This window comes from Caretta caretta, chromosome 6 (assembly GCF_965140235.1).
Source record: "Caretta caretta isolate rCarCar2 chromosome 6, rCarCar1.hap1, whole genome shotgun sequence".
NCBI lineage: Eukaryota > Metazoa > Chordata > Testudines > Cheloniidae > Caretta > Caretta caretta.
This window is the reverse complement of record NC_134211.1, coordinates 1876930-1948283: the sequence shown is the minus strand read 5'-3', so window position 1 is coordinate 1948283 and position 71354 is coordinate 1876930. Positions and strand designations below refer to the sequence as shown.

The 71354-nt window shown below is 48.1% G+C and overlaps 2 protein-coding genes, 1 non-coding gene and 2 pseudogenes across 3 annotated transcripts in view; all 5 read left to right on the top strand.

Moving 5' to 3' along the window:
- The window catches only part of LOC125637829 (serine protease 33-like), a 10080-nt gene extending 4632 nt beyond the window's left edge, over positions 1–5448 (top strand). The window contains exons 5-6 of the mRNA XM_048852856.2: positions 4358–4527; positions 5044–5448. Of these exons, the coding sequence (XP_048708813.2) occupies positions 4358–4527; positions 5044–5337 (464 nt within the window). The 3' untranslated portion in view covers positions 5338–5448. The remainder of the gene's footprint in view (positions 1–4357; positions 4528–5043) is intronic.
- A 16691-nt stretch (positions 5449–22139) lies between these two features.
- Positions 22140–47831, top strand: LOC125637828 (serine protease 27-like; annotated as a pseudogene).
- A 5684-nt stretch (positions 47832–53515) lies between these two features.
- LOC142072391 (serine protease 27-like) lies at positions 53516–59082 on the top strand. The gene is made up of 4 exons (XM_075129052.1): positions 53516–53621; positions 56898–57060; positions 57247–57518; positions 58895–59082. The coding sequence occupies exons 1-4, from the start codon at positions 53516–53518 to the stop codon at positions 59080–59082; spliced, it is 729 nt and encodes a 242-aa protein (XP_074985153.1).
- A 353-nt stretch (positions 59083–59435) lies between these two features.
- Positions 59436–65682, top strand: LOC142072390 (prostasin-like; annotated as a pseudogene).
- Positions 62672–62835, top strand: LOC142072652 (U1 spliceosomal RNA). Its single transcript, XR_012669161.1, has one exon. It is a non-coding gene; the product is annotated as a U1 spliceosomal RNA (small nuclear RNA).
- Positions 65683–71354: the final 5672 nt, after the last annotated feature.

Sequence of the window (71354 nt, the reverse complement as noted above, 5' to 3'; positions counted from 1 at the left end):
ATTCATTTCCTTTGGTGACTCCTAGTTCTTGTGTTATGAGAAGGAGTAAATAACACTGCTTTATTTACTTTCTCTACACCAGTCATGATTTTATAGACCTCCTTCATATCCACCCTTTGTTGACTCTTTTCCAAGCTGAAAAGTCCCAGTCTTATTCATCTCTCCTCATATGGAAGCTGTTCTATACCCCTAATCATTTTTGTTGCCCTTTTCTGAAACTTTTCTAAGGCCAATATATCTTTATTGAGATGGGTGACCACATTTGCATGCAGTATTCAAGATGTGGGCGTACCATGGATTTATATAGAGGCAAGATGATATTTTCTGTCTGATTATCTATCCCTTTCTTAATGATGACCAACATCCTGTTAGTCTTTTTGACTCCTGCTGCACACAGTTTTCAGAGAACTATCCACAATTATTCCAAGATCTCTTTCTAGAGTGGTAACAGCCCATTTGGACCCCATCATTTTATATGTATAGTTGAGACTATGTTTTCCAATGTGCATTACTTTGCATTTGTCAACATTGAACTTCATCTGCCATTTTGTTGCCCAGTCACCTTGATCTGGGAGATCACTTTGTAACTCTTTGCAGTCTGCTTTGGACTTAACTATCTTGAGTAGTTTTGTATCACCTGCAAATTTTGCCACCTCACCGTTTACTCCCTTTTCCAGGGCATTTATGAATACGTTCAATAGGACTGGTCCCAGTACAGACCCCTGGGAACACCACTATTTACCTCTCCCCATTCTGAAAACTGACCGTTTATTCCTACCCTTTGTTTCCTCCTCTTATCCCATCACAGCTTACTTTTCTTAAGAGCTTTTGGTGAGGGACCTTGTCAAAGGCTTTCTGAAAATCTAAGTACGCTATATCCACTGGATCATCCTTGTCCACATGCTTGTTGACCCCCTTGAAGAATTCTAGTAGATTGGTGAGGCATGATTTCCCTTTACTAAAACAAGGTTGTCTCTTCCCCAACAAATTGTGATTATCTATCCGTCTGAGAATTTTGTTCTTTACTGTAGTTTCAACCAATTTTCCTGGTACTGAAGTTAAGCTTACAGGCCTGTAATTGTCAGGATCGCCTCTGGAGTCTTTTGAAAAAATTGTTGTCACAGTAGGTATCCTCCTGTCATGTGGTACAGAAGCTGATTTAAATGATAGGTTACAGACTACAGTTAGTAATTCTGCAATTTCACATTTGCGTTCCTTCAGAACTTTTGGGTGAACACCATCTGGTCCTGGTGACTTATTTCTTATTTTAAGTTCTCTTCTGCACCTTGCAGGGCCAGTTTGGCCACTGCCAGTTTCTCCAGCAGCTCCCTCTCCTGCTCCTCAGACTCCAGCCATCCTTTTTCCTTCAGGGTTTCGGTCATGTTTTATTTCTGTGGTCATTCCCTTTTTGAACTGGTCCCTTTCTGTTCCAACCATCATCTTCCATTTCCTTATTACCCCCAGATAAGAGCCTGGATGGAATACCTTTTCTTCCCCCTCCACCCCCCCACATTCTCAGTACAGTATTACTGTTATGGGCTTCATGTTCCCTCGTCCTGGGATCCTTACCCTTCTCTGAGCCACTCCTTTTTGTTTTGTTCTTTTTTAATTATAGGGGCAGTTCTTTTTTATGTGTTCCACTTCCCCACATGGAAAACAGCGCCCTCCTCTACCTACCCTCTTAGCTGGTGGGACTCTTTTGGGTCCCCTTACAACTCCCACTGCCTGGGGAACTTCTTTTTCACAACATAAATAGGGGCACTCCCTTTTTAGCTGTCCCCTCTGACCCACAGGCATAACAGAGTTTTGGCTGGGCCTCTGATCTCCTGGCCTTGGACCTCCCCCTCTTGGTCCCAGTCCCTCCGGCCTTCCCCCTATCTTCTCTTTTGACATTTAAATAAATAATGCTGCCACTCCAAAATATTCAGCAAGTATTTCTCCAGGCACAAGTTTGCCTCCCTCAGTGTTTGTTGTTCTCAATAACCTGCTTCAATAGGGCCTGGATCTGCCCTTGCTGTTTGTCTATCCCCTTCATTGGGTTTGGCAGGTCAGAGCCCAGTCTGGGAGGGTATTGCTGCCCTCTGCAAAGAAGGCCTCTGTCCAAGGTGACTCCATTATCTTTTTCTCTTATCCCCTCACCTCAGTGGCCCACACTCTCCAATTGCATCGAGGTGACCGTGCTATACAGTGTCTCTTGGTCCCTTTGCATCAGGGCCTGCCAACTCTTACAGCCCTGCACCCGATGTTCAGTCCTCTGAATTGTCCCCTTACCTCAGGGGAGACCGAGTGCCCGCATTCTCCACCACTTGTGTTGGGGTTCCCTCTGCTTGTGGTGCCTCTTGCTGGTTGTTCTGGGGATTAGCTCAGTCTTTCAGCTGCAGCCTCCTCTGCATCTCTCCACCCATCTTCGGTGCTCTCGGTGCTCCCACTTCCAGTCCATGGTCACTAAGTCCCTCCGCTTCTGGGAAAACAGTATTTCCAGACTGCCTGTCTGGCTGGTGTCTCCAGTGCCCTGAGCCACTGCCCAGTGGCTGGCAGGGGAACCCAGGCCCACTCTCTACACTGGGTTCCATCCTAAAGACCCTATAACATGCAGCCTAGGCCTTGTATTGCCTTAGACCTTATTATTGCTTCCCTGGGCTTTTTCCTACCTAGCTGGCTCCCCACTTCTCTGGGTTCACCAGTTTCTCCACTCCCTCCTCTCAGGGAGTCTATGCAGCCTGCATTCCTCCAGCCACAAACACTCCTTCCTCTTTCCAGGGAGTGACTGCCCTTCCAGCAGCTGCTCCCACCTCTTGCCAGCTACCTGGCTTTTGACAGATCCTGCCTGTTCCTGTCCAGATGAGCCTGTTCCTCATCATTTAACTCCCTAGCTCGCAGCCTAATTAGTATCTTGGGCCCATCTGGCCACCCCAGCTCTGGCCGGGAAAGTGTGCGGTGCACACCCCATCACAAGGTCTATAAAATCATGAATGGTATGGAGAGAGTATATGGGGAAGTGCTGTTTACCCCTTCACATAACACAAGAACCAAGGATCACTCAAAGAAGTTAATAGGCAGCAAGTTAAAAACAAACAGGAAATACTTTTTCACACAATGCACAGTTCAGCTGTTGGAACTCAACCCCAGAAGCTGGGACTGGATGAAAGGGATGGATCACTTGATAATTTGCCCTGTTCTCTTCATTCCCTCTGAATGCAACTGGACACTCTTGGAAGACAGGATACTGGGCAAGATGGACCATGGGTCTGACCTGGTATGGCCGCTCTTATGGTTAAACAGCCACAGTTGTACTGTGACACAGTTATATAGTTATACAGCTGCACAGTTATACAGGCATCATTATACACAGATCTGGAATGATTTGGGTTTTTTTTCAGTCAATGTTGATTTCACAGTACATACCCAAACTACCAAAAAAATTTCTATCGGTAATAATCTACATTTAAAGATAGGCAAAGAATAATGAGGTTTGAGAACTTATTAGATTTTGATTTAAGGACATTTACTTGGTATTTTTTTGACATGGCATATTGACAATTTGTGTGGTTTATAGTTATAAAGCTTTAATTCTTTGAATCTCAACCACTACTGTCATTATATAATTATTGCCTGACCCCCTCCCATAATCTTCCACAACTGTGAAAATTTAAATCAATAAAAATGAAAAAAAGTTTTACCCCATAATTTTGCACAACTGTGAACATTTAAATTGATGATCAAAAATTTCTTAACAATAATTATAATTTGATGGATACTATTTTTATTTATGTTATGGGGGATTTAATTCCTGGCACAATGAATGGATGTCCATGTTTGAGGTGTGTGCGTGCGCCCTAATATGGGTTTCAAACCACTCCTCTTGGTGTAGTTGGCACCTGTATATTTACTGATGCAGGCTCAAGACCAACAGGAAGCAGTGTCAGGGTGAGCCAAGCAGCTGGCATCAAGCAGTATCAAATCGCAAACCTAGTTGTAGCACTGGCCTGGAACTGAGCAGCATCTGCTCAGAGATTTAAATCCCTTTGACAATCTGGCCCCAAGTGTCTATAATAAGACTTAAGATCCTAAATCAGTTCAGGGCTGCAAAGCTGAGCAAAGCAACCCTTAAAATACTTTTCAAATCTGGGTTGCTGCCTTTAGCTGGTGTTAAACTGGCCAACTGCCCCCTGCTCCCTCCAGCCCACTAGATCCCACTCAACTCCCAGGCCAGGGATAGAACCCAGGAAACCTGGATCCCAGCCCCTCCCCACCCCACTCCTCTCTCAGATCTGGGAATTTCTTATAGACCCTTAATGTGACAGCTTTTTATGTGACTTCCACTCATGCCACCCTGCCCTCGCGCCTTTCGTTGCAGACAATTCCTCCCTAGCGGAGACGCTGCAGGAGCTGGAGGTGCTCACAGTAAACTTCACGATCTGCAACGATCATTTCCGGGAAGCATTAAGAAAGCCTGTGGGTGACAACCCCATCAAAGATGACATGATGTGTGCCGGGCCGAAGAAAGGCTATAAAGGGACTGCCTGGGTGAGATTCTCTAGACTCTGACTAAGATTGGGAGACCCCTTTTGTGCTCGGCAATACACAGACCCCAAAAAAGATCAGGGTTCCCTTTCTACTGGGTGCTGGACAGACGCCACCCAAGGGGTGACCCTATTTTTCCTGACCCATTGTCCCTGTTTGTTCAGTGTTGTGTGCTGGGGGGACCCACCAAACAGTGGGCCTGGATGGAGGGGCTGAGCCCTGACTTCACTCCCCAGAGTTTAGACAAGACACACCTCTTGGCTTGAGGTTGTGACCATAGAGTATAAAGTCATCAGGGTCCATCAGCCCATCCAATTGGGCCTACTGTACAACCAGAGCACACCTGCAGCCAGATACCCCTTCACTGAGCCCAAAGACTTGTGTCTGGGTAAAGCATCTCCCAGAAAGGCAGCCAGTGGGGATGTGAAGCAATCGAGAGATGGAGACTCCACCATGGCCCTTGTGGATGATGGAGACTGGTCCCCTCCATTCGAACCCCATTTCTTTCCCTCTCTTTAGGGTGATGGTGGGGGACCCCTGATATGTGAAGGGGATGGGACATGGTACCTTGCTGGGACTGTGAGCTGGTTCCTGACGAGGACAGTTAATGGGTTAACCAGTATTGTCCCCGGTTACCCTGGAGTCTACATCCGCCCAAATGCCTACAACGATTGGATCAAGGCAAACGTGCCTGGTGTGACTTTCGCGAAGCCGAACTTTGCTCTGAGCAGTCTCACTCCAGATGGCACTGGTCCCTCTGCCACCATCCTCAGGGTCCTTCTCCTCACTGTGTTTCTGCAGCTGACCCTGTGACCCCCTTCCTATATTGGGTCCCCATCCCACACCAGCCCTTCCTCGTCCTTGGTGCAGATAGACCATGTCACCTGGGACACTAGACCCCGGTGATCACACCCTACACACTATTGTAACAATCTTTGTGCAAAATACTCCTTGTGAGGTATCATTTGAAAAGTAAAAACTTGCTGATCATTCATATCCTTGTGTGATGTATGTACACAAGTGATATTAAGGGTTATGGACATACACTGGAATGATCACTAAAATGTGCTCAAACCAGATGTATCAGGGGAGTTGTTAAATAGGTCTATACCAAGGAAAGGACCGTGTGTTTATCTTGATTTCCATACAAGCAGCATGCAGACCCAGCAAATTAACAAGGGGTGGAGGCAAACCTCACACTAATAAGTGTGGGAGAAGACAGCCTGGTGTCTAGAAGCTCGGTCTGGGTTTTACTTTTCCAAAGAATCATTTGCAAAGATTTACTGGGCTATAAAAACAGGGGGGCTCAGATAAGCAACTGAGTAAACTGATTGCATACGATATTCCTGCATTAGAAGTGTATATGGAGCGAGGTCTTTTCTGAGCGCTAATGCCATGCTGGTGATGAATGTCATTGTGAAATATCTGTAGTAACACAGTAGGGGGAATTATGGACACACATTGATACTAAGTTTGAAAGTGTGTGGCCAGACAAAGGGAGGAGCCGTTCCTGCCCAGAGGAGGGGGAGCTATTTACCTGTCTCTTAGGTAGATTAAGCCTGGTGGGATGAAAACAATGGAAGCCCCATTTACACAGAAGGGGATGGGAAGCCCCAGGAAGGAAGAACAGCCTGAGGCCATCCTGCATCTTCAAACAAACTTGTTGAACTTTGGGAGAGATAAGCCAGGAGAGAAGCCGTCTTTGGCCTCCATCACTACACACTGTGGCAGGGCCCCTCCTCCATCTGAACAGGCTGAGCACTTCCCCCTGCATTAAATCAACCCCACTCTGTCCAGTGTTTGTCTGCCCCCTTGGTTACAATTGATCAATCATCTCCGGCTAGGCATGGGGCAGTCTCAAGCACTGCTCCTTCACCAGACAACAGAAACAAATTCACTAACACAAAATAAAGGGGGACCCCTTTCCCTGCCCCCTGGCTGGGGGGTGTTGTCCTGTTGTTGACCCTGGGGTGCCAGCCCTTCCCCTAGACAGGCATTCAGTTTGCTTCTTTCCCCTGCTGGGAGGAGAGCAGCCTCTCACCCTGGAGCAGCCGATCCCCCAGTCGTCACTGGTGTCCCTAGCTGAGCTGAGGTAATTCCTTCTCAGTTTAGAGGGAAAAGGGCCTTTATCATTCTAGGGCTAACATACCTACCATCCACCACCCTCCTGCTGGGATGAGTTCTTGGGGAGCGGGGTCCTCCCTCTGTCATGTCGGCGAGCCATACTCACTTTGCTACCCAAGAAGGGAGACCGCCGCGACCTTCGGAACTGGCATCCCCTCTCTCTCGTCAGCACAGATTACAAAGTCATAGCAAAGGCCATCTCACTGTGCCTGGGGTCTGTACAGGCGGACGTGGTCCATCCAGATCTGACATACACCGTCCTCTGGCTATTCCATCTTTAATAATCTGTATTTGGTCCAGGTCCTTTTGGAGCTTGGGTGTAGGGATGGTCTGTCGTTTGCCCTCCTGTCCCTGGACCAGGAGAAGGCATTCAACAGGCTGGACCACAGGTATCTCCTGGGCACTCCACAGGTGTTTGGCTTCAGGTCCCAGTTCATGGGTTTTTGCCAGGTGCTGTACACCTCTGCGGAGTGTTTAGTCAGGCTCAACTGGACCCTGACCAAGCTGGTCAGATTCAGGCAAGGGGTACAGGAGGGCTGTCAACTGTCAGGCCAGCAGTACCCTCTGGCAATCAAGCCCTTCCTCTGTTTCTTCCATTGGAGGTTGACGGGGTTGGTGCTCCTTGACCCGGACTTGTGGCAGCCACGGAGAGGGCAGATCTCCTCATGGAGCCCCTGCTACGCAACCCCCAACTCGGTGTGCAGGTGGCGGAGTCCCCCTGGACTTCGAACTGGGAGCCTGGGTGGATCCCCTCATGCTTGCTCAATGCATGGGGCTCTCTGCCCTTCATACTCCCCGGCACATATTTCAGGACGTGAGGGCAGCCTTACTGCCCACTGCTCAGGTTTACCTCAAGCAGGTCCTGCAGAAGGGTGCTCCCTGCCCACCCCACACCCGGGCCCTCTGGATCTCTTCATAGGGCCCTTTCCCCATGAACCTCCCTTCCCCAGCTGTCCCACCCAGACACCTCGAGCTGCCTGCGTGACCTGCAGCCAGTTTGCTTTCGAACCACACCAAGGACACATCTGTACATGCTCATGCTCCATACTCTCCATTTCCTCACCCTCGTGTCCCACCCTGATACTAAGTGGTGGGACCTATTGCCACTTATTGAGGGTGAGAAATCCTGGTGGACCCAGTCTTGGTCCCACAGCCCACCAGGCATATTGGTTGATGGCCCCTTCATGGAGCCATGAGTACAGATGTGTACCTGTCGCGGTTCACCCCTGTCCCCGATGCTTGTCCCTTTTGCAGTGTGAGGGAGCCCCTGGCACATGCCTACGTTGAGTGCACTAGCCTTTCCTAGCTCCTCCTAGACCTGCTGTTGCATTTTTGCTCCACTTCTCCCTGCACCTTCTCATATACTCACACGCTATCCTTGGCCCCACAAAGTCATGGGACCTCCTCATCAATCTTCTCCTAGCAATGGTCAAAGTGGCCATCTACAATACTAGGCAGAGGATGTTGGCTGAGGAGGTTCTTTGCGACTGTGGGGCCTATTTCTGTTCCTTCCTCCGGTCACACACCTGGGCAGAGTTCTTCTGGGCGGCATCCACTGGCTCCCTTGACACCATCGAGGAGCAGTGAGCACTGTCTGGGGTTCTCTGCTCAGTGTCCACTTCCAGTTCCCTACTTTTGACTCTTTGACCTTCACACCTGTCCTTGTTTTTTTTTACTGTTGTCCCCAATAATTATTTGAGTCCCAGGCTCAGTGGATCCTCCCCATAGGCTGGGGGAGGGTTCTTTAGCTGTCCACCTCTCCAGAACCCAATAGGACCACTCTCTTGGTAGGTCTTGGAGCTGGAGAGATACCTGGCTGCCAGCCCCAGGAATCCAACCCTCTGCAGAGCATGCTGTGAGTAGTGGGAAGATCTCCAGACACTTGAGGACCACTGGGCTGTGGGCGCATTCATTCGATCCTGCAACTGTGTCCTTCAGGAGATGGATCACAGCTCCCAATTATTCCATGCCCTGGAAAAAAAGAGGGGAGTCAAGAAGCACGTCACCTTCCTTTCGGCAGAGGATGGCACCACCCTCATGGATCTGGAGGAGATGCAAAAAAGGGCCAGGGCCTTCTACATCAGCCTTTCCTTCCTGGATCCAGCCAACGCCTATGCTTGCAGAGAATTCTGGGACAGACTCCTGACCGTGAACGTGGGTGACCAAGACCAGCTGGAGCTACCTCTCACTCGGGCATGTGCCTGGCACAGTTCACCTCTGTCCCTGATGCCTGTTCCTTTTCCAGCATGAGGGAGAGCCTGACACACTCCTACTTTCAGTGCACCAGGTTGTAGCTCCTTTTCTGGCTTCTCCTGGGTCTACTTTTGTGGTTCTGGCTGCACTTCTCCTCCCACCTTCTCCTTTATGCACACCACATCCATGGCCCCATGAAGTCACGAGACGTCCTTGTCAATCTCCTCCCAGCGATGGCCAAAATGGCCATCTATAACAACAGGGAGAGGATATTGCCCGAGGGGGTGCTCTGTGACTGTGGGACTGTCAGGGTTCCTTCCCCACTCTGAATCTAGGGTACAGATGTGGGGACCTGCATGAAAACCTCCTAAGCTTATTTTTACCAGCTTAGGTTAAAACTTCCCCAAGGTACAAACTATTTTCCTTTTTCCCTCGGACTTTATTGCTGCCACCACCAAGCGTCTAACAGATATATAATTGGGAAAGAGCCTGCTTGGAAACATCTTTCCCCCCAAAATCCTCCCCAAACCCTACACCCCCTTTCCTGGGGAAGGCTTGATAAAAATCCTCACCAATTTGCATAGGGGAACACAGACTCAAACCTTTAGATCGTAAGAACAATGAAAAAGCAATCAGGTTCTTAAAAGAAGAATTTTAATAGAAGAAAAAGTAAAAGAATCACCTCTGTAAAATCAGGATGGTAAATACCTTACAGGGTAATCAGATTCAAAACATAGAGAATCCCTCTACTCAAAACCTTAAGTTACAAAAAGACACAAAAACAGGAATCTACATTCCATTCAGCACAGCTTATTTTCTCAGCCATTTAAAGAAAACAGAATCTAACTCATCTCTAGCTAGATTACTGACTAAGTTCTAAGACTCCATTCCTGTTCTGTCCCCGGAAAAAGCATCACACAGACAGAGAGAACCTTTGTTTCTCCCACCCTCCAGCTTTGAAAGTATCTTGTCTCTCATTGGTCATTTGGGTCAGGTGCCAGCGAGGTTATCCTAGCTTCTTAACCCTTTACAAGTGAAAGGGTTTTTCCTCTGGCCAGGAGGGATTTTAAAGGTGTTTACCCTTCCCTTTATATTTATGACAGGGACCTATTTCTGTTCCTGTCTCCATTCACGTATCCGGGCAGAGTTCCTCTGGGCCACATCTGCTGGCTCCATTTGAGGAGCAGTGGGCGCTGTCTGGGATTCTTTGCTTGGTGTCCCTTTTAGGTTCCTACTTTTGACCCTTTGGCCCTCACACCTCTCCTTGTTTTTTCTTCTGTTGTCACCTGTATTTATTTCAGTCCTGGGCTCAGTGGCTCCTCCCGTAAGGCTGGGGGAGGGGCTTTTAGCCATGGGTTGGTTTGTGCCCACCCACTTCCTGGAACCCAACAGGAGCACCCTCTTGCAGATGTTCAGCTTGGCTTTGTCACTATGCCCTGCAGGGAACTGAGCTCTTGCAAGCTGAGGAAGTTGGGTCCTTCAGCCAAGGGGGTGACTGAAATCTCTGGGACTGAATATAGGTGAGAAACCTGCTTAGGCAAAGGTCTTTCATCTAGGCACACAAGGGAAGCCAGCCCCTTGTGCTTCTGTGGAAGGTCCTGACTAAATTAGAGGAAGCCAGCCACAGCTGGGAAGAACGATGACTGGTGAGAGAAACCATCTTGAGCAAAGCCTCTACCTTTCTGGATTAAGTTTTAGATTTTACATGTGTGTTTTCACTTTTATTTGCTTGTAACCCTTCCTAAGTTTATTGCTTTTCCATAAGCATCTATTTAGCTAGGTCCTATTGTTAATAAATGTGTTTTATTTTAGCATCCACCAACTCAGTGCTGTGTTTGCAGGGAAGGGTGTATCTACCCCCAGTTAAGTTAATAAGCTGTGACGTGCTTTTGTGTCTTTAAAGGAACAAACTAACCCTATGATTTCTCCAGGCTGGCCAGGGGAGAGCTGGATACTTCAGGGCACACACTTTGGGGGAAATTCAGGAGTGGGCATGTGTTGGGGGTCACCTTTGCTGGTCATAACCAAGGCTGGTGTAAGGCAGAGTGGGGCTGTGTGGCTGTAGATTAGGTTCTACTACGTAGGCTACTAGGTTCAGAGCTGCTGACCCCAGGCTGTCCAGGATGCATGCTGGTAGGCGGGCCGTGAGCAGCCCACAGTGGGACCTACAATAGCAAAGCATTTTGAAGCACATGTTTACAGATCAGGCAGTGACACAACCCTCAGTGGTCTGGATTTGCACCCCCGAACCATCTGGTTCCCTCCTAGACTGGGTTTCCATCTGACACCGACCCTTCCTCACCCTTCATGCACACAGGCCATGTCACCCCAGCTAACACAGTACTAAAACCCACCTATGCTTCTGGGCTGCAATTTCCAGGAGGCCTTGGGACAGGTGCCAATCTGAGCTAAAATCCCTACTAACCTTCTGCGACCGACACTGCGGCATCTTGAGGGACTCTTGCATCAACTTCAGAAAGGTTTCTCCGGCCATCGGAGCCTTCATGAAAAATTCAAAGACCCTAATACTGAGATGGACCAGATAATATGAGCCCATAGAATAGTCAGAGCCCACTGCCGTAGTGCAAGTTTCATACATGTGGGTGTTCCTGGCTCCCCCTGGGATGGCATCTGGAAGTGCTTCTGGGTGATTCATGCCAAAATCCCAGCTCTGGTTATCTAGATCCTCAGCCTCTGAGTAGTCTACACTGCATGCTAAGCCCGGGTTCTGGCTCAGGTTTCAGTCCAAGCCCCATTTCCTTACACACACAAATCAATCTGACTCACGTCAGCAAGCATGCAAGAACCAGATCCTAGGACCCTGCTAGAGGGTAAGTCAGAGTCTGACTTCTTTCATTTTGACATGTGGTCACAGCTCAAGCCACAACACAGAGCCACACAGGCTGTGGAGTGTTAGACAGATGTGTTAGCATAGCTGGGAGACTAGGTCCAGTAATTGCAAACCCAGGTTTGCAATACGGTCTGAATGCTCAAACCCCGGCTTGGAAACACAGAGGTGACAAGCCCGGGTCCCACAGATGCGGATTACATGTGCAGTGTAGACATGGAAGGTCTGGAAAAGGAGGGTAGCAGGGCTGGTAAACGCTCTCTGTGTTGTGACCCCTTGTTTTGTTTGATACATTTTCTATGTCCTGGTTTTGTCCTTAAATAAGTGCCCTCTGATTTGGTTACTAGTAACTGTTGGTGTTCCCTGGCTGTATCCACTGGAGAGAAGGCATTGGATACTTAAGCCTTGGCTACACTACACAGTTTTGTCAGCACAAGGCAGTGGAGATGTACACATTGCAATGCTCCTCCTGCTGGAAAAACTCTCCTGCTTTGCCAACAAAATAAAGTCACCTCAATGAGAGGCATAGAGCTTTTCGTATCACAGTTATATCGACAAAGTGTCAGTGTAGGCCATGGGCTTGTTTTTGTCACAGCAAATGGCCTCCAGGAGGTGTCCCACAATGCCCATCCTGACCACTCTAGTAAGCAGTCAAACTCCACTGTCCTGCACACAGGTATACACACCCCACCCTCTTTAAAGGCCCAGAAATTTTTGAAATTCCACTTCCTGTTTGTTCGGTGTGGACAGCTCACATCATATGTTCCCAGCTGATCATGGCAACTCCACACAGCAAACTCTCTCCAAGTAGGAGCTCAATGGAGTTGTTGGATCTGCTGAGTATATGGGGAGAGGAGGCTGTGCAGTGCCAGGTCTGTTCCTGCCATAGGCACTGCGATACCTATGGGAAGATTTCTTGTGGCTTGCTGTAGATGGTCTATGAATGGGACATGATGCAGAGTAAAGATAAAGGAGCTGAAGCAGGTGTACCAGGAGGTAAGGGAACCAAAACGTCACTCTGCTCCTGTGCTGAAGACCGGCTGCTTCTATAAGGAGCTGGATATGATCCTTGGCAGTGACCTCACCTCCACCACCCAGAGCCCTGTGGATACTTCGGAGCAGCGGGAGGCAGCAGACAATGGACAGAGGATGAAGTCATGGCCAAAGAGGTTGAGTTGGAGGACAATGTGGAGCACACGGCAGGGTGGTCTGGTGGTGGAGTGAGTCAGGAGCTACTTTCCACTCTGGAGTGGTCTAGCCAGTCCTAGCAGTCCGACTCTGATGCGCATGATGCGGAAGAGGAGAGCTCTGGTAAGTGATCTTTTTAAGTTGATGCTGCTCAGTTATAGGTGAGGTAGAACTGTTCTTTGCTCTGCATATTGTAGGAAAGGGTGAAGGGATAGAAATGTGCAAGAGTAGCTGTGTGTGAGTATGCTCCACATTCCCTTGGGCATCTAAGCAGTGTGGCAGAACGGTGTGTTGATGCACACCGAGATTTCACGGGAATCCTCCAGAGAGCTCTCTAAGAAACTTTCTTGGAAGTACTTGCCAATCCTCTGCCTAAGGCTCCTTGGCAGAGCTGCTTTATTCCTTCCCCCATTGTAGAAAACTTTCCAGCACCAGTTGGCAATCACTTGTGCAGGGACCAAAGTGGTACAAAGGACAGCAGCATAGGGATCCGGTCTGAAGCCACATGCATGTAGAAGATGCTCCCTTGCTTACCCACAGGAGTGAGATATTAGCTACAATGATCCTCGCCTGTGGAAAACGGGGGCCGAATTTACAATATTGTCTCTAGTCGACCGCAGTGATCCTCTTAAAAAAGACACCTAATGCCTTTGCTCCCACTTGAATGCCTAACTTCCCCTGGGCCAAGCTCACCATGTTTAGGGTGTTTACTGAAATGTGCACTTGCCAAGGGACAGTGAGAAAGTGACTGGTATGTTACAAGAGGTGTATTTTACTATTATCATTCAGTGCTCTGTGTGAACTAACAATTAAGCTTCTGTGTATTGTTTCTTGTGCTTCTGCAGGCGTGGCCTTCAGGTAACCCCCTGCACACTAGTGGCATGTCTCCGCCAGATAAGGAAGTGACCAAGGCGAAGCAAGGAAGACATGTTCTGAGAGGCTGAGAAAAGAGAACACAGGGCGTGGAGAGAGACCCTGAAGGAAAAAATTAAGATAGAAAGGCAGGATAGAAAGGAGAGTGAGGAGTGCATTGTAAAGGGCCAGAAGCAGGTGATAAAAGTGATGGAGGAGCAAACAGAGATGTTGAAGTCCCTAATCATGCTCCAGGCAGAACACATGCGTGCTCACGCCCACCTTCCTCCTGCAGTTGATACAGAACTGCTTTCCATGCCCTCCCCAAACTCCTCCCACACATTCCTTGCAGCTTCCTAGTTTGTAAATCAAGTCCCTGTTGGCTTTGTAAGCTGCTACATCTGTTCTCTGTTCTGGGAAGTTGCAAGGAATGTTCTCTGTTCACTCCACCCTTTTGAACAGCTTCCAAAATGATAGCTGGACTTACACACAGTTATGAGAGCCTACTCTGCCCTGCACTGTTATGTCCCTTCCCATCAAGCCTTTTGTGTGTGTTGTTAATTGGTATTTAATAAAAACAAACTCTCTGAAAAATAAACCATCTTTATTTGTCTCCTACACACATGGCGGTTACTGCTGGTAGTAATGTATATTGTCAGTTTGATCATTTGCTGACTACAAATCAGGGTCAGGAATCATCACAATTCTCATGCAAGGTGGCAAGTAAACAAAGTATGGCAGAGTGCAGTGTAGAAAGAAACATTACTGGTGCTCATTATCAAAATGGGGCCTCTAAGCCTCTCTGTTTCGAATAGCCCCCCATTGTGCCCCTCTAATAGGCCTGATATCTGGCTGCTCAAATTCAGTAGCCAGGCAATCTGCCTGCACACTCCACCCTGGGAGAAACTTTTCACCCTTAGCTTCACAAATATTATGGAGCATGCAGCAGGCTGCTATGACCATGGGAATGTTTTCCTCATTTAGGTGTAACCGGCAACAAAGGCAGCACCAGTGTACTTTTAATCTGCCAAAAGCACATCCCACAGTCATTCCACACCTGCTCTACCTATTATTGAAGCTCTCCTTGCTGCTGTCTAGGTTTTCTGTGTAAGACTTCATGAGCCCTGGGAGTAAGGGGTAGGCTGGGTCTCCCAGGACCACTATGGGCATTTCAACATCCCCCACTGCAATCCTCTGGATGGAAAAGAAAGTTCCTGCTTGGAGCTTTCTGTACAGCCCAGTGCTCCTGAAGATGTGTACATCATGCACCTTACCTGACCGCCCCATGTCGATGTCTGTGAAACACCCATGGTGATCCACAGGCACCTGCAATACCATGGAAAAGTACCCCTTTCTATTGATGTACCCTGTCACGAGATGGTTCAGGACTTAAATTGGAATATGCGTGCCATCTATCACCCCTCCGCAGTTAGGGAATCTCATTGCCGCAAAGCCATCCACTGTTTCATGCACATTGCTAAGAGTCATGGTCCTTCATAGCAAGATGCAATTAATGGTCCTGCAAGCTTGCATTAATGCAGCCCCAAAGGTTAAATTCCTGACTCCAAACTGATTTGCAACCTTCCAATAGCAGGCTGGAGTCACCAGTTTCCACACAGCGATTGCCACATGCTTCTCCACCGAGAGGGCAGCTCTCACTTTGGTGTCCTTGCACCGCAGGGCTGGCGTGAGCTCTGCATACAGTTTCAGGAAGGTGGCTTTCTGCATCCAAAACTTTTGCAGCCACTGCTCATCATCCCAGACCTGCATGACAATACGATCCCACCACTGAGCTCAGAAGCTGAAGGTCCACCTTGCGCAGCTGCTCATGAATGCCAAAAGTATCATAGAATCATAGAATCATAGAATATCAGGGTTGGAAGGGACCTCAGGAGGTCATCTAGTCCAACCCCCTGCTCAAAAGCAGGACCCATCCCCAATTAAATCATCCCAGCCAGGGCTTTGTCAAGCCTGACCTTAAAAACTTCTAAGGAAGGAGATTCCACCACCTCCCTAGGCAATGCATTCCAGTGTTTCACCACCCTCCTAGTGAAAAAGTTTTTCCTAATATCCAACCTAAACCTCCTCCACTGCAACTTGAGACCATTACTCCTTGTCCTGTCCTCCTCCACCACTGAGAATAGTCTAGAACCATCCTCTCTGGAACTACCTCTCAGGTAGTTGAAAGCAGCTATCAAATCCCCCCTCATTCTTCTCTTCCGCAGACTAAACAATCCCAGTTCCCTCAGCCTCTCCTCATCAGTCATGTGTTCCAGACCCCTAATCATTTTTGTTGCCCTTCGCTGGACTCTCTCCAATTTATCCACATCCTTCTTGTAGTGTGGGCCCCAAAACTGGACACAGTACTCCAGATGAGGCCTCACAAATGTCGAATAGAGGGGGACGATCACGTCCCTCGATCTGCTCGCTATGCCCCTACTTATACATCCCAAAATGCCATTGGCCTTCTTGGCAACAAGGGCACACTGCTGACTCATATCCAGCTTCTCGTCCACTGTCACCCCTTTATCCTTTTCCGCAGAACTGCTGCCTAGCCATTCGGTCCCTAGTCTGTAGCTGTGCATTGGATTCTTTCGTCCTAAGTGCAGGACCCTGCACTTATCCTTATTGAACCTCATCAGATTTCTTTTGGCCCAATCCTCCAATTTGTCTAGGTCCCTCTGTATCCTATCCCTGCCCTCCAGTGTGTCTACCACTCCTCCCAGTTTAGTATCATCCGCAAATTTGCTGAGAGTGCAATCCACAACATCCTCCAGATCATTTATGAAGATATTGAACAAAACCGGCCCCTGGACCGACCCCTGGGGCACTCCACTTGACACCAGCTGCCAACTAGACATGGAGCCATTGATCACTACCCGTTGAGCCCGACAATCTAGCCAACTTTCTACCCACCTGAGAGTGCATTCATCCAGCCCATACTTCTTTAACTTGCTGACAAGAATACTGTGGGAGACTGTGTCAAAAGCTTTGCTAAAGTCAAGAAACAATACATCCACTGCTTTCCCTTCATCCACAGAACCAGTAATCTCATCATAGAAGGCAATTAGATTAGTCAGGCATGACCTTCCCTTGGTGAATCCATGCTGACTGTTCCTGATCACTTTCCTCTCATGTAAGTGCTTCAGGATTGATTCTTTGAGGACCTGCTCCATGATTTTTCCAGGGACTGAGGTGAGGCTCACTGGCCTGTAGTTCCCAGGATCCTCCTTCTTCCCTTTTTTAAAGATTGGCACTACATTAGCCTTTTTCCAGTCATCCGGGACTTCCCCCGTTCACCACGAGTTTTCAAAGATAATGGCCAATGGCTCTGCAATCACAGCCGCCAGTTCCTTTAGCACTCTCAGATGCAACTTGTCCGGCCCCATGGACTTGTGCACGTCCAGCTTTTCTAAATAGTCCCTAACCACCTCTTTCTCCACAGAGGGCTGGCCATCTATTCCCCATGTTGTGATGCCCAGCGCAGCAGTCTGGGAGCTGACCTTGTTTGTGAAGACAGAAGCAAAAAAAAGCATTGAGTACATTAGCTTTTTCCACATCCTCTGTCACTAGGTTGCCTCCCTCATTCATTAAGGGGCCCACACGTTCCTTGGCTTTCTTCTTGTTGCCAACATACCTGAAGAAACCCTTCTTGTTACTCTTAACATCTCTCGCTAGCTGCAGCTCCAGGTGCGATTTGGCCCTCCTAATTTCATTCCTACATGCCCGAGCAATATTTTTATACTCTTCCCTGGTCATATGTCCAAACTTCCACTTCTTGTAAGCTTCTTTTTTATGCTTAAGATCTGCTAGGATTTCACCGTTAAGCCAAGCTGGTCGCCTGCCATATTTACTATTCTTTCGACACATTGGGATGGTTTGTCCCTGTAACCTCAACAGGGATTCCTTGAAATACAGCCAGCTCTCCTGGACTCCTTTCCCCTTCATGTTAGTCCCCCAGGGGATCCTACCCATCCGTTCCCTGAGGGAGTTGAAGTCTGCTTTCCTGAAGTCCAGGGTCCATGTCCTGCTGCTTACCTTTCTTCCCTGTGTCAGGATCCTGAACTCAACCAACTCATGGTCACTGCCTCCCAGATTCCCATCCACTTTAGCTTCCCCTACTAATTCTTCCCAGTTTGTGAGCAGCAGGTCAAGAAAAGCTCCCCCCCTAGTTGGCTCCTCTAGCACTTGCACCAGGAAATTGTCCCCTACGCTTTCCAAAAACTTCCTGGATTGTCTGTGCACCGCTGTAGTGCTCTCCCAGCAGATATCAGGAAAATTAAAGTCACCCATGAGAACCAGGGCATGCGATCTAGTAGCTTCTGCGAGTTGCCGGAAGAAAGCCTCGTCCACCTCATCCCCCTGGTCCGGTGGTCTATAGTAGACTCCCACCACTACATCACTCCTGTTGCTCACATTTCTAAACTTAATCCAGAGACACTCAGGTTTTTCTGCAGTTTCGTACCGGAGCTCTGAGCCGTCATACTGCTCCCTTACTTACAGTGCTACTCCCCCACCTTTTCTGCCCTGCCTGTCCTTCCTGAACAGTTTATAACCATCCATGACAGTACTCCAGTCATGTGAGTTATCCCACCAAGTCTCTGTTTTTCCAATCACGTCATAATTCCTTGACATCACCAGGACCTCCAGTTCTCCCTGCTTGTTTCCAAGGCTTTGTGCATTTGTATATAGGCACTTGAGATAACCTGCTGATCGCCCCTCATTCTCAGTATGAGGTAGGAGCCCTCCCCTCACAGATGTTCCTGCCTGTGCTTCCTCCCGGTATCCTGCTTGCCCACTTACCTCAGGGCTTTGGTCTCCTTCCCCTGGTGAACCTAGTTTAAAGCCCTCCTCACTAGGTTAGCCAGCCTGCTCGCAAAGATGTTCTTCCCTCTCTTCGTTAGGTGGAGCCCGTCTATGCCCAGCACTCCTCCTTCTTGGAACACCATCCCATGGTCAAAGAATCCAAAGCCTTCTCTCCGACACCACCTGCATAGCCATTCGTTGACTTCCACGATTCCACGGTCCCTACCCCGGCCTTTTCCTTCCTGTCAGGAGAAGATCAGCCACTGGCAGCCCCACCGATCAACTCATCCGCCACCCCTACAGCACCTTGCACCCGCCAGCAGCCCCGCCAGTCAGCTCCTCTCTCTCCCAGCACTTCCCATGTGCCGTGGATCAGCTGGCCGGCGGCATGCAGGAGGTGCTGGGGGGAGCTGGAGGAGCAGGGGTGGGATGCACTCAGGGGAAGAGGCGGAGAGGGGTGGGAAGATACGGGGCAGAGGTGGGGCCTTGAGGGAAGGATCAGATGGGGGCGGGGTCTGGGGCAGAGCCAGGGTTCAGCATCGCCAGAGAAATGAAAAAGCCAGCCCCTGTGGTGAAGGGTGTATCTGCCCCCAGTTAAGTTAATAAGCTGTGATGTGCTTTTGTGTCTTTAAAGGAACAAACAAACCTTATGATTTCTCCAGGCTAGCCAGGAGAGGGCTGGACACTTCAGGGAACAGAGTGGGGGAAATTGAGGACTGGGATGTGTGTTGGGGTCACCCCGCTGGTTGTAACTAAGGTTGGTGGAAGGCAGAGTGGGGTTGTGGGGCTGTAGAAGTTGTTTGCTTTTTTTTTTGCTTTTTTTTGAGAGAAAGTCTCTTTTTTTTTCATGGAAAACTGGGTGTTACAGTATCCACACGTGAGGATAATTGTTTCTGTTCAAAGTGGCAGTGGGAGATTCCTTATAAAAAGATGTTTTACTAATCAAAGTAGAAATAAAAGAGTAAAGCCAACTCATTTCGGGAGGGGGTAGCATTGTGCCAGGTGCTGGACAGACTCTGGCCGAAAGTTCAGGGCCCCTGTTGTGAGAGGAGCTGCACAGACCCTAGCTGAGACCCGGGCCCCATTGCGTTGGGCACTGTGCAGACCCAGATGGGAGCACTTGCAGTTTAAGTAGACAGAGGAAAGTTTTTTTGCCGAGCCTCTGAAATCCCTTACATTCAACTGATTGGCACTGCTCTGTTTGGATGTTTCTCTCTCTGTCTGTAATACGGTAGCTTTTAAACACCATATCCAATCTGTCGTCATTTCTGGGAGGGGTGCTTTGTGTGCTGTTGATATCACAGAGCTAATTCTCTTCGGCAGAATGCAGTGAGTCATATGGAGATGGTGCCAGCATTCATTTAGCAATTCACGGGCACAGCCCTGCGGCAGTTAAAAGCAAAAATAACATCGTTATTTACCAGTGTTCACCCCAAGGCAAATTAAACAGCAAGAGGTGGCTTTTGGAGATGATGAGCTGCTACCTTCTCGGTATCGGCAATGTCTTGGGGAGCAGTAACAAAGAAAATGTGACCCAATTGGCCCAAAATGTTTCAGTAACGTTTGGGGCCTTGTCAGGTTCTTTCTGTAAGAAGAGGATGATGCTTTGAGTCAGGTCTATTCTTTGGGGCAATCCTGTTTGTTCACAAAGAATGCACACCCAAAGCCCTGCTTCCTGAACTCAGTAGGGACAAACCACAGCACGTAGGTCTGTTGCTCAGAAATTCCTAATGCTACAAATCCAGACATTCCTGTGCCGGAAGGAGCTCTGTCTCTTTCTCTTCATGCTGTCCATGGCTTCTCTCATTATCATCTGACTCTTGCCTCTCAGACACAGTTTGCCCCTGCCTTTGCAACCAGTCCCTCAGGCTCCACAGCTCCACTCAGGCTTCAGCATGTGGCTGGTTGTTTTGGGTGGTAGCTTCTACTGTGTCCAGCTCTCTCACATCAATAAGGAACTTATTTGCTTCTTCCATTCAGCCTGAATAAAAGAAGCTTAGAATACACATCGCTTAAACCAGGTCTGTTATTGTCTAGTTTTCATTTGATTTCATTTCCAATTCTTTCTTTCTTTCTTTCTTTCTTTCTTTCTTTCTTTCTTTCTTTCTTTCTTTCTTTCTTTCTTTTATATTAACATTTAAAAAATAAATCTAGATAATTTTCAAAATAAAACTTGCTTAAAAGTGATAAGTCCAAATGTTTGGGTTTTTCTGGAATATGCCAAAGAAACAATTCCACTTTTTAGAATTTTTTTTGGTTGAAACTATTTGGCAAATTTAATCTGAATTTGTGAATAGTTTTGGTAGACTCCAAACAGCATATTTCAGCAATTAAATTGTTTCTTGAAAAGATGTCACTCAGCTGTGCTTACTAGCACAAGAAATACACAGCTCTAGACAAAATAGCCAGCACACTGACATGCATCTTCCTGGCTCAGGTTCCTCACTGCTAGGGAGAGTCCTTTAGTTTTGGACAGAGCCCCCTGGAGTACCCCATATCCTTCACGCACAGTTCATAGCTTTTCTTCTAGATCATGGTGTTTTTCTCACTGAGCTAACTTTCTCTTACCTTGGCTGGTCCACAGTTAAACAGCAATCCCCTCCCAGCTATGAAAGCATGCTCAGCTCCTCCCCTCTCCTTCCCATCTCTTCCCTCCTTCTGCCTATAGTTTCCTACTTCTGTGAGTCTTCCCTCCAGGATATGTGTCCCTGTCCCAACACCTGATTTCTTTGTTCTCCTATGGTTGATTGTCCTCTTCTCCTTCCTTGCACAGCAGGTGTAGAGACAGATCCTGCCAGCCTCAACAAACCCAATTTCCAAGTTCTTTTGGCCTGAATGGGTAACCTTCTAGGGTCTAATGAGTGACCATTATACCTAGTCTTGCTGACCCAGCTCTCCCCGTTAAGAAATGTTGGATCCCACACAGAGGCTCTCCACAACCCAACGATTCCACAATAATGACTTCACAGCATCAACTGGAATTTGCAAGACATACGGGACAGATCCCCCAAATCTGGAGTGATGCAAGGAGAAGTGCCACATGGTCCAAGCAACAGGGCAGATAATGTCACTTAGCCAAAACACCCATGATAACCCTAACTCCATGATACCCTTATCCCTAATCCCCATGATAACCTTTGCCCTAAATGCCACAATAACCACAACTCAACCACAACCCCAAAGCCAGCATAATTTTTACTCCATGAGAACCGTCTCACTCTCCTGGGTACTATTTTTGGCTTTCTCTGCTTGGCGCACTCAGTTGGCAATAACATGGGGACGTGAAAATCACCGGAGGCCTGCATGCCGTGACCTGGGCCATCGCATATTTTCGTTTGGTTTTCCAGGACGTCCATACTGGGGTGACACCAGGCAGAGCAGAATGAAAGCGGTCACAACCTGTTCAGCACGTTCAATTTAGTAGCACTTATTTCCTTGCTTGGGTTACCAGGAAATCAGTCCCTATTATTCTCTATAGATCCAGGGAGGGGCACACAGGTGTTCATAAAAACCTGACCCAGAACTTTTTTTCTCCGGTCGGGCTTTGGTCGGAGCAGTGGAGGCTGCTGTATTCAGCCAAGACAGGTCTGGGGAAGGCTGAACCATGGGGCGTCTCTGCTCCCCACTGGCCCTAGAACTGCTGGTGATGACCCTATTGCAGGGTGAGTGTGGGGTGGGGATGTAGGGTCCAGCCCCTACCTCACAGGGGGAGGTGAGAGAGATACGGGTTGTGGGGAGGGAATTGGGCTAATGAATAACAGGGGGATCCCAGCCCTTGGCCCTTCATAGACCCCCCCCCAGCCCATCTAGCCTGGATGGGAGCATTCAGTCCTGAGCTGCCCCACTCAGATCAATGGGGAGTGTTGATTCTTGAACCTACTGGTGGTAAATCAAATAGGAACACAGCTATGAATTTTTGCTGGAGCTGAGGATGGCAGGGCTGTTATGGGGCAATGGGCGGAGTTTGGGAATTATGGGTGGAGCTACAGGAATTTATTCCCCTCCACACACCTTCTTGGGTTCCAGCAATGCCTGTGCATAAACCCCCACCCCTAACATGCACACATTTATATCTTTCCCTTCTCTTTCTTCACGCCCTAGGTGCTCAAGGGAGTTGGAAACAGGCAGGTAAGACACTCACTTCAAAATGCCAGCCTTACCTGTCCTGGATTAGTACCATGAGAATGAGGCTGGGAGCCCGGACTCTGGGGTTCTTCTATCCCTAGCTCTGGGAGGGAAGTGGGGTCTAGTGGATTAGAGCAGGGAGGGAGAGGGGCTGAAAGTCAGGTCTCCTGGTTCCTTGCTGATCCCATGTCAATGCTGTTCCCCTCCAGGGTGTGGCCAGCCCAGGATCTCAGGCCGAATTGTTGGGGGGGGGGACGCCCCAAGGGGCCGGTGGCCGTGGCAGGTCAGCATCCAGCACAATGGACACCACTTCTGTGGCGGGTCCCTCATCTCAGCCCAGTGGGTTGTGTCAGCAGCTCATTGCTTCCAATTGTGAGTAACTGGGGTGGGTAGGGACTGGTGCACAGACAGACGTCCTGCCTGGATCTGTGCCAGGCAAGCCACCTCATGCGGTGTTGGTGTGCGACGGGTCCCCAGCTTCCCCATCCCAGACCCTGCTGCATTTTTGGCCAAGTTTGCAAGCCATGCCACCTCATGCGGTGTTGCTGTGCGACGGGTCCCCAGCTTCCCCATCCCAGACCCTGCTGCATTTTTGGCCAAGTTTGCAAGCCATGCCACCTCATGCGGTGTTGCTGTGCGACGGGTCCCCAGCTTCCCCATCCCAGACCCTGCTGCATTTTTGGCCAAGTTTGCAAGCCATTTGATCATCCTTTTCTCCCCCAATCCCAGATCTGACCTTGTCTCTTCCTATCGTGTGAACCTGGGGGAGTACCAGCTCTCCTATCCCTCCCAGTGCCGGATCTCATCCCCTGTGAGCCAGATCTTTGTCCATCCCGACTACAACAGCACGTGGAAGTCTGCCGACATTGCCCTACTGCGGCTCAAACAGCCAGTGCAATACACCAATGAAATCCTGCCTGTCTGCTTGCCAGGCCCCTCCGACTCCTTCCCTGACAACCACACGTGCTGGGTCACCGGTTGGGGGAGAATAGACTCTGAGGGTAAGACCATCCCCCAGGAGGAGGTATGTACTATCACTCCACACCTGAAGCCCTGTGCTCCTGGAGCCCTGTGATTCCTGCAGCATCTTGCAATAATCCCTGCCCAGCTCTCTGCCGCCCCCTGCCAGCTGGCTACTCCTGATCGGCTGTATCCCTCACAGCCGTCTGTGAGGCAACTGATCCACTAGGCTCAGTTGGGAACCTTCTGCTTTCGATACAGATGGTCCCTGGTTCAATTCTTTGCAGAGGAAGCCCCCCTAGGGGCAGGGCTGCACAGATGGGGTTTTATGGTTGGATGTCAGTGCAGGTCTGGTAGCTGGGTGGAGGTGGGGAATGGATGCAAGGGGGGGTGGATATGGGTGGAGGGGATGGGGATTGTGACATGGGGAGGAGATGGAGTGGGAAAGATGTCTGGAGGGGAGGAGAGTGGGTTGGGGAGGTAGTTGGTGACAGGAAATTGTCAGGCATGGGGGTGCATTGCGGAAGGCGATGGATCCAATATCCTGGTTCTCTCCCCTCCCACCAGTCTCTCTCCCACCCCCCAGCACACTTCAGGAGGTTCAGGTTCAGCTGGTCGGCACTGCGGCCTGCAATGCCCTGTACAACATCGACCCAGATCCAAAGATCGGCAGGGACCCCGTCAAACCCGACATGTTCTGCGCTGGCTACGCCGAAGGGCAGAGGGACTCCTGCCAGGTGAGAGAGGGCTGAGGACCGGCTGGATGCCGGTGAGCCCCAGCGCAGCTCCCCGTCGCCATCTAGGGCCTGCAGCATGTAGAGCGGCTGCTGCAGCTGTGGAGTTCCACAATCTGGCTGCCTCCGAGCAGTCAGCAGCGGCTCCGGCTTTTAGATCCATGTGGACTCATGGTCCCATGTCTAGGCCCCAGCCCTTGGAGTCCTGTGATTAGGACAGAGCCCCGGCTTTTATGTTTATTTAAAGTAATAGTCGAGTCTCTGCAGATGGATCGAAAAGAGAGAGAAGGTGGCTAGAAAGTAACCGTGGCCTCCCTGAGTCTGCAGAGAGCCTAAGCCAGTTTCTCTGAGATGGGGAAATAGCCATGCATCTTTATGGAAGCTCTCTGCTTCCAGCCCCACTGCTCTGTTTCCAGCCCGTCCCGAGCAGGGTTCTCTGCATAGGGCAGGAGCAGAAGAACACAGCCACCCTTCCTGCTGTGAATGTATTAGGGATCCCACCGTTGCCACCAATGCATCCTTCAGAGAAAGGTGGGGGGAAGGTTCATAATGCTCCTTTCACTTCTCAAGTGGGTGTGGCAAAAATATGTGGGTGGGGCCATGGTATGGTCCATATGCCTAGAGCTCCAAGGGGCTGGGCTCTGGATACTTGGGGCCAGGGGGCCTCACTAATCCCAATTTCTGTGCCCCTCTAGGGTGATTCTGGGGGGCCGCTGGCATGTGACCACAATGGGACCTGGCTCCTGATGGGGATTGTGAGTTGGGGGGATGGCTGTGGCAAGCCCACTCGTCCAGGTGTCTATGTCCAGACGGTGGCCTATGGCGAATGGATATGGGGGCACACTGGCTCAGGGAGCCAAGCCAGCACCATGGGAAACTGCAAATCAGAAACGAATGATGCCAGACCCTGCTTCAGCAGCTTCGTGCTTCTCTTCACCACTCTCCTGATGTCACTGTGACCCCCCGCTTCCATTGGGATGCCCCCCGTCTCTCCCTCCTCTGTTCACCCACTAGTGAAACCTTGCACTGCGTGGGGGGTTAAGATGCAGATAGGAGAGGACCTGAGAGTTACCAGAAATGCCCGCATGCCTGAGTCTGCAGAGAGCCTGAGCCAATTGCTCTGAGAAGGGGGAGCCACCCTGAGTGTGACTGACGCTGTTTCAGGTGGGATCTCTCAGGGATCTGTTTATGGCCCTATGCTAAGAATATAAGAACATAAGAATGGTCATACTAGGTCAGACCAGTGGTCCATCTAGCCTAGTTTCCTGTCTTCCAAGAGTGGCCAATGCCAGGTGCTTCAGAGGGAATGAACAGAATGGGGCAATTATCGAGTTATCCATCCCCTGTCGTCCACTCCCAGCATGTGGCAGTCAAAGGTTTAGGGGCTCCCAGAGCATAGGGCTGCACCCCTGACCACCTTGGCTTATAGCCAGTGTTGGACCAGTCCTCCATTAATTTATCTAATTCTTTTTGAACCCAGTTATACTTTTGGCATTTGCAACATTTCCTGGGAACGAGTTCCACAGGGTGACTGTGCATCATGTGAAGCACTTCCTTTTGTTTGTGTTAAACCTGCCGCCCATTAACTTCATCATGTGACCCTTAGTTCTTGTGTTTTGAGAAGGAGTAAATAACACTTCCCTATTTACTGTCTCCACACCATTCATGATTTTATGGACCTCCATCATAACCCCCCTTGGTCGTCGCTTTTCCAAGCTGAAAAGACCCCGTCTTTTTTATTTCTCCCCATAAGGAAACTGTTCCCTACCCGTAATCATTTGTGTTGCCCTAGTCTGTTCCTTTCCAATCCTAGTAGATCTTTTTTGAGATGTGGTGACCAGAACCCCACACGGGATTCAAGGAGTGGACGTACCGTGGATTTATACTGCAGCCTTTTACTGAGTGATGAATTTAGGGATATTTTATTACTCCACCATGGGTTCAGCTCTGGATGCTCCAGTTTCAGGCTCAACAGAGTGAAATCTCCTCTGGTTCTTTTCTCAAGTTTGGAGGCTGTAGGAACACACGTCGTCCAAGGATAATGACCACAGACACAATCCCAAGTACAAGTCTTATCTGTACAACAAGTTTTATTACAGCAATAAATGAAGTTATTATGACCCAGGCATGTAGAAATCCTACCAGACCAGTGCAATAATTATAGCTGTAGTCATACTCACATGCTCAAAGATGTTCTTGGGTGCGATGGACCTCTCACCAATTGATCAGCTGTAGAGGGACAGTTCCTGCTGGGGTTTTTCCTGTGGCTATTCCCATTGTTATTCCACCAGGGAACCCTTTATATATTCATAGAATCATAGAATCACAGGACTGGAAGAGACCTCAGGAGGTCATCTAGTCCAGTCCCCTGCACTCAAGGCAGGACTAAGTATTATCTAGACCATCCCTGGCAGGTGTTTGTCCGACCTGCTCTTAAAAATCTCCAATGATGGAGATTCCACAACCTCCCTGGACAATTTATTCCAGTGCTTAGCCACCCTCAGAGTTAGGAAGTTTTTCCTAATTGTTAGAGAGCTTATTCCTTCACTCTCCCACTTCCCTGGTCCTTCTCGCATGAACAGAGAGCAACAATACCCGAAGTCCGAAGGTGCAAACAATTCGATGTTTATTGGGGTGAACTTCCAGCAAGCTTAAATACAAGTTCCTTTTTCCTTATTTTCGAATCCCAACTTACTTCCTGTTTGCCCCTAATTTATATAGTAATATTCTTAGCTATACCTTAACCAATAATTCTACTGAAATTTAACTAACCAATCCTAACATATTTGTAACATGATTAGCTAACCAATTATATCCCACCACCTTAATTAGTTTACACCCAGCAAAATTAATTATACAGCAGACAGAAACAATCACAGAACCAGACAGAGACCATGCCAATAAACAATAGCAAAGTGGGAACTATAATGACCAAACAATACAGAAGTGAGGATTTCACAACTACATCTATAAAGACATAAGGGTTTCCCAGCTGTGTCTATTGATAAGTGAGTTCTTACCAGACAGAAAACTATCAACCTCAATTTCCTTTTACATTTTCTAGGCACTTCCCTTTCTCTGGAGGTGATAGGCATTATCAGGACAGGATTGTATTCCTAACAGCCCAATAGCACCTTCTTTCAATGTGACTAGTTTGGAATGTGAGGAGGTGACTGGTCGCTTCGCAGCTTATGGCTGCCTCTTTCGCTTAGGCCTTAGCCTAAGAACAGGGCCTCAGACTGTCACAGTAAGAGAAGGACCTTACACCAGCAGACAGTGATTTTGATTCTTTCTTTTATACCTCTAACTAGCCAAGTGATAAGAATACACCTAAATTCTTAAAGTACAGGCCTTTACAGACAGGCCTGAATATCTATATCCTAACACTAATGTCCAACCTAAACCTCCCATGTAATTCTAACTATGCTTAACACCTTATGCACTTGCATGAAGGTGTCAGCCCTCTTTCCCTTATCTGTACTTCCACACCCCATGAATGTTGGGGTACCCCATTTTTCATAAGTTGTTCAGAGTTCCTCTTATTAGCCTATACGCATGACATGTACCCTTCGGTCTGGACAGATATTTAAAGATGTTATTATCAGATGTCTCATGGTCTCAGACAATACATTTGCAGTTTATTTCAATCCACTTTTCCTATTGGTACATCTTATGCAGTGACCTTGTGACCTTATGGGCATAGGGTTATTCCTAGATTGCTCACTTATGTAAACTGTAGCTCACGAAAGCTTATGCTCAAATAAATTTGTTAGTCTCTAAGGTGCCACAAGTACTCCTTTTCTTTTTGTGGATACAGACTAACACGGCTGCTACTCTGAAACCTGTCACTTATGTTAAGTATGCATAAGCCTATGGCCTAGTGTGGCTAAACTAAAATTTTACAGGTCTCAGTCTGTAGGCCTTACATTTCAGACATGCTTTACTTATATACCTAATACACAGTCATCACCCCTAAATACTCATCAATACTATACTTCTATAATCCTACCATTTAAATCTATGTGGCATACATCGATTATATAAGAAATAGCATATCAATTGACCATAACATCACATAATACAATGACAAATGGATGATAAAATGAACTAATTGACTACTGTCCCCCGCCTTGACAGGGTGAATATTATGACCCCCCGCCCTCCAAAAAAAGGCATACTGTGGTACACAACAAACACTGTAATTAGTAACTTACCATTTATATGTACTTAAACCCTATATGTCAATTAAATCTAAGTGTATACTTGTAACTTCATTATTCTATACTTATTAGGGAATAATTATTTCTTCAGATATCAACTCATGCGGGGGTAAAAGACCTATCTGGCTTTAAGATTAAACTCCATAAGTTTATGGAGGAGATGGTATGATGGGATAACATGATTTTGGTAATTAACTGATCTTTAAATATTCATGGTAAATAGGCCCAATGGCCTGTGATGGGATGTTAGATGGGGTAGGAACTGAGTTACTGCAGAAAATTCTCTCCTGGGTGTCTGGCTGGTGAATCTTGCCCACATGCTCAGGGTTTAGCTGATCGCCATATTTGGGGTCAGGAAGGAATTTTTCTCCAGGGCAGGTTGGAAGAGGCCCTGGAGGTTTTTCGCCTTCCTCTGTAGCATGGGGCACGGATCACTTGCTGGAGGAGTCTCTGCTCCTTGAAGTCTTTAAACCATGATTTGAGGACTTCAATAGCTCAGACACAGGTTTTTCGCAGGAGTGGGTGGGTGAGATTCTGTGGCCTGCGTTGTGCAGGAGGTTGGACTAGATGATCATAATGGTCCCTTCTGACGTTACTATCTATGAAACTACTGTTCTCCTGGATTTTGGAACAGAAGCATATGGAGGTTCTGGAACTTGATGTGGGTTTATGTTAGTGCATATCTTCATAAATACTGTCCTCTCTAACATCAGCTATAGATGCTACAGCTGAGGTGACAGTAGCTAAAAGGGGACTGGAAATCAGTTGGATTGAACAAAAATGGGTTTTGACCTTTTTTTTAACTTATGGTTCTGATCTTTCTTCCCGTATAACATAAGGCAAAAATAGTCCCTGCTTACTGGTTACCCAGCAACCAGACATACAGTTCCCTTAAGGCAACCCACCCTTGGGCTCCCACCCAGACAGCCAAGTCAAATATGATGAGGATTACTGAAAATCTTGTTCATCCTATAAAAAGTTCTACCAATCCCAAAGGTTTGGCCACATTGTCCACCAGGTCACTGAATATTTCAGATCTTACCCAAATACACGCTTACAGCCAACTCTTATTAACTAAACTAGCATGTATTTAAAAAGAAAAAAGAGAGAGAGTATTGGTTAAAGGATCGTTATATATACAGGTATTTGAATAAAATTCATAGGTCATTTTCATAGCAGCAATGGTGAGCCTCAGAGTTGCAAAGAGTTCTTTCAGAATTGGTTCCATAGGTTATAGTCCAGTGTCCAGTATCAGGGTGATCCAGACTGGAGCTGGAGACCTCAGTCTTGTGACTTCTTCCCTGAAGAAACTTAAGCAGATCTGAGATAATAGGATCAGGGCCCAGGAGTTCCTTTTGTGGTTCTCTGGCAGCCTCCGGACAGCAGGCATTCCTTGGGGGAATAATAGGTGACAATTGTGGCTTTGAAGTAAGACCTTCTAGTTCCTAAGCACCATACATAATTAGCTGCATGGATTAGCATAAGAAAATTGCCCATCTCCTGCCATTTACAGGTAGCTTACAGCATACTTCAAAGAGGAATAAAGACAATGATATTACTATATTTACACTTCATCTAAATGTTAACACCTCCTTTTGATCTCTGAATTAATAGAAAGAAAAGGAGGACTTGTGGCACCTTAGAGACTAACCACTTTATTTGAGCATGAGCTTTCGTGAGCTACAGCTCACTTCATCGGATGCATAAAGTGGAAAATACAGTGAGGAGGTTTTTATACACACAGACCATGAAAAAATGGGTGTTTATCACTTCAAAAGGTTTTCTCTCCCCTCACCCCACTCTCCTGGTGGCAATAGCTTATCTAAAGTGATCACTCTCCTTACTATGGATGTAGAAGCCCTCTACACCAACATTCCACACAAAGATGGACTACAAGCCGTCAAGAACACTATCCCCGATAATGTCACGGCTAACCTGGTGGCTGAACTTTGTGACTTTGTCCTTACCCATAACTATTTCACATTTGGGGACAATGTATACCTTCAGATCAGCGGCACTGCTATGGGTACCTGCATGGCCCCACAGTATGCCAACATTTTTATGGCTGATTTAGAACAACGCTTCCTCAGCTCTCGTCCCCTAAAGCCCCTACTCTACTTGCGCTATATTGATGACATCTTCATCATCTGGACCCATGGAAAAGAAGCCCTTGAGGAATTCCACCATGATTTCAACAATTTCCATCCCACCACCAACCTCAGCCTGGTCCAGTCCACACAAGAGATCCACTTCCTGGACACTACAGTGCTAATAAACGATGGCCACATAAACACCACCCTATACCGGAAACCTACTGACCGCTATTCCTACCTGCATGCCTCCAGCTTTCACCCTGACCACACCACACGATCCATCGTCTACCGCCAAGCTCTGCGATACAACCGCATTTGCTCCAACCCCTCAGACAGAGACAAACACCTACAAGATCTCTGTCAAGCTTTCTTACAACTACAGTACCCACCTGCGGAAGTAAAGAAACAGATTGATAGAGCCAGAAGAGTTCCCAGAAGTTACCTACTACAGGACAGGCCTAACAAAGAAAATAACAGAACGCCACTAGCGGTCACCTTCAGCCCCCAACTAAAACCCCTCCAACGCATTATTAAGGATCTACAACCTATCCTAAAGGATGACCCAACACTCTCACAAGTCTTGGGAGACAGGCCAGTCCTTGCCTACAGACAGCCCCGCAACCTGAAGCAAATACTCACCAACAACCACATACCACACAACAGAACCACTAACCCAGGAACTTATCCTTGCAACAAAGCCCGTTGCCAATTGTGCCCACATATCTATTCAGGGGACACCATCACAGGGCCTAATAACATCAGCCACACTATCAGAGGCTCGTTCACCTGCACATCCACCAATGTGATATATGCCATCATGTGCCAGCAATGCCCCTCTGCCATGTACATTGGTCAAACTGGACAGTCTCTACGTAAAAGAATAAATGGACACAAATCAGATGTCAAGAATTATAACATTCATAAACCAGTTGGAGAACACTTCAATCTCTCTGGTCACGCAATCACAGACATGAAGGTCGCTATCTTAAAACAAAAAAACTTCAAATCCAGACTCCAGCGAGAAACTGCTGAATTGGAATTCATTTGCAAATTGGATACTATTAATTTAGGCTTAAATAGAGACTGGGAGTGGCTAAGTCATTATGCAAGGTAGCCTGTTTCCTCTTGTTTTTTCCTAACCCCCCCCCCCCCCCCCAGATGTTCTGGTTTAACTTGGATTTAAACTTGGAGAGTGGTCAGTTTAGATGAGCTATTACCAGCAGGAGAGTGAGTTTGTGTGTGTATGGGGGTGGGGGGGATGTGAGAAAACCTGGATTTATGCAGGAAATAGCCCGACTTGATTATGTAAAGAGTTGTCACTTTGGATGGGCTAGCACCAGCAGGAGAGTGAATTTGTGTGGGGGGGTGGAGGGTGAGAAAACCTGGATTTGTGCTGGAAATGGCCCACCTGTTGATCACTTTAGATAAGCTATTACCAGCAGGACAGTGGGGTGGGAGGAGGTATTGTTTCATGATCTCTGTGTGTATATAAAGTCTGCTGCAGTTTCCACGGTATACATCTGATGAAGTGAGCTGTAGCTCACGAAAGCTCATGCTCAAATAAATTGGTTAGTCTCTAAGGTGCTACAAGTACTCCTTTTCTCCTTACAATGTGTATGATAATCAAGGTGGGCCATTTCCAGCACAAATCCAGGGTTTAACAAGAAACTCTGATGAATTAACAGACTATAGTAACAGACAGGAACTGTTTAGTTACATTGTTAACCTCTAACAAGATATAGGTAAACACAGACTACTGCAATCACGATCTTCTTCCAGTTCTTTAACAATACAAGTCTACATTTCAAAGCTCATGTCTATCTAACATGGCTTTGCTAGCTATTTATAAGGAATAGTCCTAACTGCGATTTACATATTTCCCTAACATGTCTTTAAAGGTTGAATTTGGGTCATGTAGCCTATAAGTTGCTTCACCCTTTCTGGCTCAATGTCACATCATAACATTACTAATTTCAATTACATGTGCATCTTTCCTTTCTAACAACTGTTTTAGCTGTAAATTTCACAGTGGATATATGCACTTGTCTTAATTATAACTTGATAATCTGGGTTGCTAAGAATGACTGCTTCATTTTCAAAATCGGGTACCGGAGGTATTGTTGCATGTCCGACAACTGTAGGTACTTGTGGCTTAAAACAGAAATTTGAACTTGCGACCAGACTTCTAAGATGATCATAATAGAAGTTTTGCAGTTAGTTATTACCCATTATTGTCCTACTTCATTATAGGTCACCCACTCCATAGGAGATTTTAATTTAGTTAGTTGCACTGGACGTGATACAAGTGTTGCACTGACTTTCAGTAGGTTCTGTTGTTACCTTTCCAGCAGGCCATATAGGAGGGTCGTTACCTCAAACACAGCTCACCTACAGATCCATTGATGCTGTTTTTAAAAGGACTCTCTGTGTTTGGGCATTGTAATGGTACATCACCAGCAGATGCACTTGTTCCTCTAGATGCTGTCTTCTAGGTGACCAATAGGGTGGACAGTGGCTAATTGATCCAATACATCCTTATTTGGATCAAACATGGGCAATGATCACATGAACGAGACATATAAGGACCTTGAAATGTCACATGTTACTTAAATAATATGTGTCATGATTCAGATGTGGTGTCAAGATACCAAGTTTCTAATTGCACAAAATATTATTTGTTTACATTTAATTTGGCATTTGACTTTCTCTCCTCCATGCTTTTGAATACAGTGTGGACAATACCAATTCAAGATCTGTTTATCCCTAATTAATTCTGGCACTTTTCTCAGTTCCAAGAATTGAAAGGTATTATCAATAGTGTCTATTACATATTCACCATATTCTGCACAAAAAATTTCCTTTCCCATGTGATTTTTTTCCCCTGATCATTATTATATTTTACCAGTTGAATAATCTGAATCTGAGTATAATTGAATATTTTGGTTATTTCATGCATATTATACACCATAAGTCATTCTTCAGTTGCCAAACCATAAATTCTCGGCAACATGGGGTTAATTACTTTCTTAGCTTTTTTCTGATGTAATGCCATGTAATTAATATGTCTTTTAATTTTTTCAATATCCACCGGTGATGCTGGCAGACCAGGTGCTAGGTCATGCGGAAGCCCGAGACTAATTTACTTGTGTACTAGTATAGAGCAAAGTGATTTTTAAATGTATAAGAGCGTATTTGGTGTTTAAGCTTCATGAAAACTAATGGGATGTTACTTGCATTATTTTCACTTATCTATATCGCATTACAATGTAGTAGCAAACATTTACATAGTGTATACCCCCGTAACTAAATAACCCGGCAAACAAAAAAGAAGCCTTGTGGAATGCAAATAAAGAACTTTAACAGAAAAGTGCTAATTTCAAAGCAAGTGGCCATTGTGTGCGATGACTGGAAGTCAAAGACTCAAAATGCACCTCTCACTCTCCATCATCAAAGGAAAAGTCCAAGTGTCAGCCTGTTTTCTGTGAGAAGAAGCTATAAGTATGGATTCAAGGACAGATCCTGGATCTCTGGACTATTTGGACTCTTCCAGGGAAGTGTACCAGATGCAAAGCGGAGATCCCCAGAGACAATCTGGGTACCCTGGAAAGACTTCTTGGAAACTGACAGCTTATTACATCACTGCCACCATTTGGACTTACAAACTGTGACTTACCTGTGCCTATATTTTGCCTGCTTTAACCTCTCAATAACGCTCATTTCCTTTTCTGAGCTTGTCAACCTTTAGTTAGTTTATTATAGAATTGGCTACCAGTGTTGTCTTTGGTGTAAGGTCCAGAGTACCAATTTATCCGGGGTAAGAGACTGGTCCCTTGGGACTGGGAGCAACCTGATGTGGTGTGACTTCTGCTTTAAGTGACTTTTTATCACAAAGTCCAGTTTGCCTGGGTGGCAAGATACACTGCAGCATCTAAGGGGTTGTCTGTGACTCCCTGGTAAGACTGCTACAGTGATCCAGGAGTTTACGTTTGTCACTGGCTTGGTGAAATCTAATTATAGACCATACCACCAGCTTGGGATGTCTTCCCTGTTTTCTGACAGTCTGCCCCAAGGTAGGCACTCACGGCCGTGAGCCACTCCAGAGAGCGTGGCATTGGCATTCCTATTCCAAATAAACTTGTAATACTGTTTAAAATGCCAAAAAGGATTAATTTCTCATTTCCTTCTGGGAACATAAAGGTTGGCCTGTATATTGATACTTAAATTGTCAATGACTTGTACTCGTGGTGAATAAACAGTAACCTTATCCTCAAGAAGCACTGGAAAGGTAGATGTGACATTTGTCTTCTTACAATAGCTAACTTCACTTGTTTGCCAATTAGATCAATTTAGCACAGCAGGTATGGGTGTAGCGGTCAGACCACTGGCAAGGGCTATCGTAGAACTCCACATTCCACAGGGTCCTGTGAACCATAGTCCTTCCCCACTGCTTTTGCCTCTACCGCTACTATCATAGAATCATAGAATATAAGGGTTGGAAGGGACCCCAGAAGGTCATCTAGTCCAACCCCCTGCTCGAAGCAATTATTTGTTAATAACTTTTACACTTCCCAGAGATTTAAGTTGGATACGGGCTTTACACTCTCCTTCATTTTCATAATCTTGGTTACACATATCAGTGCTTCACTTTCTACTGAGCTTTGACATTTGATTTTGTTGTCCCAGAATCCATATGGAATTCCATCAGTTATTGGTGCAGATTTATCTCCAGTTATAACATATGTTTTACATCCTCCTCCTGCCCCCTACCCCCGGATTCCTCGATTAAAGGAGAGATCTTTTTCCAATCTACAAAAGGCATTTCCTCATTTTGTTCAACAGTAGAACCTCAGAGTTACAAACCCCACAGGAAAGGAGGTTGGTTGTAACGCTGAAATGTTCGTCACTCTGAACAAACCGTTGTGGTGGTTCTTTCAAAAGTTTACAACTGAACATTGACTTAATACAGCTTTGAAATTTTACTATGCAGAAGAGAAATGCTGCTTTTAACCATCTTAATGTAAATGAAACAAGCACAGGAACCTTGTCCATTTTTTTAAAACTTTCAGTTTATATTTTAGCTGTTTACATTTAACACCGTACTTGCTTTTTTGTGGGGTATTTTTGTTTTGTTTCTTGTCTCTGTTGCTGTCTGAATGCATAGTCCTGGTTCCAAATGAACCACATGCCTCATTTGTCAGTTTGTCAGTCAGTTTGTAACTCTGAGGTTCTACTGTATTACAGAATACTAGCCGTGGAACGGACCTCAGGAGGTCATCTAGTCCAACCCCCTGCTCAAAGCAGGACCAATCCCCAATTTTTGCCCCAGATCCCTAAATGGCCCCCTCAAGGATTGAACTCACAACCCTGGATTTAGCAGGCCAATGCTCAAACCACTGAGCTATCCCTCCCAACTGAGAGTGCCAACTCAGAAAAATTGCTTAAAGCAGGGCAGTTATCACCCAAGGCTGGGGTTTCTATGCACACCAAGGCAAACCAAACCAGCCAGCCAGAGAGGACTTTGGTTTTACCCCACTGGCTAACCACAAGTCACACAAGCAATTCCCTTAGACACTCCAGTTTCCCAGTATCACTCATTATGGGGACAATGGTTATGAAAACCAATACCCCAGTAAAAAAAAAAGGGTTCTCTCAATCCCAAAGGACCAAGCAGCAGACCCAGGTCAATATACAAGTCAGATCTTACCCACAAATCACGCTGTTGCCAATCCTTTAGAATCTAAAGGTTTATTCATGTAAGCAGTGTCAGGATGAGCTCCACCCTGACATCTGGTGGTGAGGTGTGGCAAGTTGTGGAAAAGAACTTCAGGGGCCGATCTCATTTGCATAGGCACACCCACCCCGCCTAGAATGAGGCCATAGCTGCCCAAATGGTCACTTTGGCTGCTGTGGGATCCCCAGTGTCTCTGTTATTGGGGCAGGAAGAATAAATTGTTATTACCCTGATTATGGGAACTGTGCTTGGAACTGTACTTGGCCTTTTGTTATGATGGAGGGACTCACCATCAACTAAGTAGCACTCGCTAGGCAAGGGTCATGGGTTCCAAAACTCTGTAGAGGGAGAGAGGCTGGGGACAAGTATTAATACTTGGTGGCATGGGCCCCTTGGTGAGGGCCTTACATGCTAATTGCTCTTCTTCCTCTCTCCACTGTGGTATATCAGAGCTAATTTTGATTCTATTAGGAGTCTAGTTACAGGCTGCTGAGCTCACTTTGGGTTAATGGTGCACCAGCACTGAGGCTCCCCTACTACAAGCTGAATTCACTAAAGAGCTGAACTGCCTAAGAGCTGAAATCACTGACTGTTGTGTTAAGTAGTGGGGGAGCCTGAAGATATATTGTCGAGCAGTTTGAGGGATGGCTAGAGTACCTTGTGGACAGGCTGGTGGAGCAGTCCATAGGACGGCGGGAGCTGCTGGTGGGCTGCGGAGCAGAGTAAAGCAGTTCATGGGGCGGCGAGCGGAGCGAAGGCCTATGGAGCTGTGGGGCGGTCAGCTTCAGATCATGTAAGGTGCCTCTTACCCCCGCCCCCATCTCCACCCAGGTTGGGAGGTAAAGCTCTGCAGATAAACTTTTGAACTCTGGGGCTGCCCTGACCAGGGCCAGAGACTTTTGGGTCATTGGACTTTTGGGACTTTGGGTGATTTGGGGTTGCTAGACTCAAGAACCAAAGGGAAAGGACATGCCCCAATTTGCTTGGGGTGGGTTTTTTTTGCTCATGGGTTGTGTTATGAATCCTGTTCGTGGTGTTTCCCCAACATAATGCCACATTGTTTCTCTCTGTTATTAAAAGGCTTTTTGCTACACTCAGACTATGTGCTTGTGAGAGGGGACATACTGCCTCTTGGAGGCGCCCAGCGGGGGGTGGTATATATTTGTCCCAGGTCACTGGGTGGGGGCTCGAGCCGGTTTGCATTGTGTTATTGGAATGGATCCCCTAGATATTGAACCCGGCCCTTGTTGCTGCCAACTCTGACTGGCAGAAGGGTTACATTCATAAAAGGAAAAAGATATCGATGAGAGCTAGAATTGGTTAAATGGGATCAATTACATACAGTCATGGCATTTTTTTAATGTGAAAAACTGGGTCAAGGATTTCCCTTGATCAACATCTGGGCACACAGGAGGGCTCCCAGAATACAACAGGGAACGTGGTAATGGAGATAAGATCTGTACTGGGGTCACTATTATATCCTTGCCCTGCAACAACCAGGTCCAGTGTGCCAATCGAGCATTAGACACCTGTCCATCCTTGACTCTATTACAGCGCAAGAACTAGAGGGGTGTATGGCTTACAGAGGCTGTTTTTGCTGACATGGCTTTGCTGCAAAAGCCTGCCGTTTCAAATTGTCCTTACTAAAAAATACCAGTGCTAGTCTAAAACATAGGGTGGGGGGGACTTTTTTATCACTATAAATTACTTTTATAAACAGGCTTTCTGTGGTTTTAACCCTAGGTTGTTTCTGCATGCTCAGTTTTTATTGAAACACATATCATAGAATCATAGAATATAAGGGTTGGAAGGGACCCCAGAAGGTCATCTAGTCCAACCCCCTGCTCGAAGCAGGACCAATTCCCAGTTAAATCATCCCAGCCAGGGCTTTGTCAAGCCTGAAGCCAGGCTATGCAAAAGGGCTAAATGAAAAATTGCTTCTTCAGATGGCCTTGTTTTTCAAAGTGGTCTCCTTCTTTTCTAATCCACTAATCTAAAAATTGTTCTCACTAAAAACATCGGGAAACGCTCTTAAAGTGTTTATCCCTTCACAAGCCTTTCACTTCGATTTGTCAAAAGCTTTAACAAATTACTTTTATAAACTAAGTGGTTATGGTTTTAACCCTGAGATCATTTCTTTTTTTATTTTACATTGTTAATAAGATTAGTTACAAAGCAATGTCTTCTTCACATAACGAAAGGAAATGTTTATTTCGACAAGTATTTGGTATAATTTTGTTTTAAAAGCAGGCCTAGGGCTTTCTTGTTATGTTCGGGCCTTCTGATCTCTGATCCATTGACTCACAGATGCTGTTTTTGTTGAAAAAGCACACTGCATCAAATTGTTCTTACGAAAAATGACCCCTGTTAGTCTAAAACATAGGGGAAATCTTTTTTATCACTATACATTCCTTTTATAAACAGGTTCTCTATGTTTTTAACCCTGGGATGTTGCTGCATGCTCACTTTTTATTGAAACATGCGCAAAATGAAGGAATGTGTCTTCATATAAGTTTGTCTTTTAAACTGTTTATAAAGCAGAGCTTTATCCCTTTACATGTAACTTTTACTTGCATTTGTTAAAAAGTTTGGGGAAGAAGCAACCCTTCTTATCCCTGATCCACTGACTCAGAGACACTGTTTTTGCTAGCCGGGGCTTTGCCACAGCTTCAGATTGTTCTTACTAAACAATGACCCATGTTAGTCTAAAACATAGGGGGAAACCACTGAAAAATTGTTTGTTACAAAGGGTTTATGGTTTTAATTTTTATTAAAGCCCCTGTGTAAAAGGGCTATGCGGCGGGAAAATGCTCAGGGTCTGTTTTTTTAGATAAGAATAAGGCAGTTAAAGGGGAAGGGGGCGAGTGGGAGAGGGGAAGGGAGATGGCTCTTGTTTAAAACCCTTGGGACTGTAGGATTGGTTCAGGAAAATGAATTCTATGACATTGTTGTAGAACAACATCTGATTGCACCTATCTAAAGGCGGGGATAACAAGTCTGAGCTGCTCTGAACCTGGGAAGTTGCCTCTTTCAGCAGACTCACCTGGAAGGGTAAGATCTCTCTCGCTCTCTGCCTCAACCATGTGCTGTCTATCTTTGCCCTTTGCAAAGGGGCTTTCTTTTCCCTTTTCATGCCCTGTTCTCTCTCTTTTATTTAACTCTTTTTAAATGCTCTTTTCTTAATCTATCCTTGTATTTAATAGTTTAAATGCTTTTCTATTAACCTCCCTTTATACTTTTTACCATGTGCTTACTAAACAGTCTCTGCTTTAGTAAATTCCATTTTTTGCCATGTGTGTTCTTTTTTTAACCTATTTTTCAATATTATTTAATGTTTTTAAATGTTCTTTTCTTAACCTACCCTTATATTTAACATTTTAAATGTTTCTTAACCAACCTTTATATTTTTACCATGTGCTTACTAAACAGTTTCATTTATATATTTCTCTTTTATTTAACTCTTTTAAATGCTCTTTTCTTAACCTACCCTTATATTTAATACACCTTTTTACATTTATCTCAAAATTCCCCTTTTATACCCCAAAACTTACAAAAACATGCCAATCAAAAGTATTACATAGCCGATCTAATGGAGCAAAAGCAAAGGTTACAAGATATGCCAAAACAGGAGGCGGTTTTGTGATTTCTCGGTCGTTAGTCTGCAAGGTGCACATATTTCCAGACTGCCTGTTTTTCACAGACTTTCACCCCCATGCTCCAAGAAAAAGATCAGGTTCAGGGCACACAGGGTCAGGTTCACCCCTCCTCCCTTAACTAAGCTAAGTTATTACATGATCTACTAAATAACTGTTCCTAGCAGTAAGCAAATTAACTGATAGTCCATCCCAAAAGTTGGCCGTGGCTTAAGCACCTGGTTGTTTGTTAAAATACCCCTCTACACAATGACTCTCTTAGGAGTTCTCTATTGGGAAGGTGTCCCTTCCTTAGTTGCTCCCTAATTTAAATAAATATTCTATAGGGTATTACCCCTGCTGAGAAGTATTTGTGGTGCTTCCTTCCCCTTCACCCGTCAGCAGCCAGATTACAAAGTACACTGAGAGGAGGGGCAGTGATAAAGGGATCACCACAAAGTTTTCCTTGATCCTCCATTGGTAGAGGCTAAGAGTTTGGGGAGCTTATTAGGAGATTTTGGGGTGACTGTTTTTTTAGGTGATGGCTGACTGTCTGCCTCTCTCTGCTATGCCAGAATAGGGCCTTCTACCCGTACACAATTTTTCTATTTGGTACCACTCTATGATATTTTCCCCCTTAAACATTACTCATCAATAAGACATCTTAGTCATTTTCAATACGTGTAGTATCAATGAGAGGATACTTCCTCTTTACATTTTTCCTTGAGCTGAGTTCTTACAATATCACATAGTCAAGCAAAACCCCACAATGATGCAATAGCAAGCACACAAAACACAGAAACAAGCAAAAACCAGCAAGTTCCCTCTGTTAGTTACTGTGAGCATAACACAATTCTACCTGCTTGAAATGATTTTTATCAGTTGACTTTCACAAGTAGGGGTACATAAGCTTTCCCCTTGTTATATAAGGTGGTCTTTTCTCTCCTTTTTCTTCTGTGTTCTCTAGAGTCCCAGATGGAGTGCCATTTTGTGAATTTGGTAATCTTGTATTACACCACTATGGGTTCAGCTTTGCTTGCTATAATTTCAAGCTCAACAGAGTGAACTTGCCTCTGGTGCTTTTCTCAAATTTGGAGGCTCTAGGAACACACAAAGTCCAAAGATAACGACCAGAGACACAGCCGCAAGTTCAAAGTCTTATCTGTATGACAAGTTTTATTAAAGCAATAAGTGAAGTTACTATTACCCAGGCATGTAGAAATCCTACCAAACCTATGCAATAATTATAACTGTGTCATACTTCAGAGTAGCAGCCATGTTAGTCTGTATCAGCAAAAAGAACGAGACTAACAAATTTATTTGTGCATTAGCTTTCATGGGCAAAAACCCACTTCATCAGATGCATGCAGTGGAAAATACAGTAGGAAGATATATATACACAGAGAACATGAAAAAATGGGTGTTGCCATACCAACTATAAAGACACTAATCAATTAAGGTGGGCTATTATCAGCAGGAGAAAAAAAAACTTTTGTAGTGATAATCAGGATGGCCCATTTCCAACAGGTGACAAGAAGGTGTGAGTAACAGTAGGGGGAAAATTAGCACTGGGAAATAGTTTTTACTTTGTGTAATGACCCATCCACTCCCAGTCTTTATTTCAGCCTAATTTAATGGTGTCCAGTTTGCAAATTAATTCCAATTCTGCAGTTTCTCATTGGAGGCTGTTTTCAAAGTTTTTTTGTTGGAGAAATACGACTTTTAGGTCTGTAATTGAGTAACCAAAGAGATTGAAGTGTTCTCCAACTGGTTTTTGAGTGTTATAATTCTTGACGTCTGATTTGTGTCCACTTATTCTTTTATGTAGAGACTGTCCAGTTTGACCAATGTACATGGCAGAGGGGCATTGCTGGCACATGATGGCATATATCACATTGGTGGATGTGCAGGTGAACGAGCCTCTGATAGTGTGGCTGATGTGATTAGGCCCTATGATAATGTCCCCTGAATAGATATGTGGATACAGTTGGCAACGGGCTTTGTTGCAAGGATAGGTTCTTGGGTTAGTGTTTTTGTTGTGTGGTGTGTGGTTGCTGGTGAGTATTTGCTTCAGGTTGTGGGGCTATCTGTAAGCAAGGACTGGCCCATCTCCCAAGATCTGTGAGAATGAGGGATCGTCCTTCAGGATAGGTTGTAGATCCTTTATGATGCGTTGGAGAGGTTTTAGTTGGGGGCTGAAGGTGATGGCTAGTGGTGTTCTGTTACTTTCTTTGTTGGGCCTGTCCTGTACTAGGTGATTTCTGGGTATTCTTCTGGCTCTGTCAATCTGTTTCTTCACTTCAGCAGGTGGGTATTGTAGTTTTAAGAATGCTTGATAGAGATCTTGTAGGTGTTTGTCTCTGTCTGAGGGGTTGGAGCAAATGCAGTTGTACCTTAGAGCTTGGCTGTAGACAATGGATCGTGTGGCATGGTCTGGATGAAAGCTGGAGGCATGTAGGTAGGAATAGCAGTCAGTAGGTTTTTGGTATAGGGTGGTGTTTATGTGACCATCCCTTATTAGCATCGTAGTGTCCAGGAAGTGGATCTCTTGTGTGGACTGGTCCAGGCTGAGGTTGATGGTGGGATGGAAATTGTTGAAATCCTGGTGGAATTCCTCAAGGTCTTCTTTTCCATGGATCCAGATGATGAAGATGTCATCAATGTAGCGCAAGTAGAGTAGGGGAGTGTCATAAATATAAAGGGAAGGGTAACCACTTTTCTGTATACAGTGCTATAAAATCCCTCCTGGCCAAAGGCAAAGTCTTTTCACCTGTAAAGGGTTAAGAAGCTCAAGTAACCTGGCTGGCACCTGGCCCAAATGGCCAATGAGGGGACAAGATACTTTCAAATCTGGAGCGGGGGAAAAGGCTTTTGTATGTCTGTGTGATACCTTTGCCAGGAACAGATCAAGGACGCAAGCCCTCCAACTCCTGTAAAGTTAGTAAGTAATCTAGCTAGAAAATGCTTTACGTTTTCTTTGTTTTGGCTTGTGAAATTCACTGTGCTGGAGGAAATGTGTCTTTTTGTAACTTAAGGTTTTGCCTAGAGGGATTCTCTATGTTTTGAATCGGACTGCCTGTAATATTATCTTCCATTCTGATCATACAGAGTTGTTCTCTTATCTTTTTTGTTCTTCTAATAAAGTTCTGTTTTTTAAAAATCTCATTGGGTTTTTTGGGCCTTAAAAATCCAAGGCTGGTTTGTGCTCATCTTGTTTAATCTCAAACCTCCCCAGGAAAGGGGGTGTAAGGGCTTGGGAGGATATTTTGGGGAAATAGGAACTCCAAGTGGTCCTTTCCCTGTTCTTTGTCTAAATCACTTGGTGGTGGCAGCATACTGTTCAAGGACAAGATGAAATTTGTGCGCTGGGGAAGTTTTTAACCTAAGCTGGTAAAAATAAGATTAGGGGGTCTTTCATATGGGTCCCCACATCTGTAACCTAGAGTTCAGAGTGGGGAGGTGTGACGAAGTGGGACTGTTCTTAATGTTTCCTCTGAATAGTGTGGGGGTGCCTCAGTTTCCCCTAGGCAGTTCTTAAGCATCTAGGGGGTGGGGTAAGGGTGTATGATCATTGCAGAGCCCTAGAGGGCAGGTGTGTGCAGGAGTCTGGACACAGAGAATGGCCGACACCCTGTTTCCTGGCAACTGATGGCCTGGGCCCTTCCCCCCTGCAAGGTGAGAGCTAAAGGGTTGGAGAACAAAGGAATCAGGTGACCACCTGGCCCGGGAAAGGAACAAAGCCCAGAGGAGGAGGGGCTGGAGGGAGTTTTCAGTTTGGGGCTGGCTGGGACATGGAGTGAAGTGCAGACGTGGTTGTCTGGCTCACTGCCCCCCCGAATGGACCCAGCTGAGGGGTCCCATTCTCTGCACCTGCAAGCTCTGTTTTAGACCATGTTCCTGTCGTCTTAATAAACCTTCTGTTTTACTGGCTGGCTGAGAGTCACGTCTGACTGCGGAGTTGGGGGGCAGGACCCTCTGGCTTCCCCAGGAGCACTGCCTGAGCGGACTCGCTGTGGGAAGCGCACGGAGGGGCAGAGGATGCTGAATGCTCCGAGGTCAGACCCAGGAAGGTGGAAGCTGTGTGAGCTGTGTGTCCTGAAGACAGGCTGCTCACAGAAAGGCGACTACCCCAGAGTCCTGACTGACTTCATGGGGAGCAGTTCCAGAGCATCGCCCAGGGACTCCGTGACAGGAGGGAACCCTGACAGGGCATTAGGGGATGAGAGCTGAGGAAGCGTTGTTCCAAGTCAGCCATAAAAATGTTGGCATACTGTGGGGCCATGCGGGTAACCATGGCAGTGCCGCTGGTTTGAAGGTCTACATTGTCCCCAAATGTGAAATAGTTATGGGTGAGGACAAAGTCACAAAGTTCAGCCACCAGGTTTGCCGTGACATTATTGGGGATACTGTTCCTGACGGCTTGTAGTCCATCTTTGTGTGGAATGTTGGTGTAGAGGGCTTCTACGTCCATAGTGGCCAGGATGGTGTTATCAGGAAGTTCACCGATGGATTGTAGTTTCCTCAGGAAGTCAGTGGTGTCTCGAAGATAGCTAGGAGTGCTGGTAGCGTAGGGCCTGAGGAGGGAGTCTACATAGCCAGACAGTCCTGCTGTCAGGGTGCCAATGCCTGAGATGATGGGGTGTCAAGGATTTCCAGGTTTATGGATCTTGGGTAGCAGATAGAATACCCCTGCTCGGGGTTCTAGGGGTGTGTCTGTGAAGATTTGTTCCTGTGCTTTTTCAGGGAGTTTCTTGAGCAGATGGTGTCATTTCTTTTGGTAACCCTCAGTGGGATCAGAGGGTAATGGCCTGTAGAATGCAGAACTCTAACACCACATGGCCTGTCCCTGACCGTAGCACAACCTCACTCCTTACCCCTCCCATGGGGTACAAAAGAGGTGGGATGAAGACCCCAGACTCACGACTCCCCAAAACAGAACATGACCATAAATTGCGAGGGGTGGGACTGAGGGCGTGCATTGCAGGTCTAATTATGCCTGCTAAGGAGGGGGGACACTGGGACACAAGACTCTGCGGCATCGGAGTTATGGACACGCTTGCTGGAAACTAACCCCAATAAACATTGCATTGCCTGCACCTCAGACTTCTGGTCTTCTGCTTTCTGTCTGCGTGACAAGAACCAGGGAAGGGGGTGAAGGGAAAACCCTCTAACAATACTCACGTGCTCAAAGATGTTCTAGGGTCCGATGGACCTCACACCAATTGATCAACAGTAGAGGGATAGTTCCTGCTGGGGTTTTTCCAGTGGGTATTCCTACTTTTATCCAACCAGGGAACTTTTGATGTATTGTAATTCTAACTACGCCTAACACCTTATGCACATGCATGAAGGTGTCAGCACACTTTCCTTTATCTGTATTTCCACACCCCATGAATGTGGGGGTACTCCATTTTTATATGTTGTTCAGAGTTCCTCTCATTCTTATTTGCCTTTATGCATGACATGTACCTTGCAGTCCGGACAGACATTCAAAGATGTTACCATCAGGTATCTCGTGGTCTTAGACAATACATTTGTGGTTTATTACAATCCATTTTCCGTAAATGTTATTCAGTGACCTTGTGACCTTGTAAACAGAGGGTTATTCCTAGGTCACCCACTCATGTCAAACATTTTTAAACCTATCGCCTAGTATGGTTAAGTGAAAATCTTACAGCTCTCAGCCTGTAGGCCTTCAGTTTCAGCCATACTTTACTTATATACCTAATACACACTCATCACCCCTAAATACTTAGCAATCCAATACTTCTATAATCCTACAATTTAAATCTATTTAGCATACCTTGATTATCTATGAAATAGTATATAAATTGTCTATAACATCACATAATACAATGACAAATGGATGATAAACTGAACTAATTGGCTATAATATGGTGGCATTGTGATATTTTCTGGTTGATTATCTATCCGGTCCTAATATTCTATTAGCTTTTCTGACTGCCACTGCACAGTGAGTGGATCCTTTCAGAGAACTATGCACAATGACTCCAAGATCCCTTTTATGAATGGTAACCGCTAATTTAGTTTCTATCATTTTAGGTATATAGTTCGGATTATGTTTTTCAATGTGCATTACTTTGCATTTATCAACATTTTATAAACATTTTTATCAATGACCTGGAAGAAAACATCATTGATCAAGTTTGCAGATGACACAAAATTGGCGGAGTGGTAAAGAATGAAGCTGACAGGTCACTCATTCAGAACGATGTGGATCAGGTGGTGAGGTGGTCACAAGCAAACACTCTGTGTTTTAACACGGCTAAATGAAAATGCCTCCATCTAGGAACAACAAATGTCAGCCTTACTTCCAAGCCGCCGGACTCGCTGTTGGGAAAAAGAGACTCTGAAAAAGATAATCAATTGAACATGAACTCCCAGTGTGATGCTAAGGCCAAAACGGCTAATGTGATCCTGGAATACATAGACAGAGGTGGCCACCAGCTGGCACCCAGCATTATCAAATCACACACCTAGTTATATCTTTACTGCCATGTGTGTAGCGCTGGCCTGGAACTGAGCAGCATATCCTCAGATTAAAACCCACTGAACCAAATCAGGGCCAACTTTGTGTAGACAAGGCTCAAAATTTTAAAACACTCATGCCATGTGAGTCACCCTACCCTCGGACCTTTCATTTCAGTGAATTCTCCCTGAGCGGAGATTCTGCAGGAGCTGGAGGTGCTCACCATAGACTCCACGGTCTTCAATGATCTCTACCGGGAAGGATTACAAAAGCCAGAGGGTAACAACCCCATTAAAGATGACATGATGTGTTCCGGGTCCATGGAAGGCTATAAAGGGACTGCCTGGGTGAGATTCTCTGTCTGAGATCAGGGCCCCCACTATTCCTGGCCCTTTCGCCCTGTTCACTTGGTATTGTGTGTCGGGGGCAGGGGGTGACCCATCAAACAGTGGGCCTGGATGGAGGGGCTGAGCCCTGATTTCACTCCCCAGTGTTTAGACAAGTCAGCCCTTGGAATTGAGGATGTGTCATACAGTATGAAGTCAGCAGGGTTCGTCCATTCAGTCTGACCTCCTGTATAACCCAGCCCACAACCGCACCCAGTTACCGCTTTCCTGAGCCCAGAGACTTGTGTCTGGGTAAAGCATCTCCCAGAAAGGGAGCCAGTGGGATATGAAGCCATCAATAGATGGAGAATCCAACATGGCCCTTGTGGACGATGGAGGCTGGTCCCTCCTCCAATCCTATTTCTTTCCCTGTCTCTAGGGTGACTCTGGGGGACCCCTGGTGTGTGAAAAGGATGGGACCTGGTACCTTGCTGGGATTGTGAGCTGGTTACTGGTGAGAGAAGTGAATGGGGTACTTACTATTTCTCCCGATTACCCTGCGGTCTACAACCGCCCGAATGCCCACAACGATTGGATCCAGAAGAATGTGCCTGGTGTGACTTTCAGAGTGGTGAACTTCACTCTGAACAGTGCTAGTCCCCCTAACACCATCACTCCGAGCAGTGTCCGTCCGTCTACCACCCTCACTTGGAATAGTGCTGGTCCCTCTGCCACAATCCCCAGGCTCCTTCTCCTTGCTGTGCTTTTGCGGCTGACTCTCTGACCCCTCTCCTCGAGTGGGACCCCATCCCACACCAGGCCTTCCTCGCCCTCCATGCACATTGACCATGTCACTTATGTGATCAGTTATAGTTTTCTAAACCTGAATTTTATAATCAAATTTAAGTTAGATTTAATATGATCACTGTTTTGTTTGTTTGGCTCCCCAGGTTATTACCTTGCAATAAATAACTTTCATGGTTAAGCTGGTTGCTTCTCTCTCTCTCTGTCTTCCCCTTGTGGGTGTTTTTTTGTCTTCCTCATTCGCTCTGCAGCAAGGCTCCTCATCTCTCAGCTAAAGATCCCTTAAGCGCCCAAAAATCCCGTGGGGTTTGCTCATCAAGTGGGTTACGACCAGAACCATAGTAACATGAAGCGGGGCTAGGGACGTGCTGAACCTGGGGCCTATGAGGGTGGCAGATAGAAAGGGCTGCTCGACCCCGCCCGCTCAGGTGTCCTCTATTCCGGTGCGGTGCCCATGGCATAGGAGGGTGACAGCTTGGGAGTGCTGATTAACCCGGTCCTCTCAGCCGCGCTCTGTTAATGTGTGTGTCCGTCTGATTCTGGGGCTGAAGGAGAAATGACTCCTCTGTTTTCAGGTCTGGGTTCCAAGTTTGACCTTTTTCCTGAATGAAAGGCAGCTGTCGTACTCCCCAACTCCAAGTACTTGGTGTGACAGCTATGGCGATGTCCTGCAGTATCCTGGACAAACCTTATGAAATTAACCTTCTTGGCTTCCATTTAAGACCTTTACGGGGGGCGTTGTACTTCAAACGCAGCTAGGTTTGTGTCGCTGTGGAATTGTGTGTAACTCCTCTAGGAGGCTGAAGCTAGAAGACTTCACCCGTCAACCTACCTATGTCTCTGCGGGGGGTTAGGCTGACCGAGCTACAGAGCTCAGGGCACAAGTTTTTTCACAGCGCTGAGCAATGGAGCTTGATCAAAATATTAAGTGCAGACCAGGCCTGACTAAAGCAATATCTGGGAAGGCTTCGGAACTTCAAAGGGCTTTGGGGGACAATACGTCTGAAGTGGGTTTCCTAGGAAATACTTGGCATGAAGGGAATTTAAAATGACCCACCTGGAATCCATCCCTTGGACACTGTGACTGGAGAAAAACCCATTGTCGACTAAATACCTGCACCTGGAAACTCCAAAGCAAAGACCCCTGAGCTGCATAAATAGGCTTGGCAGAATCTGATTTTGATTTTCGGAGCATTTGGACGGATAATGCAGATGTTTGTTTTTAAGTCTTTTTAAGATTGTTAATGATTTAAATGTTCACAATTGTGGGGAATGATGAGGAGGGGTGAGGAAGGACGCAGTGAGTGGGGCGGTCTCATGGGGAAGGGGGATGGAGGAGGGAAGGACGTGGTGGAGGGGGGTCTCACGGGGGAGGAGGGGTGAGGAGAGGAGAGCAGTGGGGTCCTCCTGAGAGGGGGGGTGGAGTGGAGGAGAGGAGTGAGGAAGGACTAACCAGGTGGCGGTGGGCAGTGGGAGCCTTGGGGAAGGGGCAGAGCAGGGAGGGGGAGAGGCGGAGCCTATTATACCCACCTCCCATGTGGAGTAGTACTACTGAAATGTATTTACAATTGATTGCATGAGAGCTAGTTGCTTCAGAGAAGTCATAAGCAAAGGGGATCAAATCCTTTCCTCTTGCACAGGGGCACAAGTCCTGATAGAAAGAGAAATGGCGTTGGGGAGGCGGGGCGGGGGGGGAGAATCGCACCTCATTCTGCCGACTGCTGCATGGGAGTGACAGCGCTCGACAACGAAACCCTGGATACAAATGTAAAGAATCTCTCTCTGAAACAAAGGCCTATGTTTGAGGTTTGTTTGAATTCTGTCGGAATATTCCAATCATACAGAGCTTAGTTAGAGCAGAAACAGCAATCCGGGACCTCCCTCCGCTCCCCCATTCCCTGTGTCTTCCGGGGCTGCAGCAGTCCCCAAGCACTCCACCCCAGCATTCTGCATTGAGCGCCACCCTCCGTGCCCTCTGCTCACGCGCCGAAGCACCAGAGGCTCCTGGACCTCGTCTTCCTTTGTCCTCTTCTTCCTCTTCCTCCTTATCTGGCCGAGCCGCTCCGTCGGGGTGCATGAAGAGACCCTCCAGGCCACCTCTGCACCTGCTAACGCAACAATGGACAGAGCAGCTATTGTCCGTGCACTTACACCCCTTGATCCAAACAACTTTCTCACTCTCCTTTTGGGACTCGGAGCACGGTGGCAGCCGCAGCCACGGTGAGCACAGCCTGGGGGGCGGGGAGGAGGAGAGTTGGGATGTGGGGGGTAGCACTGCGGTACCAGGACAAGTGCATAGAGCTCTTGTACTGAATACCGGCAGGGTTTTCCACAAGCGGTGGTGATCGTAGCGGATATCTCGCTCCTGAGGGTAACCGAGGCCGCACGAAGCAGCTCCTGCATGCATCTAGCTGCAGACCAGGTCCGTATGCTACTAGCCTGTGGGCTGCAATGGTGCCTGCTGAAGTCATTGCTCCGTGGCGTGGCAACACGTCCTACCCGGGGGGAAGAAACAAGGCAGCCTTCCCAAGAAACCTTTGGCAGAGCGTTGCAGATTCCTTCCAGGAGAGTTCCCTCGCGATCTCTGTGGAGCATTCATGGAACATCCTGGGGCACATGAACAAAGTATTCTGCAGGGCCCCCCCACCTCCCTATTGCCTATTGAATCTCCCTATTGCCTGTCCCTCCTCCTCCTCCTTCTCCTCGACAAGCACGTTGTCCTCAGGGTTCCCTCCAGGTCCCCCGAAGTATCCAGGGGGGGCTTGACGATCGGGGTGGGGCCGCCGCCGGGGATACACGCAGCTCCTCGTAGAAGTGGCACATCTGTGGCTCCATACCAGAAGGGTGGTTGGCCTCCCTTGCCTCCTGCTATGCCTGCCGCTGCTCCTTGATTTTTACACCTCACTGCTGTCGCGTCCCTACAGAGCCCTTCCCCACCATGCCCTGAGCCATCTGGCCGTAGATGCCAAAGGTCCTGTGGCTGGAGCGGAGCGGTGACTCCACGGCCTCCTCTCCCCACCGACCCAGGAGATCCATCACCTCCCGTGTAACCCAGGCAGGGGCGGATTTCCTGCCTGGAGCCAGCGTGCTCAGCGGGGCGGTAGCATTGTGAGCTCTCCACACCGAGCAAACAGATGTGTGCCAGTGTGTCTGGCCACCAGGCAGCAGAGTTCAAAACAGTGACCAGAGTTGTCACCGTGGGCCATTATGGGACACCTCCTGGAGGCAGGGGTGAAAGTAACTTCAAGGACTTACCAGTACTCCGGAGTCCTTAGGAGGGGACAGGGCCTCTACCGGAAGAGGCAGGGTCTTCAAATCCCCAGGCCCTTTAAATCAGGATTTAAAGGGGCTGGGGCTGGGGTAGCAGCAGCTGGGAGCCCCGGGCCCCTTAAATCACCCCCAGAGCTCCCAGCTGCCGCCGCTACCCCAGGGCCCCAGGCTCTGGTGGAGCTTTAAAGGGCCCGGGACGCCGCTGCAGTAGCGGCAGCCGGGAGCCCTGGCCCTTTAAATCGCCGCCCGAGCCCCGCCACCGCTATCCCAGGGCTCTGGCAGTGGGGCTCTGCTGGCAATTTAAAGGGCCCGGGGCTCTTGCCGGTATGTCGTACGGTGGCGTACCGGCTGACTGTCACCTCTGCCTGGAGGCCACTTAGGTCGACGTAAGCAACGCAGCGTCCACACTGACCTGCATCGCCCTAAGTCAACCTAAGCGCTGCACCTCTGGCCGAGGTGGTTTTATGAGGTTGGCGTAGCGGGCAAGTTAAAGCAGTGGGAGGAACACTGTAGGGTAGACAGCTCCATAAATAGGGCAATGTAATCATAGAATCATAGAATATCAGGGTTGGAAGGGACCTCAGGAGGTATCTAGTCCAACCCCCTGCTCAAAGCAGGACCAATCCCCAGTTAAATCATCCCAGCCAGGGCTTTGTCAAGCCTGACCTTAAAAACTTCTAAGGAGATTCCACCACCTCCCTAGGCAACGCATTCCAGTGCTTCACCACCCTCCTAGTGAAAAAGTTTTTCCTAATATCCAACCTAAACCTCCCCCACGGCAACTTGAGACCATTGCTCCTTGTTCTGTCATCTGCCACCACTGAGAACAGTCTAGAGCCATCCTCTTTGGAACCGCCTTTCAGGTAGTTGAAAGCAGCTATCAAATCCCCCCTCATTCTTCTCCTCTGCAGACTAAACAAGTCCAGTTCCCTCAGCCTCTCCTCATAAGTCATGTGTTCCAGTCCCCTAAGGTGAGGTCCTACCTTTTACTGGACCAACCTCTGTTGGTGAGAGAGATGCGCTTTTGCAGAGCTCTGCTGCAGGTCTGGGACAGGAACTCCCAACATCACAGCAATAGGTAACTGTCATACACATACAGCTAAGGGTAGCCTAAAATCCCTCCTTTACCTGGAAGGGGTTAAGAAGCTCAAATACCCTGGTTGGCACCTGACCAAAAGAACCAATAAGAAAAAAAAAATACTTTCAAATCTGGGCGGGGGCGGGGGCGGTTTTGTTTGTGCTCTCTTTGTTGTTCTCTCTGGGACAGAGAGGGACCAGGGCAGGAAAAACCATCTCCTAAAACTTTACCTAAAATAAGCATCTAAGATTACAAAAATTGTAAATAAAGGCAAAAAAATGTGTTAGGTTATCTTTTGTTTTAGCTTGTGAATTTTCCCTGTGCTAAGACGGAGTTTTATTCCTGTTTTTGTAACTTTGAAGTTGAGCCTAGAGGGGAATCCTCTGTGTTTTAAATCTTTTTATTACCCTGTAAAATTACCTTCCATCCTGATTTTACAGAGGTGCTTCTTTTTTCTTTATAATAAAGTTCTTCGTTTAAAAACCTAATGGCTTTTTAGTGTCCTTAAAAACTCAAGGGTCTGGTCTGTGCTCACTTTGTTAACCTATTGGTTAGTATATTATTCTCAAGCCTCCGCAAAAAAGGGGGTGAAAGGGCTTGGGGGGATACTTTGGGGAACAAGGGACTCCAAGCGGCCCTTTTCCTGAATCTTTGTCTATACCACTTGGTGGTGGAAGCAATACCGTACGAGGACAAAAAAACAATTTGTGCCTTGGGAAAGTTTTTTAACCTAAACTGGTAAAAATAAGCTTAGGGGGTCTTTCATGTGGGTCCCCACATCTGTACCCCAAAGTTCAGAGTGGGGAGGAAACCATAACAGTAACGGTGGAAGAGCAAACTTCTTCCTTTATCTCCACTTACCAATCACATTGCAAGTGTTGGACATTACATCACCCCTCTGGGGATTGGCTGGGTGATGTTGCAGGACCAGGCCCTGTGCAACGCGCCCTGCCCACACGCATGTGGACCCTGATCTCTACAGTCCTGGTTCATCTTGTCGGTTGTCCCCAGCATGAGAGTGCTGCTGATAATCTTAGCTCGCACAGACACCCGGCCTCCAGCACGCTGCTTAGCAATCCCCTATTTATAACTCACCCTCCCAGTCATCTTCCCAGACAGTGGTACTTTCTCACCTTAGAATCTATGAACCCCCTACGCTAACCATACCCCCATTACAACCTTAGCTTTGCCGGAGCACTCTCCTTGACCTGCTGTTCTCGGCACGTTCAGTTGCTAACAAAACAGTGAAGTGAAAATCACAATGGGCCTCCCCACCGTAAACCATTTTTGTTGGTTTTCCAGGGCACCCGTTTATGGGGCAATTCCAGATAGAGCAGACTGAGAACGGTCGCACCCTGTTCACAGGCAGAATTTAGCAGCACTTGTTTCCTTGAGTGGTTCATGAGGGGATGGGTCACATCTGTTCTCTTTCGATCTGGGGAGGGCGGAGGCAGGAGCCTTGTCTATAAAAACCTGCCCCGGCACATTCGTTTCCCAGCTGGGCTTTGGTTGGAGCGATGGAGCCAGCTGGGTTTGGCCAAGACAGGACCATGCAAGGCTGGATCATGAGGCATCTCTGCTCCCTCCTGGCCACAACACTGCTGACGATGAGCCTGGTGCAGGGTGAGTGTGGGGTGGAGTGGAGATGGGAGACGGGGCCCTACTTCCCCAGGATGAGAGAGAGATATGGGCTTCCAGGAGAGGGAATTGGGCTAGTTAATAACTGGGGGATCCAACCCTTTCATCCTTCATAGATGCCCCTGTTCATCTAGCCCCTAGCTCTGCATTCACTCCTGAGCCACCCCATTCAGATCAATGGGGATTGTGGACTCTGGAATCTACAGAGGGCAATCTGAAGAGTGACTCTGCTAAGATTTTTAACTGTTGCTAAGGATAGTTTCAGGAGGGTGTGGCCTGAGAACTGTGGGTGAAGGTACCGACACCCATTCCCCCAGACACATTGTGTCAGACCCCAGCAGTGACACCCCCAACATCCTAATATCTTTCCCTTCTCGTTCTTCACTCCCTGGGTGCCCAGGGTGCTCAGAATCAAACAGGTAAGACACACAGCGAAAAGCCAGCCTCACCTACCCTGGGTATGTGGAATGAGAATGAGGCTGGGAGCCAGGAATTCTGGGTCCTATCCCAGCTGTGGGATGGAAGTGGGGTCTAGTGGGTTAGAGCAGGAGGGATCAGGTGGTGTCATTGGGGTTAGGGACAGGGGTTAAAGTTACCATAGGGTTAAGGTTATAATGAGGTCAGGATGTTATAGCATGAGAGTTATAAGGGGGGTGAGGGTCTGAGTTGAAATGTGGGCTTTCTTTCTTTCTTTCTTTCTTTCTTTCTTTCTCACATCGTGGCAGAATGAAGAAGTTAAAGTTCTACCAAGATGGCTTGTATTTACTTAACTGACCTATGTAAATAATATTTTGATCTTTAAGTGCCCTGGGACTATGCCCATGAATTGCAAGGGAATCCAGATTTTTCTGCCTCCCAGAATTAGCCTTGTGATTTTAATGGGATGCAGAGTTCTCTTTTTTGAGTTTCCGGTGCCCCTTTATATTAACCTAGGCCTAGCCTTGATGATTAACCCTATAGTCATGATAACCTTAACCTAATCTCCATGGCAGTCTCAACCCCATAATAATGCTAGCCCTGTCTGCTCTTTCTTCATGCCCTAAGTGGTTGAGATACAAACATGCCCAAACTCACCCAGCCACATGCTGTCAGGGGTAATATGTCTGTACCCGACCATGTACAATGAAAGGGGTGTGTGGGGTCTCTGAGATTGAGCTGATTGCTGTGGTTATTACGAGATGTCTCTGGCCTGTGTCATAGCAGGGGTCAGACTAGCTGATCACAATGGTGCCTTCTCACCATAGAATCTATGAACCCCCCTAAGCTAACCTTACCCCCATTACAACCTTAGCTTTGCCAGAGCACTGTCCTTGGCCAGCTATTCTTGGCACATTCAGTTGCTAACAAAAGAGGGAAGTGAAAATCACAGTGGGCCTCCCCACCATAAACCTTGATTGTTGCACATTTTTGTTGGTTTTCCAGGACGCCCGTTAAAGGGCAATTCTAGGTAGAGCAGACTGAGAACGGTCAAACCCTGTTCACAGGCAGAATTTAGCAGCACTTGTTTCCTTGAGTGGCTCATGAGGGGATGGGTCACACCTGTTTTCTCTCGATCTGGGGAGGGCGGAGGCAGGAGCCGTGTCTATAAAAACTTGCCCTGGTACATTCGTTCCCCAGCCGGGCTTTGGTCGGAGCAATGGAACCAGCTGGATTGGCCAAGACAGGACCAGGCGAGGCTGGATCATGAGGCATCTCTGCTCCCTCCTGGCCATAGCACTCCTGGTGACGAGCCTGGCGCTGGGTGAGTGTGGGGTGGAGTGGAGATGGGAAACGGGGCCCTACCTCCCATGGGGAGGGGAGAGGTATACTGGCTTGTGGAGAAGGGCCTCAGAACTGTGAGTGAAGCTATTGGCACACATTCCCTCAGACATAGCGTGTCAGACACCAGGAATGACTGTATCACCCCCCTTCCCCACAGACACACAGTCATAGCTTTCTTTTCTCTTTGTTTGCTCCATGGGTGCTCCAGTGAATCTGAATCCGGCAGGTCAGACATCCACAGCAAAATGCCAGCGTTACCTGCCCTGGTCATTTGGAATGAAAATTACGATGGGAGCCAGGACTCCTGGGTCCTATCCTGGCTGCACAAATGGAGTGGGGTCTTGTGTGTTAGAGCAGGGGGACAAGGCAGTATCATTGGGTTAGGGTTAAGGTTATCGTTGGGTTAGGCTTAAGGGTATCATTGGGTGAAGGTTATCATTGGGGGTATAACAAAATTTATTAGGGAGGTTAAGGTCATTGTCTAGTTTTCATTTGATATCATTTCCAATTCTTTCTTTCTTTCTTTCTTTCTTTCTTTCTTTCTTTCTTTCCCACCTAGTGGCAGAATGAAGACAGGATGAGTTAAAGTTTTACCGAGATGGCTTCTGTTAATTTATTTAATTGGCCTATGTAAATAACACTTTTATATTTAAGTGGCCTTGTCCCCAGTCCCATGATATCTTTAACCTAACCTCCGTGGTAACCCCACCCCCAATAATCCCAGCGCTGCCTGCTCTTTCTTCGGTCCCTAAGCGCTTGCAACATAAACATGCCCAAACTCACCCAGCCACGTGCTGGCAGGGACATTATCTCTGTGCCTGACCACGCACACTGAAGGGGACTCGTGGGGACTCTGAGGCTCAGCTGATTGTCGAATTATTGTGAGACGTTTGTGTGGGGAACGAGTTTAGAGCTTGGTGACGTAGGCTGTTGTCTTCCAAAACTGATGGGGAGTCTGAAAAGTGGACGTCCGTGGAGACAGCCTCTGTTTACTGTCTGGACGAGATGCAGGCTGGAGAGTCATAAAGACAAATGAACCCCCAGAGAGTGCTCAGAAGAGATGTCACCCCACACCCTGGGCAAAGAGGCAATAGCTTGTGATTGGATAAGAGAAGGAGATGGCACCTGGGAAGCCAGCAGCTGGTGCCTGGGAGAGTTGCCCCCGCTGGGCACAGGCAAGGCTCCCCTCCCCACCACCCCACTGGCAGCAGGAGGTTTTTGTGCAGCCCAGACACTGTGGGTCACCCTGAAAAGTGTCCCAGTGCTCATGGGAGTTGGAATGAGACAGCTAAGGTGCCCAGAGTAAAACGCCAGTGTTACCTGCCCTGGACATGTGGAACCAGAGTGTGGCTGGGAACCAGGACTCCGGGTTCTATCCCAGGCTCTAGGAGGGGAACGAGTTGGTCTCCTATCGTCAGGTAGTGTTTATAATTATTTACACTCTCCCCACTTTAGCTCCCTTGCCCGGGGATAATGCCAGTTTCCTTCTTTTCTTCCCAGGCTGTGGCAAGCGTTCGGTCTCAGGGCGCATCTTCAGTGGTCAAGATGCCAAGGACAGGGCCTGGCCCTGGCAGGTCAGCGTGCAGCAAAACGGCTTCCACATCTGCGGCGGCTCGCTCGTCTCTGAGAGCTGGGTGGTGTCAGCAGCTCATTGCTTCAATCTGTGAGTACCCCAGGCAGGGCAGAGACAGTGACCGCGGCTGCTCTGGAAGGACTCCCTCTCCCGTTCCACTGGCTTCCTGGTGTGCAACATCCCTTTGTGGATGTTCCCCAGCCGCTCCACCCCAGAGCTGCCTGCATCTCAGGCATTGCTGGGCAACTGTTCCCAAATTGGATATTTTGCATCCAGGTCCGTAGCCATTTCAGCATATCGGGTGCAGCTGGGTGAGAAACGGATTGTCAGTGAGACCCCAACCAAGTCGTTCTCATCGGTGAAGCGGATCATCCCCCATCCCAATTACAACAGTAACAGTTTCCTTGCCGACATCGCCCTGGTGGAGCTGGAGAAGCCGATTGCATTCACGGCCTCCATCAGCCCCGTGTGCCTGCTTGACGCCTCCGTCCGTGTGCCCTCTGGGAAACCCTGCTGGGTGACTGGTTGGGGGAACACTCTCCCACAAGGTGAGGCAGATTCGTAGCTGTTAGAGAGGGGAAGGGCAGGGGAAGGTCCCAGCACCGGATGAAGGTAACAGGCTGGGTGATTTTGTAGCCCCATATGTACACAGATAGACTGAAAGATACACAGTTACATGGTTATACAGCCAGGGTTACACTGTTATATGGTTATACAGGCATAGCATTACAACTGTACACATATACACGTACAGGTGGGGATGTGATATATGCCCATAATCTCATGACTGGTGTGGAGAAAGGGACTGGGGAAATGTTATTTACCCCTTCACCTATTCTTAAAGCCCAACATCAATATGAGTCATCAAAATTATAAAAAAGTAAAAGAAAAATTGAATTCTGCCAAGCCTAGTTATACAGATATGCAGTTCGACAGGCACATTTATACAGTTAGACGGTGATATAACTGCAGCTCTATGCTTGTGATTCTAAACGCACAGTTATGAACCCTTCCTAAGTGTGATATTAAGGGCTGGTCTACACTACCGTGCTAAATCAATCTGTTACACACGTTCATTTACATGAATAACATAACTGAAGTCGATGCGGTTAGATCCACTTAATGCGGTGTCTACACTGTGCTGTGTCGACGAGAGAGCGTCTCCCGTTGACTTCCCGTACGCTTCTCGGGGAGGTGGAGTACACAAATCGATGGGAGAGTGCTCTTACATCGATTTAGTGTGTCTTCACTAGACCCGCTAAATCGACACTCGCTGCAGCGATTGCAGGAGTGCCGATCTACCGGTGAGTGTAGACATGCCCTATGACACAATCTAGTTACTCCGGTATCTCTGGCCGTGCCAATGCTCCTATTTTGCTTTAAACCTGTGTCATCCCATTTTATCTTAGCTCATTTCTGAACAGGTTTAAGCTCACCTAAAAATAGCCACTCTCAGGGCTACACTTCACAAAGATAGTGCACCAGTTTGGCTTCGATGTGTTTTATGTGTGTGTGTTTGAGCAACGTCACCATCTAGTGGCTGCAGCTCACATGGGAGATTCAGTTCCCGGCACAATGAATGGATGTTCCTATTTGGGGGTTGGGGGGTTGTATGTGGGCCCTAATATGGTTTTAGAACACTCCTATTGATGTAGATGGCACCAGTATATTTACCGATGCTGGTTCTAGACCAATAGGAAGCAGTGTCAGAGGTGGCCGCCAGCTGGCATCCAGCATTATCAAATCACACACCTAGTTATATCCTTACTGCCATGTGTATAGTGCTGGCCTGGAACTGAGCAGCATCTCCTCTGAGATTAAAACCCACTGAACCAAATCAGGGCCAACTTTGTGTAGACAAGGCTCAAAATTTTAAAACACTCATGCCATGTGAGTCACCCTACCCTCGGGCCTTTCATTTCAGTGAATTCTCCCCGAGCGGAGATTCTGCAGGAGCTGGAGGTGCTCACCATAGACTCCACAGTCTGCAACAATTGCTACTGGGAAGGATTACAAAAGCCAGAGGGTAACAAACCCATTAAAGATGACATGATGTGTTCTGGGTCCATGGAAGGCTATAAAGGGACTGCCTGGGTGAGATTCTCTGTCTGAGATCAGGGCCCCCACTATTCCTGGCCCTTTCGCCCTGTTCACTTGGTAGTGTGTGTCGGGGGCAGGGGGTGACCCATCATACAGTGGGCCTGGATGGAGGGGCTGAGCCGTGATTTCACTCCCCAGTGTTTAGACAAGTCAGCCCTTGGAATTGAGGATGTGTCATACAGTATGAAGTCAGCAGGGTTCGTCCATTCAGTCTGACCTCCTGTATAACCCAACCCACAACCGCACCCAGTTACCCCTTTCCTGAGCCCAGAGACTTGTGTCTGGGTAAAGCATCTCCCAGAAAGGGAGCCAGTGGGATATGAAGCCATCAATAGATGGAGAATCCAACACGGCCCTTGTGGACGATGGAGGCTGGTCCCTCCTTCAACCCTATTTCTTTCCCTGTCTCCAGGGTGACTCTGGGGGACCCCTGGAGTGTGAACAAGGCAGGACCTGGTACCTTGCTGGGATTGTGAGCTGATCACGGTCGGAAGAAGTGAATGGGGTACTTACTATTTCTCCCGATTACCCTGCAGTCTACAACCGCCCGAATGCCCACAACGATTGGATCCAGAAGAATGTGCCTGGTGTGACTTTCAGAGTGGTGAACTTCACTCCGCGCAGTCTCCGTCTATCTACCAGCATCACTTGCAATGGTGCTGGTCCCTCTGCCACAATCCCCAGGCTCCTTCTCCTTGCTGTGCTTTTGCGGCTGACTCTCTGACCCCTCTCCTCGAGTGGGACCCCATCCCACACCAGGCCTTCCTCGCCCTCCATGCACATTGACCATGACACTTGTGTGATCAGTTATAGTTTTCTAAACCTGAATTTTATAATCAAATTTAAGTTAGATTTAATATGATCACTGTTTTGTTAGTTTGGCTCCCCTGGTTATTACCTGGCAATAAATAACTTTTATGGTTAAGCTGGTTGCTTCTCTCTCTCTCTGTCTCCCCCTTGGGGTGTTTTTTTGTCTTCCTCATTCGCTCTGCAGCAACGCTCCTCATCCCTAAGCTAAAGATCCCTGCAGCGCCCCAAAATCCCATGGGGTTTGCTCATCAAGTGGGTTACGACCAGAACCATAGTAACGTGAAAGCGGGGATAGGGACTTGCTGAACCTGGGGCCTATGGGGCCTTTGCTTCGATCCGTGAGTACCCCAGGCAGGGCAAAGACAGTGACTGCAGCTGCTCTGGAAAAATTTGCTTTCCCTTTTCACTGGCTTCCTGGTGCGCAGCATCACCGTGTGGCTGTTCCCCAGCCACTCCACTCCAAAGGTCGCTGAATCTCAGCACTGGGTGAGCCATCCCCATGTGGCGTTATGTGTGTCTGTTTCCCAGCTGCCCTACCCCAGAGGTGGCTGCATTTCAGCACCACACAAGCAATCCCCCTGTGGTATCACTATGCAGCTCTTCCCCAATGGTGTTTTCTTGTATTCAGACCTGTGGTCAGTTCAGTACATCGGGTGCAGCTGGGCGAAAACCAGATTTTCGATCAGACCCGCAACCAGACGTTCTCATCGGTGAAGTGGATCATCCTCCATCCCAGTTTTGACAGTGCCCCTCACCAGTCCGACATTGCCCTGGTGGAGCTGGAGAGTCTGATTTTGCTCAAGGCCACCATCAGCCCGTGTGTCTGCTTGATGCCTCTGTCCGTGTGCCGGCTGGGACACCCTGTTGAGTGACAGGCTGGGGAACCCGTTTACCACAAAATGAGTAAAACTTGTAGGCATTAGAGAGGGGAAGAGCAGGGGAAGAACCCAGCACCAGGTGAAGGTTACAGGCCGGGTGATGGCAGCCTCATATGTTCACAGATGAACTGAGAGTTATATGGTTATAGAATCATAGAATTGTAGGACTGGAAGGGACCTCGAGAGGTCATCTAGTCCAGTCCCCTGCACTCATGGCAGGACTCATTATTATTCGGGCACTGTTACAGTTAGATGGCTATGCAGCCATTGTTACACAGTTACATGGTGGGGTGCACTAGAGGTCTATAAAATCATGACTGGTGTGGAGAAAGTGAATAAGGAAGTGTTATTTACCCCTTCACATAACACAAGAACCTATGAAATTAACAGGCAGCAGGTTTAAAACAAACATAAGGAAGCATTTCTTGATAGAAAACGTAGCCAATCGATGGAACTCTTTGCCAGAGAAAGTTGTGCCGGCCAAAAGTATAACTGGGTTCCAAAAAAAAGGAGATAAGTTCATGGAGGGTAGGTCCATCAGTGGCTATTAGCCAAGATGGTCAGGGGTGCAACCCCATGCTCTGGGTGTCCCTAAACCTCTGTCTGCAAGAGGGTGGGACTGGACAACAGGGCATGGATCACTCAAAACTGCTCTGTTCTGTTCATTCCCTCTGAAGCGTCCGGCATTGGCCACAGTTGGATAGATGGATCACTGGTCTGACCCAGTGTGGCAATTCTTACGCTCATGGTTATACAGCCAGAGGTGTATGGTTACAGAGTTATGCTGTTATACAGGTGTGGTTCTATTGTTTTACAGTTATAGGATTGTACAGTTACATAGTTATGCAGGTACAGTTATACAGTTGTACAATTATATGGTTATATGGTCACCGTTCTATCTAATGATATTGGTAAATTATACAGTATAGGATTGTACAGACGCAGTTATATGGTTAAATAATTATACAGTTGTACAGCTATACAGCCACAGTTATACCTTGAAAAAGGTCCAATTATACAATTGTACAAAAACAACGAGGAGTCCTTGTGGTACCTTAGAGACTAACACATTTATTTGGGCATAAGCTTTCGTGGGCTAAACCCCACTTTGTCAGATGCATGGAGAGAAAAATACAGTAGGCAGTGTGACCAAGTTCTTCCTCTGCCTTGGCGGGTCCTGCGCTTATTGGCGGATTTGATCGCCTCAGAGATTCACGGCAGCCCTCAGTTTGGCCACTTTTGCTAGTGGCCCAAACCTGCCGTTCACTCAGCTACCCTCATCACTGGCCAGCATGGGAAAAAGGAAGAACAATCCCTGCAGTCTCTGCTGATCCACCATGTGGGTCGGGGAACAGCCCAGAGACCTTCCCCTCTGGTGGAACCCACAGTCCAGGTCGACTCCTCCTGTGTCTGACCAGGAGTTGGGAGGTTTGCGGGGAACCCAGGCCCGCCCTCGACTCCGGGTTCCAGCCCAGGGCCCTGTGGACTGCAGCTGTCTAGACTGCCTCCTGGAACAGCTGTATGACAGCTACAATGCCCTGGGCTACTTCCCCATGGCCTCCTCCCAACACCTTCTTTATCCTCACCATAGGACCTTTCTCCTGGTGTCTGATAATGCTTGTACACCTCAATCCTCCAACAGTCCGCGTTCTCACTCTCAGCTCCTAGTGCCTCTTGCTCCCAGCTCCTCACACACACACCACAAACTGAAGTGAGCTCCTTTTTAAACCCAGGTGCCCTGCTTAGCCAGCCTGCCCTAATTGATTCTAGCAGCTTCTTAATTGGCTCCAGGTGTCCTAATTAGCCTGCCTGAATTTGTTCCAGCAAGTTCCTTCTTGTTCTGGAACTGCCCCTGTTACCTTACCCAGGGGAAAAGGACCTGCTTAATCTGGGGCTAATACATCTGTCTTCTAACACTTACCTGGCAGGGGAGATACCATGGTTACGAAGGTGGTTCTCCCAGGGCGAGGCTCATCCATTGCACTGCGGGTGTGCTGACCCTTGCGATTTCCCCAAATGCGGGAAACTTGACTGCATAATTTGTGGTAGTGGGGGACTGCATTCGTGCTGTCCCCTGGTTAAAAAAAAAAAAAAACACGCTCCTGTAGCCATCTGGCCTGACCCTGTCACAGCAGGTATAAATACTAAGCATATGAAAAGATGGGAGTTGCCTTACCAAGTGGGGGGGTCAGTGCTAACGAGGCCAATTCAATCAGGGTGGATGTGGCCCATTCCCAACAGTTGACAAGAAGGGGTGAGTATCAACAGAGGGAAAATTACTTTTTGTAGCGACCCAGCCACTCGAGTGTTTTTTCGGGCCTAATTTGATGGTGTCCAGTTTGCAAATTAATTCCAGTTCTGCAGTTTCTCATTGAAGTCTGTTTTTGAAGGTTTTTTTGTTGAAGAATTGCCACTTTTAAGTCAGTTATTGAGTGTCCAGGGAGATTGAAGTGTTCTCCGACTGGTTTTTGAATGTTACAATTCTTGATGTCTGATTTGTGTCCATTTATTCTTTTGCGTAGGAGACTGTCCGGTTTGGCCAATGTACATGAAACTACAGAACTTAGCTGAAAACCCAGAATTTTGCACAGCTGTGAAAATTTAAATCGATAAAAATTGAATCAAAAATCTCAAAACTCAGCATCGGTATCATCTGTCAAAATTATTTAAAAAAATAAGATTTCGATTCTGACAAGCCTGGTTATAATCATTTGCATTTGTGCAGGCTCTGTTATATGGTTAGACACTGGTGTAACTGCAGCTCTGTAGTTTACACAGTTATGCATCCTTTTTAGGTGTGATGTTCAGATGCAATCTAGTTACTGCAGTACCTCAGGCCGTATGGATGCTCTTATTTTACTTTAAACCTGTGTCAGCCCATGTTGCCTTAACTCATTTCAGAGCAGGTTTCAGCTAAACTAAAACTAGCCATTCCCTGGGTTTACACAAAGAGGGTTTGGCTTCAGTCTGGTGTGCGGGTGAGCAATGTTGCCATCTAGTAGCTGCAGGTCACATGGGGGATTCAATTACTGGCACAAGGAAAGGATGTTCAAATATGGGGCGGGGGAGAGGGGGTGCGTGTATGTGTGTATGCATTCATGTGACCTAATCTGGGTTTCAAACCACTCCTACTGGTGTAGTTGGCACCTGTATATTTACCGTTGCCGGCTCTAGACCAAGAGGTAGCAGTGTCAGAGGCGGCCCATCAGCTGGTACCCAACATTGTCAAATCACACACCTAGTGGTATCCTCATGGCCATATGTGTAGCCCTGACCTGGAACTGAGCAGCATCTGCTCAGAGATTTAAACCCATTGAACCAAACCAGGGCAAACTGTGTGTAGACAAGGCTCAACATTTTCAAATGCAACCTACAGGCCTTGAGTGCCAAAGGGATTTAGGCACCTAATGGTGAAGATGGGCTCCTAATGGCATATTCCAACGTAGCTGTGCAGGTTAGGTGCCTAACTCCCATGGACGCTCTGTTAGACTTAGGATCCAAAGTGCCAGCTGCTGTAGGTGCCTTGGAGCTTTTTAAAACCCCACTGGACACCTTCCTGTTTCCATAGGTGCCCACATCCCTTTGACAATCTGGCCCCAGTGTCTATAATAAGACTTAGGCTCCTAAATCGGTTTGGGCCGGTAAAACTGAGAGGAGCAAAACTGAACAGAGCAACACCCTGCATCACCAGGGGCTGAAGCCAAAGCCTGAGCAAATTAGCTTCCCAGTGCCCCTGGGCGTGGGGCCCCAGGCAATTGCCCTGCTTGCTACCCTCTAAAGCTGGCCTTGGCACAACTGAGCTGTGGAGGGGGCTCAGAAAGAAAAACGTTGAGAACCCCTGCATTAGACCCCCCTCCCCTTCCAAAGGCGGGGATAGAACCCAGGAGTCCTGGCTCCGAGCTGCCGTGTTATAACACACTGGACGCTGCTCCCCTGCCAGAGCTGGGAACTTTGTATAGAGCTTTAACGTGACAGCTTTTTATGTGACTTCCACTCATGCCCCATGAGTTACCCAGCCCTCGGGCCTTTCGTTCCAGTAAGTTCTTCCCTATCGAAGATGCTGCAGGAGGTGGAGGTGCTCACCGTAGACTCCAAGGTCTGCAACAGTCGCTTCCGTGAAGCATTAAAAAAGCCTGCGGATTACAGCCCCATCAAAGAGGACATGTTGTGTGCCGGGTACATGGAAAAAAGGCTTTGCTCCGGTGAGATTCTCTGACAGATCTGGAGACCTCCCTTTCTGCCCGGTGCAGCACAGATCCCCAATGAGATAAGGGCCCTCATTGCTCCTGGCCCCTTGTCCCTGTTGACTTGGTGTTGTGTTTCGGGGGGAACCACCAAACAGTGGGCATGGATGGAGGGGCTGAGCCCTGAGTTCATTCCCCAGAGTTAGACAGGGCACCTTGTGGCTTGAGGATGCGCCATAGAGTATAAAGTCAGCAGGGTCCATCAGCCCATTCAGTCGGGCCTACTGTATAACCCAGCCCACAACTGCACCCAGTTACCCCTTCACTGAGCCCCAAGGTTTGTGTCTGGGTAAAGCCAGCGGGGATGTGAAACCATCAAGAGATGGAGAATCCACCACTGATCTTGTGGATGAAGGAGGCTGGACCCCACCCTCAAATCCTATTTCTTTCCCTGTCTCTAGGGTGACTTTGGGGGACCCCTGGTGTGCGAACAGAATGGGACCTAGTACCTTGGTGGGATTGTGAGCTGGTTACTGAGGATGACAGTGAATGGGGTAACCAGTGTTGCTGACGGTTGCCCTGGGGTTTACAACCGCCCGAATGCCCACAATGAGTGGATACAAAAGAACGTGCCTGGTGTGACTTTCACGGTTGTGAACTTCCCTTCAAACAGTGCCCATTCCTCTGCCATAATCCCCAGGGTCCTTCTCCTCACTATACTTCTGTGGCTGACCCTGTGACCCCTCTTAGATTGGGTCCCCATCCCACACCAGCACTTCCTCTCCCTTTGTGCACATAGACCATCTCACCTGCGGCACTAGGCCTGGGTATTCACACACTACACACTGTGGTAACAATCTTTGTGCAAAATACCCCTTATGAGATATCATTTGAAAACTAATAACTATGTAATCGTTCATATCCTTGTGTGATGTATGTATGCGATGGGTGCTAAGAATTATGGAGATATGCTGGATGGTACCTAAAGTATGTTTATACCAGGTGTATTCGGTGGAGCTGTTAAACAGATTGATCCTAAGGGAAGGACTGTGTGTTTACCTCAGTTTACACAGAAGCAGCGTACAGACCTATCAAGCTAACAAGGGTGGAGGCAAACCTCACACTGACAAGTGGGGAGAAGACAGCCTGGTGTCTACAGGAGAGAGAAGCTCCATCAGGTTTTACTTTTCTGAAGGATCCATTTCAAAGGTTTATTGGTCTGAACCTTGTGTGATAACCAACTGAATTAACTGATTGGGTACAATCTTGCTGCATTAGAAAAGGGTACGGCGTGAGGTCATTTCTGAAAGCTAATGACCTCCTGGTGCTTAATATCATTGTGAAATGTCTGTCTAAACACTATATGAGGAAATATGGATACTTAATAATATTATGCTTTAAAGTCTGTGGCTAAACTGGGAGAAAGTTTCCTGCCCAGATAGGACTGGGGGCGGGGGGACAGACGGGACTCCTACGTACCTGTCTCCTATGTAAATTAAGCCTGGTAGAATCAAAACAATGGAAGCCCCATTTACACACAGGGGGAAGGAAAGCCCCCCAGGAAGGAAGAAAAGCCTGAGGCTGTCCTGCCTCTTGAAACAAGCTCGTTGAACTTTGGGAGATATAAGCCAGGAGAGAAGCCACCTTTGGCATCCATCACTACACTCACAGAGAAGGGAACAGAGCCCTTGCACGCTGAGAAAGATGGGTCCTTCAACCAAGGGTGGGGGCGTTGAAGGCTCTGGAAGTGAATATAGGTGAGAAACTTGCTTAGGCAAAGATCTTTCCCCTAGGCAGACAAGGGAACCAGCCCCTTGTGCTTCTGTGGTCGATCCTGCACAGACCCCCCCTGACTGAGATCAGGGCCCCCGTCACTCCAGGTGCTGCAGAGACTGACCACGAGCCCGGGCAGGGATGTGTCAGCCAGGGGTGGAGGTGGGGTGGGGGGTGAGGCTGTGGACTTTTGCAGGATGGGGCACAAGTGAAGGAGCGACTGAAGGGCAAACGATAAAGCCACTGTGCTCGGGGGCGGGGGATGTTTCTATAGCTCCCCCCCCATGTACTCCTCTTCCCCCCCACCACTTCCCCATCTGCCACCAAACTGCTGCAGGGGCAGGAAATCTCTCTGGTGCCCCCCGCGGTTGCCAGCGGTCTCCCACGCTGCTCTCCCTCCCATTGGCCTCCAGCAGCTGGGACGGTCTGCGATGCCTCCGTTTCCACTCTGGGGAAATGGGCGGCGGGGGCAGGTACCTGGAAGTAGAGGGGAGCAAGGGGCTGCCCTCACTGAGGTGCGGAAGAACGGGCCAGCCGGGGGGATTCTGACCCTAGAGCCCTGGCCACCTGTGGGCACCAAGCACAGGAGCTCGGGCGAGGTGATCACAACGGTCCCGGCTGGCTTGAGAATTGACATGTCTGTGTCTGGACTTCCGGATATGCCCCCGGACAGCATCCCAGAAAGGCAATTACAGCAAAGAGCAGGCCTGGCTCCTCGCCCTGATTTCTCCGCTGAAGAGAAACAGCTGGGATGTCAGATAAATCATGGGGAACCATCCTGCTGCCAATTCGGCTGCAAACCTCTGGGCCTCATAGCAGAGGGGAGGGGAGACAAGGGCCCGGGCTCAGAAGTGCAGGGGGCTTCTCATCAGAGAGCCGCAGGGTTAGGAGGGACCGCAAGGGTCATCTAATCCAACCCCCTGCCGAGATACAGGATTTGTTGTGTCTGAAGCATCCCTGACAGGTGGCTCCAGCCTCCTTTTAAAACCCTCCAGTGAAGGAGCTTCCATGACCCTCCCTAGGCAGGTCTGTGCCATGGTCCTGCGGTTCTTACCCACCGACTCACGCGACCCAAGTCAAGCCCCATCTTCAAACCCAGGGGCTGTCTGCTCTGCTCCCCAGAGGCTAAGCTGGGCTGTCCCAACCCAGGGCTCATGTGGAGCCGGCTCATGGGGGGCGCTGTGCTCCCAGCTGACCTCACTGCTGGTGCTGGCCATATTGCTAGCTAAAAGAGGATCGAGAGAGAATCGCAGACCCCCAAAGGAAGGGGAGGTGTCGACTGGAGGGGGCGATCCTGCCCCCCAGGGGAATAGACTGGGGGGAACAGCCCCCATCTGTTACCTGACCCACAGCTCTCTGTGCCAGTGTCCAAGATTTAATCCTGGGGAAACGAAAGTAAAACTTCAGCTGGTTTCTATTTCCTCCTGCCCAGCAGCCGGGCTCTGACCCCGAAGGAGATTGGCTCCCAGTCATGGGAGGGGTGTAGCCAGAGGCTATTAATAGCCACTGGTAGGCGGGGCTGGGAGCCAGGACTCCTGGGTTCTCTCATGCACTCTGGGAGAGGAGGGAAGTCTGGTGGGCTGGGAGCCAGGACTCCTGGGTTCTATTCCTAGCTTTAGGAGGGGAGTGGGGTCTAGTGGGTTAGAGTAAGGGGGCAGGGAGCCAGGACTCCTGGGTTCTGTCTTCTGTCTCCAGCTTTGGGAGGAGAGTGGGGGTGTGTCCCCGAGCTCCCTGGTGCTTTTTCTTTCATAAAATGGAGGTAAAATTGATCATCAAAACATTTTGCAATTTGTGGGGCAAGGAGCTCTCTGCTGCCCTCTAATGATAGAGATGAAGAGCCAGCGGGTGATGAGTCCAGGGATCAACTGGTTGTACCAGATACCCTGAAAAGGGTCATGCTATGATCTTAAAGTTACTGGACACTTCGGGGTTGCAAAAACCTTAGCCAAGCGAAAGGCGAATTTCTGCTGGGTGGATGTAGAAAACGGAGGCAGGAAATGTGAGGTGGCTTGAGACAAGCAGAGCCCCAACGTGGAGATAATCTTGTGGGGGCACCGACAGGGCACGATGCTGCTGACGTGGTTTGGACTTTGCCCGAGACAGAATCTAGCGGGGAACATTGGCTAGTCGCTATGGACACCTTCACAAACCAGCCCCTAAGAAATCCAGAGGCTGGGACGGTAGCCAAGGTCCCAGGGAATGAATCCTCACCAGGTCCGGGCTCCCAGGTAAGTTATGCACAGCTTGCGGGTGAAGCTTTGAGTCCAAAGTGTTTCAACAGGTTGGTGAGATTCTAGGGGTCCATTTTCCGGGTCGATCTAACTCTCAGGGTCGTTCAGCTCCAGATCAGGCTTCCCAGGGAGGTTGCGGGATCCCCGTCACTGGAGGCTTTTAAGAGCAAGTTGGATGAACCCCTGTCAGGGCTCAGCTAGATTTACTTGGCACTGCTTCTGCACAAGAGGCTGAACTAGGTGACCTCTTGAGGTCCCTTGCAGCCCCACAGCTCTATGGTTCTCTGTAAGGTCATGTGGGGAAACTGTTAGAAGCGGGGCCTGCTCGGGTCCCACAATGCTAGGGGAAAGAAGAGTAAGAGCCCAAAGCTGGATAAACCTGGGAGAGACCCTCCACAGCACTGACCTGAGTAAACGAAGTGGTGCGCAGGATAGAGATGGGTCCCAGGACTAACCCCAAAGCTACCCTAAGGACCATCTGAGGGCACATCGGGGGGGCAGGATTTCAGCTTGGCATCCCCCCAAATCTGAAAATGTAGCAGTGGAAGCTGAGGCTGGAAGGGTTGTGACATTGAGTCCTCCATTGGAACAGATAGGGCAGGGATTGTCAGAGGCTGCAGCTCTCGCAGACACAATAGGCGTTCCTCAGGGGCCCATTGAACCCAGCCGGGAACCCGGGAGCAGAATTTGATGCAAAACCATTTTATTTTTGACCACACATGATGGGGTGCAGCGTCCATATATGCAGTCACACACAGGGGGCACTGTGGAGCTGTAGGAGGGGCTACCTATAAACCCTACCCCACTTAGACTGCCCATCTTCTAGTGATCCAATCCCAAACATCCTTGATCTGCATGTCCAAACACTGCCCCCTAGAGGTGCCTTGGAGCAGTGCCCCTCTTCTCCAAGTGATTAGTTCAGGCTCTCTGCAGACTCTGGCAGCGTCGCTGCACCAGTTACACTTGTGCCAGTTCACACCTCTCTGTGAAATCAGCCCAGGCTCTCTGGAGATGTAGCAAGTGTTGCCCTGTGGGTCACATACCGGGCAGTTCACACCTCTCCAAGCAATCAGCTCAGGCTCTCTGCAGACTCAGCCAGTGTTGCTCTCAGTCACACTCAGGGCAGCTCTCCCTTCTCATTGCAACAGGGTCAGGCTCTCTGCAGACTCAGGCACGCGGGCATTGCTGATAGGTCTCAGATCCTCTCCCATCTCCGTCTCACACTGTCCACAGACAGTGGAGGGTTTCACTGCTGGGTGAACGGAGGAGGGAGAGATGGGGGACATCCCAATGGAAGGGGGGTCACAGTGACATCAGGAGAGTAGTGAAGAAAAGCATGTAGGTGCTGAAGGAGGGTCTGGCATCATTTATTCCAGAGGTGCTGTTCTCCATGGTGGTGGCTTGGCCCCCAGAGACCATGTGCCCCCATATCCATTCACCATAGGCCACTATCTGGACATAGACACTGGGACGATTGGGCTGGCCACAGCCATCCCCGCAACTCACAATCCTCATCAGGAACCAGGTCCCATTGCAGTAACAGGCCAGCGGCCCCCCAGAGTCACCCTGGAGGATCAGATAAATTGGGATTAGTGAGGGCCTTCCCCTTCGTCCCCATCCCCAAGCATCCACAATCCAGCCCCTTAGGTCTATAGGCATATGGGCCATCCTATGCCTCCCGACCCATATATTTTGTCCACACCAACATGAGAAGTGAAAGGAGCATGGTGTGCTTTCCCCACGCACTTTCCCTGAAGAAGGCACTGGTGGTAGAGGTGGTATCCCCCACTACCTTCACAGGTGCTGGGGTGGCTCTTCCTCTCCTGCCCTACACAGAGACCACTGTCAGGGCTCCCCAGAGCAGTGGGGCTGGGAGTTAACACCCTCCATATTGAGGCATGGGGCATTTTCCCATCTCAGAGCGACTGGCTCAGGCTTTCTGCAGATTCAGGCAGGCCTCAGTTACCCTCGAGCCACATTGTCCCTCTTTTCTACCCAACCACAAAAGTTCTACTATTACTTTGATAAAAAATAAAAGCTGGAGCTCTGCCCTAATCACAGGACTCCAGGAGCTGGGGCCTAGGCATGGCGCTGTGACTCCGCATGGCTCTAAAAGCCAGAGCCGCACCTGCCAACTCGAAGGAAGCTGGGTCCAGAGCTCCCGGGCTGCAGCAGCCTTTCTACTCACTGCAGTGCCTAGATGGTGACAGGGAGCCACACTGGGGCTCACCTGCATCCAGCCAGCCCAAACACCTCCCTCACCTGACAGGAGTCCCTCTGCCCTTTGGTGTAGCCGGCACAGATCATGTCTGGTTTGACGGGGTCCCTGCCGATGTTCAGGTCTGGGTCGATGTTGTAGAGGGTGTTGCAGGCTGCAGTGCCGACCAGCTGAATCTGAACCTCCTGCA

Coding starts and splice junctions, on each gene's coding strand:
- LOC142072391 (XM_075129052.1), top strand. CDS start 53,516: ATGGAGCCAGCTGGGTTTGGCCAAGACAGGACCATGCAAGGCTGGATC. Junction 53,622..56,897: donor GACGATGAGCCTGGTGCAGG/GTGAGTGTGGGG, acceptor TTTTCTTCCCAG/GCTGTGGCAAGCGTTCGGTC. Junction 57,061..57,246: donor GCAGCTCATTGCTTCAATCT/GTGAGTACCCCA, acceptor TTTTGCATCCAG/GTCCGTAGCCATTTCAGCAT.